Below are 72,089 nucleotides of genomic sequence, written 5' to 3'. Positions count from 1 at the left end.
CACCCTGTCACTATTCTTGTGGGAATGAGCTCATTCTTCTCATTAATAATAACAGTCATCCCACCTTTCTTTGGTACTACTTGAACTGGGCTTACCCATGAGCTGTCAGAAATTGGATAGATGATCCTAGCATTCCATAACTTCATTACTTCTTTCTGAATAACTTATTTCATTGTGGGGTTTAGCCTTCTCTAAGGTTGCACTACTAGCTTAGAATTGTCTTCCAAAAATATCTTGTGCATGCATATGGCAGGACTTATGCCTTTCAAGTCATCAATGGTCCACCCCAATGCATCTTTGTGAGTTTTGAATACAACAATGAGTTTCCCTTCTTTTTCTTCACTCAAGACAGAGTTAATGATAACTGGAAAGCTATCCTTTTCACCAAGGAATGCATATTTAAGGTGTGGAGGCAGAGGCTTCAATTTTTGTTTTGGCTTTTCTCCGTCTTCCCTTTAGAGGAAATTTCAATCACTTGTTCCTCTAAGACATCTTGAACTGCTTCTATCTCTTCTTCTTGTTCTTCTTGACAGTTGGCTTCAAACACTTCCTCCATTAGATCTTCTATCATTTCCACTCTCATGTGCTATGCTTTCTCTGGGGGATATTGCATGGCTTTGAAAACATTGATGATCATTTGCTCATCATGTACCCTGAGGATCATTTCACCTTTCTCTACATCAATAATAGCCCTTGCTGTGGCCAAAAAAGGTCTCCCCAAGATAATTAAGTTGTATCCCTCTTCTTCCATGTCTAAAATAACAAACTCAGCAGGGAAGATGAAATTCCCAACTTTTACCAACAAGTTTTCTACAACTCCATTGGGTATATTGAGTGATCTATCAGCCATTTGGAGTGACATCCTTGTGGGCTTAACTTTTTCTATTGCAAGCTTTTTCATTAATGAGAGAGGCATCAAGTTGATGCTGGCACCTAAATCACAGAGAGCTTTCTCCAAGATCATATTGCCTATGGTGCAGGATATGATGAAACTCCCAGGATCTTTGAGCTTTGGTGGTAGGCCTTTTTTGAATCACTGCACTGCATTCTTGTGTCAAGCTCATTGTTTCCTTTTCATTCCAACTTCTCTTCTTGTTAATGAGCTCTTTAAGGAATTTTGCATATAAGGGCATTTGCTCCAACGCTTCAGCAAGTGGAAGATTGATTTCTAGTTTCTTGAAAACCTCTAGAAACTTAGGAAATTATTGGTCTTTGAGCTCTCTTTGTAATCTTTGAGGGTATGGCAGAGGAGGGATGTAAGGCTTCACCTCCTCCTTCTTTTCTTGTGGATGCTCTTCCATAACTTGTTTTCCCTTCTGTTCATACCCTGGGTCGAGCTGTCCGACCCAGGATGTTCTACAGACAAAGCGACCGACCTTTTTAGGTCAGGACAACCCGACCTCTTCTCAAAGAGCTCGGCCAAGTCACAGGAAAGCCCAAAAAAAGGGCCCAAATAGAGGAACACGTTCTAAATCCAAGGGCAGCCTAAGCTCGTAGAAATAAAGGCGGTTCCCTTGAAGATAAGAGGACCTCACTCGATGATAAGATAAGATAAGATAAGGTCACTCTACACCAATATAAATACACTGGAGCACTCAGGTATAACTCATACTCTGATTCTACTCAATACCTGTTTAATATCCTTGCTAACTTAAGCATCGGAGTCCCTTGCAGGTACCCCCCACCCTCCGGGGACGAAGGATCAGCATCATCACCTTGTAGAACACAACACCCCCGACCAGCACTGAAGATCTCGTTCGAGATCGACCTACAGTTTCAGGTAACCTTCGAAACATTGGCGCCGTTGCCGGGGAACCTGGAATTCATCCCAGCACCATGGCGGATGACCATGACAACAACCACGACTCAGATCTAGAAGATAGAACATCACACAAAAATGCAGACACTACACCAAAAGATATTTCCCAAATCAACAAAAAGAACTCCCCAAACGAGGGAGCCTTGGATGCGTTTCAAGATCAGTTAAAACAACTTGAGGAAGAAGCTCTACGTCAACAAGAAGCTGAGAAGGACCTGCAATGAGAAATAAGACGATGTCGGGAATTGGAGAACAAACTCCTAAAATATGAAGCCAATGTCAAGACTAAAGCCAGCCGATCCACTCTCGAAGATAGCACCCGCAAGGAGCAAGATCCATTCACCAAGGAGATCATGAAGACAAGAATCCCAAAAGACTTTAAACTTCTAGACATGACCTTGTACGAAGGCACTACGGATCCTAGCCATCATCTCAGCAACTTCAGGAACAGAATGTATCTCACCGACGCCTCGGATGCAGTTCGTTGCAAAGCCTTTCCAACTACTTTAACAAAAATAGCAATTAGATGGTTCGACAAACCTCCCTCCTAGATCCATCTCGAGTTTCAACGACATGGCCAAGAAATTCCTGGCGAGATTCTCCATCCAAAAGGACAAATCTAAACATGCGCCGAGCTTACTGGGAATCAGACAAGGAGAAAGGGAAACCCTGCATAACTACATGGAGAGATTCAACAAGACATGCCTGGATATACAAAACCTGCCAACAGAGGCCGCTATCATGGACCTCATTAATGGCCTGCGAGAAGGGCCTTTTAGTCAATCTATATCAAAGAAGTACTCCACGTCTCTGAACGAGGTGCAAGAACGAGTGGAAAAGTACATCAACATGGAAGAAAACTCCCGATTAGGAGAGACCTCAAAGGCCAGGTTCACCTTTCGGGATAAAGACAAAGATTCCAGAAAAAAGGAAGATCGCCATGGAGAGAAAATCAAAAAATACCACAACTACACCCCTCTTCAGGTGTCTCTTGTGGATGTCTATAGAGAGGTTTGCAACACAGAAAAAATACCACCAGCTCGACCACTGAAAGGCAAAAAAGGAGGAGGAAATCGGGCTGAAATATTGTGAATACCATCGGATCCGTGGGCACTCCACCAATGAGTGTTTTGACTTAAAAAATGTCATAGAAAAGCTCGTACGCAAAGGAAAGCTAGATCGATACCTGGCCACCCATGATGAAGAACAAAGGAAAAGAAGAAGAGCAGAAGATGTCGGACCAACCGCGCGATCATCCCGGATGCCAGAAAGACATGTCCACATGATACACGGCAGATTCACGGGGGGAGGAATCTCCAAATCATCCTGCAAAAGACATCTCAAAGACGTATACCATATCGCAGAAAAGGAGGAAGCACCCAACATCCCGGCGATCACCTTTACCAAAGAAGACGCATCCGGTGTCGCGTCAGGGCATGACGATCCCATGGTCATCACTATTATACTGGCAAACGCAAATCTTCATCGCACGTTGATAGACCAGGGGAGCTCTGCCGATATCTTATTCAAAACCGCTTTCGACAAACTTGGCTTGGAAGAAAAAGAACTCAGAGCATATCCAGACAGCCTGTTCGGGTTAGGAGATACCCCGGTTCAACCAATGGGATACATCTCGCTCCACACAACCTTTGAAAAGGGAAATCAGTCAAGAACACTCAAAATAGATTACATCGTCGTCGACGTAAGCTCAGCCTACAATGCCCTAATAGGTCGGGCAACGTTAAATCAACTCGGCGTAATAGTCTCGACCTCACATCTATGTATGAAGTTCCCAACTGCAGAAAGAATAGCCACAGTAATGGCAGATCAGAAGATGGCACGCCACTGTTACAACGAAAATCTAAACCATAGAGGCAGAGGAGAAGAATTCCACACAATCGAGCTTGGTAGAGTTCGAAGGCAGGAGGAGCTCCGCCCATAACCTAAAGGAGAAATAGAGAAAATACAGATCGGGAACACCCCGGACCAAACAACCAACATCGGCACACTCCTAAAAGGGGACATAAAAGAATCACTCATACAGTTCCTACGCGACAACGCCGACCTCTTTACGTGGAAGGCCGCAGACATGCCAGGCATAGATCCCAAACTAATGTGCCACAAGCTAGCAATCTACCCAGGATCTCGGCCGGTACAACAAAGGCATAGAAAGCTAGGACCAGAACGCTCTCAAGCGGTGGAAGAACAGGTACGAGCCCTATTAGAGGCAGGCTTCATAAGAGAAGTCAACTACCCGCTATGGCTTACTAATGTCGTTTTGGTAAAAAAGTCAAATGGGAAGTGGAGAATGTGCACCGACTATACCGATCTTAACAAAGCTTGCCCGAAAGATCCTTATCCGCTCCCAAACATCGACGCACTGGTAGATGCCTCCTCCGGATACAAATACCTCTCCTTTATGGACGCATACTCGGGATATAACCAAATCCCAATGTACCCACCCGACCAAGAAAAAACCTCTTTCTTAACCCCAAAGGCAAATTACTACTACATCATTATGCCCTTCGGTCTCAAAAACGCGGGAGCCACTTACCAAAGATTAATGAGCAAAGTTTTTTCGGATCACATCGAAAAGATCATGGAGGTCTACGTAGACGACATGCTAGTGAAGACGCAACACGAAGAGATGTTATTATTCGACCCGACACAAGTATTCAACACCAGAAGACGACACGGCATGCGACTCAATCCCATGAAATGTACCTTCACAGTAGAAGCTGGTAAATTCTTGGGTTTTATGATCACACAGAGAGGAATCGAGGCAAACCCGGACAAGTGCAGGGCCGTACTCGACATGAAAAGCCCGATTTGTATCAAAGAGGTACAACAACTCAACGGGCGGTTGGCAGCCTTGTCCAGTTTTCTGGCTGGATCAGCAATAAGATCTCTCCCCTTCTATGCCACTCTAAGGAAAGGAAAGGAGTTTGAATGGATAGCTAAATGCGAGCAAGCCTTCCAAGCCTTCAAAAAATTTCTGGGACGGCCACCTATATTAAGTTGGCCACGGGAAGGAGAACCACTCATCTTGTACCTTGCAGTGGGAAATTGGGCAATAGCCTTAGCACTGGTCCGAGAAGACAACAGTGGGCAACAACCCATATACTTTATCAGCAAATCATTACAAGGGTCCGAGCAGAACTACCAGAAAATAGAAAAGTTCGCTTACGCTCTCATAATAACATCTCAACGACTTCGTCCATATTTCCAGTCTCACACCATTAAAGTTCGGACCAACCAGCCCATAAAAGGAATCTTATAGAAAACAGACTTGGTAGGCAGAATCTTGCAATGGGCAGTCGACTTGTCTGAATTCGACCTTCAATACGAAGTTCGGACGGCCATCAAATCTGGCCGACTTCATTGCAGAATTTACGGACACAACGGAAATCCCTACAGAATGGAATCTATACGTGGACGGCTCCTCAAATAAAACGGGAAGTGGCGCAGGCATAATAATTGAAAGTGACCAGGGGACCCAAATCGAACTCTCCCTCAAATCCGGGCTCCCTGCATCAAACAATCAAGCGGAATATGAGGCACTACTAGCTGGTTTGAAGCAGGCTAGGGAGGTTGGAGCTCAAAAACTTATCATCTTCAACGACTCACAGGTAGTCACTTCACAAATAACAGGAAGCTACCAAGCCAAAGATCCCACTATGAAAAAGTACTTGGACAAAACCAGAGAACAGCTCGGACAACTCGGAGAGTATGAGATTCGACACATACCCCGAGAACAGAATGCCCGAGCCAATGCACTCTCAAAACTAGCCAGCACCAAACCAGGAGGCAACAATAGAAGCCTCATCCAAGAAAGTCTACAGAACCCATCAATCTCAGAAGAAGAAAAGGTCCTAGCCATAACAGGTTGTGATCAGGGATGGATGACCCCCATAATTAATTACCTCACGACAGAAGCCCTTCCTACAGATGAGAAAGAGGCAAAGAGGTTAAAACGAGAAGCACAATACTACACCATCATAAATAATACTTTATACAAAAGAGGGATTTCAACACCATTGCTAAAATGCGTGCTGGTGCACGAAATTGTGATCATCAATGGCGCCATCAACATGGTATGCTCAATTGCAATCTCAACTCTTTATCACAACTTTGCACAACTAACCAGCAAGTGCACTGGGTCGTCCAAGTAATAAACCTTACACGAGTAAGGGTCGATCCCACGGAGGTTGTTGGTATGAAGCAAGCTATGGTCATCTTGTAAATCTCAGTCAGGCGAACTGAAATGGTTATGGAGGATAACATAAAACATAAAATAAGGATCACTTATGTAATTCATTTGTGAGAATTTCAGATAAGCGTATGGAGATGCTTTATCCCTTCTGTCTCTCTGCTTTCCTACTGTCTTCATCCAATCCTTCTTACTCCTTTCCATGGCAAGCTGTATGTTGGGCATCACCTTTGTCAATGGCTACAGTCCCGTCCTCTCAGTGAAAATGTTCAACGCGCTCTGCCATAGCACGGCTATTTTCAACGGTGGAGTTTCTATACACCATAGATTAAGGTGTGGAGCTCTGCTGTACCTCGAGTATTAATGCAATTACTATTGTTCTTCTATTCAATTCGGCTTATTCTTGTTCTAAGATATCACTTGTTCCTCAACTTGATGAATGTGATAATCCGTGACACTCATCATCATTCTCACTTATGAACGTGTGCCTGACAACCACCTCTGTTCTACCTTAGATTGAGTGGATATCTCTTGGATCCCTTAATCGGAATCTTCGTGGTATAAGCTAGAATTGATGGCGGCATTCAAGAGAATCCGAAAGGTCTAAACCTTGTCTGTGGTATTCTGAGTAGGATTCAAGGATAGAATGACTGTGATGAGCTTCAAACTCGCGATTGTGGGGCGTTAGTGACAGACGCAAAAGAATCACTGGATTCTATTCCGACATGATCGAGAATCGACAGCTGAATAGCCGTGCTGTGACAGAGCGTGTTGAACATTTTCACTGAGAGGATGGGAGGTATCCACTGACAACGGTGAAACCCTACATACAGTTTGCCATGGAAAGGAGTAAGAAGGATTGGATGAAGACAGTAGGAAAGCAGAGAGACGGAAGGGACAAAGCATCTCCATACACTTATCTGAAATTCTCACCAATGAATTACATAAGTATCTCTATCTTTATTTTATGCTTTATTCATAAATCATTCATAACCATTTGAGTCTGCCTGACTGAGATTTACAAGATGACCATAGCTTGCTTCATTCCAACAATCTCCGTAGGATTGACCCTTACTCGCGTAAGGTTTATTACTTGGACGACCCAGTGCACTTGCTGGTTAGTTGTGCGAAGTTGTGATAAAGAGTTGAGATTACAATTGAGCATACCATGTTGATGGCGCCATTGATGATCACAATTTCGTGCACCAAGTTTTTGGCACCGTTGCCGGGGATTGTTTGAGTTTGGACAACTGACGATTCATCTTGTTGCTTAGATTAGGTATTTTTCAGAATTTTTAAGAATGAATTCTAGTGTTTCAAGGTGATGTTCTTATCATCACCAAAGCTGATTGATCTTCATCAATTTAGCTCTTGAATGCAATGTCCTGCTGAAGCTTGGCTTGCCATGTCTAATTCCTTTAGACTAAAGCTTTAGACTAACATTGCATGATTCCTGGAATTCTTATTAAAAATTGTGAATATCTTTATTTTCTTCTCCATATAAATTTTGAAAAATCCAAAAAAATTTACAAAATAAAAAAAAAAACAAAAATATTTCTTGTTTGAGTCTAGTGTCTCATTTTAAATTTGGTATCAATTGCATGTTTCTGTTCTTCTTGCATTTATCATGTGTCTTCATTGATCTTCAAGTTGTTCTTGATGATTTACTTGCTCTGATCTTTAAATTCTCTTGTTTTGTGTGTTTTGTTGTTTCTCATATGCATTCTCAATTTGTTAGTGTTAGTAGTATACAAACTTCTAAGTTTGGTATCTTGCATGCATTATTTATTTGATTTTAGTTGCATGTTGATTTTTTCTCATCATTAAAAATCCAAAAAAATTTTTAATTTGTGTCTTTTCAAGTCAATAATACAGAAAATTGAAGATTCAGAACATACAGCAGAGGAATTACACAGAAAAAGCTGGGCATTCAAAGTGCCCAGTGAAGAAGGAAAACTGGCGTTTAAACGCCAGCCAGGGTGCCTGGCTGGGCGTTTAACGCCCAAAAGGGTAGCAATTTGGGCGTTAAACGCCAGAATGTATAACATTCTGGGCGTTTAACGCTAGGATGGCACAAGAGGGAAGATTCTGTTTTTAATTCAAATTTTTTTTCAAGTTTTCAAAATTTTCAAAATCAAATCTTTTTCAAATCATATCTTTTCAATCATATATTTTCAAAATCAATTTCTTTCCATTTTCAAAAAAATACTTGCTAACAATTAATGATTTGATTCAACATTTCAAGTATGTTGCCTTTTCTGTTGAGAAAGGTTTAATGTTTGAATCATATCTTTTCTTGTTAGCCAAGTCATTGATTTTAAAAATCAAATCTTTTTAAATTGTTTTTCCAAATCATATCTTCTCAATCATATCTTTTTAAAACTATATCTTTTCAATCATATCTTCTTAATCACATCTTTTTCAAAAATAAGTTTTCAATCATATCTTTTTGATCTCTAATTTCAAAATCTTTTTCAAAAATCACTTTATCTCTTTCCCAATCATATTTTTCGAAAATTTCTTCCCCTCTTCTCTTACATCCTTCTATTTACGGACTAACATGTACAATTCGAACTCTATCTTTCTAAGTTCGAATTCTTCTACCTCTTCCTTCTATTTTTCCTTTCCTCTGACACCTCAAGGAATCTCTATACTGTGACATAGAGGATTCCATATTTTCTTGTTCTCTTCTCTTTTATATGAGCAGGAGCAAAGACAAAAGCATTCTTGTTGAGGCTGACCCTGAACCTGAAAGGACCTTGAAGCGAAAGCTAAGAGAAGCTAAGGCACAACTCTCTATAGAGGACCTAGCAGAATTCTTCAAAGAAGAAGACATGGCAGCCAAGAACAACAACAATGCCAACAATGCAAGGAAGGTGCTGGGTGACTTTACTGCACCTACTCCCGACTTCTATGGGAAAAGCATCTCTATCCTTGCCATTGGAGCAAACAACTTTGAGCTTAAGCCTCAATTAGTTTCTCTAATGCAACAGAATTGCAAGTTCCATGGACTTCCACTAAAAGATCCTCATCAGTTTTTAGTTGAGTTCTTGCAAATCTGTGACACTGTCAAGACCAACGGGGTTAACCCTGAGGTCTACAGACTTATGCTATTCCCTTTTGCTGTAAGAGACAGAGCTAGGATATGGTTGGACTCACAACCTAAAGAAAGCCTGAACTCTTGGGAAAAGCTAGTCAATGCCTTCTTGGCAAAGTTCTTTCCACCTCAAAAATTGAGTAAGCTTAGAGTGGAAGTCCAAACCTTCAGACAGAAGGAAGGTGAATCCCTCTATGAAGCTTGGGTAAGATACAAACAATTGATCAGAAAGCGTCCGTCTGACATGCTTTCTGAATGGAGCATCATAGGTATCTTCTATGATGGTCTGTCTGAACTGTCCAACATGTCATTGGACAGCTCTGCTGGAGGATCTCTTCATCTAAAGAAGACGCCTGCAGAAGCTCAAGAACTCATTGAAATGGTTGCAAATAACCAATTCATGTACACTTCTGAAAGGAATCCTGTGAACAATGGGACGAATCAGAAAAAAGGAGTTCTTGAGATTGATACTCTGAATGCCATATTGGCTCAGAACAAAATATTGACTCAGCAAGTCAATATGATTTCTCAAAGTGTGTCTGGAATGCAAGCTGCACCAGGCAGTACTAAGGACGCTTCATCTGAAGAAAAAGCTTATGATCTTGAGAACCCATCAATGGAAGAGGTGAATTACATGGAAGAACCCTATGGAAACACCTATAATCCTTCATGGAGAAATCATCCAAATCTCTCATGGAAGGATCAACAGAGACCTCAACAAGGTTTCAACAACAATAATGGTGGAAGAAACAGGTTTAGTAATGGCAAGCCTTTTCCATCATCTTCTCAGCATCAGACAGAGAATTCTAAGTAGAACCACTCTGACTTAACAACCATGGTCTCTGATCTAATCAAAACCACTCAAAGTTTCATGACTGAAACAAGGTCCTCCATTAAAAACTTGGAGGCACAAGTGGGTCAGCTGAGTAAGAAAGTTACTGAACTCCCTCCTAGTACTCTTCCAAGCAATACAGAAGAGAATCCAAAAGGAGAGTGTAAGGCTATCAACATGGCCGAATTTGGAGAGGAGAAAGAGGCAGTGAGCGCTACTAAGGAAGACCTCAATGGACGTCCACTGGCCTCCAATGAGTTCCCTAATGAGGAACCTTGGGAATCTGAGGATCACACTGAGACCATAGAGATTCCATTGGATTTACTTCTGTCATTCATGAGCTCTGATGAGTATTCTTCCTCTGAAGAGAATGAAGATGTCACTGAAGAGCAAGTTGGTAAATACCTTGGAGCAATCATGAAGCTAAATGACAAGTTATTTGGTAATGAGACTTGCGAGGATGAACCCCATTTGCTCACTAAAGAGCTGGATGACTTGTCTAGGCAGAAATTACCTCAAAAGAGACAAGACCCTGGAAAGTTCTCAATACATTGTACAGTAGGCACCATGACCTTCAAGAAGGCTCTGTGTGACCTAGGGTCAAGCATAAACCTTATGCCTCTCTCTGTAATGGAGAGGCTAGGGATCTTTGAGGTACAAGCTGCAAGAATCTCACTAGAGATGGCAGACAATTCAAGAAAACAAGCTTATGGACTTGTAGAGGATGTTCTGGTAAAAGTTGAAGACCATTACATCCCTGCTGATTTCATAGTCCTAGAGACTGAGAAGTGCATGGATGAATCCATCATCCTTGGCAAACCCTTCCTAGCCACAGCAAAGGCTGTGATTGATGTTGACAGAGGAGAAATGATTATTCAAGTGAATGAAGAACCCCTTGTGTTTAAGGCTCAATGATATCCCTCTGTAACCATGGAGAGGAAGCATGAATAGCTTCTCTCAAAACAGAGTCAAACAGAGCCCCCACAGTCAAACTCTAAGTTTGGTGTTGGGAGGCCACAACCAAATTCTAAGTTTGGTGTTGAACCCCCACATTCAAACTCTAAGTTTGGTGTTGGGAGGTTCTAACATTGCTCTGAGTATCTGTGAGGCTCCATGAGAGCCCACTGTCAAGCTACTGACATTAAAGAAGTGCTTGTTGGGAGGCAACCCAATGTTATATTTATCTATTTTCCTTTTGTTATTTTATGTTTTCTGTAGGTTGATGATCATGTGAAGTCACAAAATCAATTGAAAAAACAAAAATAGAATGAAAAACAGAAAGAAAAATAGCATACCCTGGAGGAAAACTTGCTGGCATTTAAACGCCAGTAAGGGCAGCAAATGGGCGTTTAATGCCCAGTCTGGCACCATTCTAGGCGTTTAACGCCAAAAAGGGGCACCAGACTGGCGTTAAACGCCAGAAAGGGGCAAGAAGTTGGCGTTAAACGCCAGAAATGGGCACCAGCCCGGTGTTTAACGCCAGAATTGGCATAAAGAGCATTTTTGCTCGCCACTTGGTGCAGGGATGAATTTTTCTTGACACCTCAGGATCTGTGGACCCCACAGGATCCCCACCTATCCCACTATTCTCTTCACCACTCACATCCATCCTTCATAAAGCCCCACATACCTCACCATTCAAATTCAAACTACTTTCCCTCCCAAACCCACCCCCACATGACCGACCCCTACCCCTCTCTCCACTCCTATATAAAACCATCTTCACTCCTTCATTTTCACACAACCTAAACACTACTTCTCCCCCTTGGCCAAACCACAAAGCCTCCTCCATCTCCTCTATTTCTTTTTCTTCTACTCTCTTCTTTCTTCTTTTGCTCGAGGACGAGCAAACCTTCTAAGTTTGGTGTGGTAAAAGCATTGCTTTTTGTTTTTCCATAACCATTTATGGCATCTAAGGCCGGAGAAATCTCTAGAAAGAGGAAAGGGAAGGCAAAAGCTTCCACCTCCGAGTCATGGGAGATGGAGAGATTCATCTCAAGGGTGCATCAAGACCACTTCTATGAAGTTGTGGCCATGAAAAAGGTGATCCCCGAGGTCACTTTCAAACTCAAAAAGAGTGAATATCCGGAGATCCGACATGAGATCTGAAGAAGAGGTTGGGACGTTCTTACCAACCCCATTCAACAAATCGAAATCTTAATGGTTCAAGAGTTCTATGCAAAAGGTCCTATTGTAGAGAACTAGTAGCTTAGGGTTTACAAAGATGAGTAAATGACATAAAAATCCACTTCCGGGCCCACTTTGTGTGTACCTGGGCTGAGTATTGAAGCTTTCATGTGTAGAGACTTTTCTTGGAGTTAAACGCCAGCTTTTGTGCCAGTTTGGGCGTTTAACTGCCATTCTTGTGCCAGTTCCAGCGTTAAACGCCAAAATTCTTGAACTGATTTGGAACGCCAGTTTGGGCCATCAAATCTCGAGCAAAGTTTGGACTATTATACATTGCTGGAAAGCCCAGGATGTATACTTTCCAACGCAGTTAAGAGCGCGCTAATTGGGCTTCTGTAGCTCCAAAAAATCTACTTCGAGTGCAGGGAGGTCAGAATCCAACAGCATCTGCAGTCCTTTTTCAGCCTCTAAATCAGATTTTTGCTCAGGTCCCTCAATTTCAGCCAGAAAATACCTGAAATCAGAGAAAAACACACAAACTCATAGTAAGGTCCAGAAAAGTGAATTTTAAATAAAAACTAATAAAAGTATAATAAAAACTAACTAAAACATACTAAAAACATACTAAAAACAATGCCAAAAAGCGTATAAATTATCCACTCATCACAACACCAAACTTAAATTGTTGCTTGTCCCCAAGCAACTGAAAATCAAATAAGATAAAAAGAAGAGAATATGAATTCCAAAAACATCTATAAAGATCAGTATGAATTCCACCGGATACATACATGCCACAGACACATAACTGGGTGAACCTTTTCAGATTGTGACTCAGCTTTGCTAAAGTCCCCAATTAGAGGTGTCCAAGGTTCTTAAGCACACTTTTTTTGCCTTGAATCATGACTTTATTTTTACCCTTGCCTTTTGGTTTAAAGGGCTATTGGCTTTTTCTGCTTGCTTTCACTCTTTTTTTTCGCACATAATCTCTCTCTCTCTCTCTCTCTTTTGAATTCACTGCTTTTTCTTGTTTCAAGAATCATTTTTATGATTTTTCAGATCCTCAGTAACATGTCTCCTTTTTCATCATTCTTTCAAGAGCCAATATTCATGAACAATGATGAGCGGATAATTTGTATGCTTTTTGGCATTATTTTTAGTATGTTTTTGGTCTGATCTAGTTAGATTTTAGTATATTTTTATTAGTTTTTAGTTAAAATTCACTTTTCTGGACTTTACTATGAGTTTGTGTGTTTTTCTGTGATTTCAGGTATTTTCTGGCTGAAATTGAGGGACCTGAGCAAAAATCTGATTCAGAGACCAAAAAGGACTGCAGATGCTGTTGGATTCTGACCTCCCTGCACTCGAAGTGGATTTTCTGGAGCTACAGAAGCCCAATTGGCGCGCTCTCAACGGCGTTGGAAAGTAGACATCCTGGGCTTTCCAGCAATATATGATAGTCCATACTTTGCCCAAGATTTGATGGCCCAAACCGGCGTTCAAAGTCACCTTCAAGATTTCCAGCGTTAAACGCCGGAACTGGCACCCAAATGGGAGTTAAACGCCCAAACTGGCATAAAAGCTGGCGTTTAACTCCAAGAAGAGTCTCTGCACGAAAATGCTTCATTGCTCAGCCCAAGCACACACCAAGTGGGCCCGGAAGTGGATTTTTATGTCATTTACTCAATTCTGTAAACCTTAGGCTACTAGTTTTCTATAAGTAGGATCTTTTACTATTGTATTGAGACATCAAGGGGTAGCTATCTTCATTTTGATGCTATCTTAGATCATTGGGAGGCTGGCCATTCGGCCATGCCTAGACCTTGTTCTTATGTATTTTCAACGGTGGAGTTTCTACACACCATAGATTAAGGTGTGGAGCTCTGTTGTACCTCGAGTATTAATGCAATTACTATATTTCTTCTATTCAATTCCGCTTGTTCTTGTTCTAAGATATCACTTGTTCTTCAACTTGATGAATGTGATGATCCGTGACACTCATCATCATTCTCACCCATGAACAAGGTGACTGACAACCACTTTTGTTCTACAAGCACTCAAGGCTCTAGTGAATATCTCTTGGATTCCTGATTGCACGATGCATGGTTGATCGCCTGACAACCGAGTGCTTGCCTGACAAACGAGCCAACCATTCTGTGAGATCAGAGTCTTCGTGGTATAGGCAAGAACTGATGGCAGCATTCAAGAGAATCCGGAAGGTCTAACCTTGTCTGTGGTATTCTGAGTAGGATTCAATGATTGAATGACTGTGACGAGCTTCAAACTCTTGAAGGCAGGGCGTTAGTGACAGACGCAAAAGAATCACTGGATTCTATTCCGGCCTGATTGAGAACCGACAGATGAATTCCGCTATGCTGTGACAGAGCATATGCAATCGCTTTCACTGAGAGGATGGGAGGTAGCCATTGACAACGGTGAAACCCTACACAAGCTTGCCATGGAAAGGAATAGGAAGGATTGGATGAAGACAGTAGGAAAGCAGAGAGACGGAAGGGAAGGCATCTTCATGCGCTTATCTGAAGTTCCTACCAATGAATTACATAAGTATCTCTATCTTTACCTTTGTGTTATTTTCGTTCATCACCATATCTATTTGAGTTTGCCTGACTAAGATTTACAAGATGACCATAGCTTGCTTCAATACTAACAATCTCCGTGGGATCGACCCTTACTCGCGTAAGGTTTATTACTTGGACGACCCAGTGCACTTGCTGGTTAGTTGTGCAAAGTTGTGTAATGCCATGGCATTGAACACCAAGTTTTTGGGGTTCATGACCGGGGATTATGAGAGTTGTGAAAAAGTATTGTTCACAATTTCGCGCACCAAGTTTTTGGCGCCGTTGCTGGGGATTGTTCAAGTTTTGAGCAAGCTTTTGGTAACATCAGTGCCAAGATCCGGCAACAACACCAAGTTTTTGGCGTTATTGCCAGGGATTGTTCTAGTTTGGACAACTGACGGTTCATCTTGTTGCTTAGATTAGGTATTTTTTTTTTCAAAATTCTTGAAGATGAATTCTAGAGTTTCATGATGATTTGTTGAAGTCTGGCTGGCTGAGAAGCCATGTCTAATCTCATTGGACCGAGGTTTCAACTTATCATCACAAGAGCTTGTTGATTTTTATCAATCTTGCTTTTGGAGCAGTGATCTGCTAAGGCTTGGCTGGCCTTTGGCCATGTCTAGTGTCTTGGACCGAAGCTTTCTTTGAAAGCTTGGCTGGCTGTGAAGCCATGTCTAATTCCTGGACCAGAGTCTTAGACTAGCACTGCACTGATTCTTGGAATTCTCATTAAGAATTTTGATACCTTTTTCCACTTAATTTTCGAGAAACACAAAAAAAATCAAAAAAATCATAAAATCCAAAAATTTCTTGTTTAAGTCTAGTGTCTCATCTTAAGTTTGGTGTCAATTGCATGCATTCATTCATGTGTCTTAAGGATTTTCAAGTAATTCTTGATAATTTTCGTGCTCTGATCTTTGAATTCTCTTGACTTGAGTGTTTTATGTGTCTCATATGCATCCTCATTAGTGTCAATAGTATACGAACTGCTAAGTTTGGTGTCTTGCATGCATTGTTTTGTTTGATTCTTGTTGCATTTTGATTTTTTTTCTTATTATTAAAAATCCAAAAATATTTTTAATTTGTGTCTTTTCAAGTCAATAATACAGAGAATTGAAGGTTCAGAACATACAGCAGAGGAATTGCACAGAAAAAGCTGGGCGTTCAAAACGCCCAGTGAAGAAGGACAGACTGGCGTTTAAACGCCAGCCAGGGTACCTGGTTGGGCGTTTAACGCCCAAAAGGGTAGCATTTTGGGCGTTAAACGCCAGAATGTGCACCATTCTGGGCGTTTAACGCCAGGATGGCACAAGGGGGAAGATTTTGTTTTCAAATCAAATTTTTTCTAAGTTTTCAAAATCTTTTCAAAATCAAATCTTTTTCAAATCAATTTTTCAATCAAATCTTTTTCAAAATCAATTTCTTTCTTTTTTTTTAATACTTGCTACCAATTAATGATTTGATTCAACATTTCAAGTATGTTACCTTTTCTGTTGAGAAAGGTTTAATGTTTGAATCATATCTTTTCTTGTTAGTCAAGTTTTTAATTTTCAAAATCAAATCTTTTTAAAATGTTTTTCAAATCATATCTTCTCAATCACATTTTTTTTAAAAATCAATCATATCTTCTTAATCACATCTTTTTCAAAACAGTTTTCAATCAAATCTCTTTGATTTCTAATTTCAAAATCTTTTTCAAAAATCACTTGATTTCTTTTCCACTTTCATTTTCGAAAATTAAGTAATGTTTTTCAAAAATGTTTTCAAAATTTTTCACTTAATTTTCAAAAATCACTTCCCTCCTTCTCACATCCTTCTATTTATGGACTAACACTATCCCTTAATGCAAAATTCGAACTCCATTTTCTCTGATAAGTTCGAATTTTCTACTTCTGTCTTCTACTCTTCTTTTCCTCTGACACCTAAAGGAATCTCTATACTGTGACATAGAGGATTCCACATTTTCTTGTTCTCTTCTCTTTCATATGAGCAGGAGCAAAGACAAAGGCATTCTTGTTGAGGCTGATCCTGAACCTGAAAGGACCTTGAAGAGAAAGCTAAGAGAAGCCAAAGCACAACTCTCTTTAGAGGACCTGACCGAATTCTTCAAAGAAGAAGAACAAATGGCAGCCGAAAACAACAATGCCAACAATGCAAGGAAGGTGCTGGGTGACTTTACTGCACCTACTCCCGACTTTTATGGGAGAAGCATCTCTATCCCTGCCATTGGAGCAAACAACGTTGAGCTTAAGCCTCAACTAGTTTCTCTAATGCAACAGAATTGCAAGTTCCATGGACTTCCATTGGAAGATCCTCATCAGTTTTTAGCTGAATTCTTGCAAATCTGTGACACAGTCAAGACTAATGGGGTTGACCCTGAGGTCTACAGACTTATGCTATTCCATTTTGCTGTAAGGGACAGAGCTAGAACATGGTTGGATTCTCAACCTAAAGAAAGCCTGGACTCTTGGGAAAAGCTAGTCAATGCCTTCTTGGCAAAGTTCTTTCCACCTCAAAAATTGAGTAAGCTTAGAGTGGAAGTCCAAACCTTCAGACAGAAGGAAGGAGAATCCCTCTATGAAGCTTGGGAAAGATACAAACAATTGATCAGAAAGTGTCCCACTGATATGCTTTCTGAATGGAGCATCATAGGTATTTTCTATGATGGTATCTCTGAACTGTCCAAGATGTCTTTGGATAGCTCTTCTGGAGGATCTCTTCATCTTACGAAGACGCCTACTGAAGCTCAAGAACTGATTGAAATGGTTGCAAATAACCAATTCATGTACACTTCTGAAAGAAATCCTGTGAACAATGGGACTAGTCAGAAGAAAGGAGTTCTTGAGATTGACACTCTGAATGCCATTTTGGCTCAGAATAAAATATTGACTCAACAAGTCAATTTGATTTCTCAAAGTCTGTCTGGAATGCAAAATGCACCAAGCAGTACTAAGGAAGCTTCATCTGAGGAAGAAGCTTATGATCCTGAGAACCCTTCAATGGAAGAGGTGAATTACATGAGAGAACCCTATGGAAACACCTATAATCCTTCATGGAGAAATCATCCAAATCTCTCATGGAAGGATCAACAGAGACCTCAGCAAGGTTTCAATAACAATAATGGTGGAAGAAACAGGTTTAGCAATAGCAAGCCTTTTCCATCATCTTCTCAGCAACAGACAGAGAGTTCTAAGCAGAATACCTCTGACTTAGCAACCATGGTCTCTGATCTAATCAAAACCACACAAAGTTTCATGACTGAAACAAGGTCCTCCATTAGAAATTTGGAAGGACAAGTGGGTCAGCTGAGCAAGAAGATTACTAAACTCCCTCCTAGTACTCTCCCAAGCAATACAGAAGAAAATCCAAAAGGAGAGTGCAAGGCCATCAACATGGCCGAATTCTGGGAGGAAGAAGAGGCAGTGAACGCCACTGAGGAAGGCCTCACTAGACGTCCACTGGCCTCCAATGAGTTCCCCCAAGAGGAACCATGGGAATCTGAGGCTCAAAATGAGACCATAGAGATTCCATTGGACTTACTTCTGCCATTCATGAGCTCTGATGAGTATTCTTCCTCTGAAGAGGATGAGTATCTCACTGAAGAGCAAGTTGCTAAATACCTTGGAGCAATCATGAAGCTGAATGACAAGTTATTTGGAAATGAGACTTGGGAGGATGAACCCCCTTTGCTCACCAAAGAACTGGATGACTTGTCTAGGCAGAAACTGCCTCAGAAGAGGCAGGATCCTGGGAAGTTTTCAATACCTTGTACCATAGGCACCATAACCTTCAAGAAGGCCTTGTGTGACTTAGGGTCAAGTGTAAACCTCATGCCCCTCTCTGTAATGGAGAAGTTAGGGATCTCTGAGGTGCAAGCTGCAAAAATCTCACTAGAGATGGCAGACAACTCAAGAAAACAAGCCCATGGACTTGTAGAGGATGTTCTGGTTAAAGTTGAAGACCATTACATCCCTACTGATTTCATAGTCCTAGAGACTGGGAAGTGCATGGATGAATCCATCATCCTTGGCAGACCCTTCCTAGCCACAGCAAAGGCTGTGATTAATGTTGATAGAGGAGAGTTGATCATTCAAGTGAATGAAGAATCCTTGGTGTTTAAGGCTCAAGGATATCCCTCTATCATCATGGAGAGGAAGCATGAAGAGCTTCTCTCGAAACAGAGCCAAACAGAGCCCCCACAGTCAAACTCTAAGTTTGGTGTTGGGAGGCCACAACCAAACTCTAAGTTTGGTGTTGAACCCCCACATTCAAACTCTAAGTTTGGTGTTGGGAGGTTCCAACACGGTTCTAAGTATCTGTGAGGCTCCATGAGAGTCCTCTGTCAAGCTAATGACATTAAAGAAGCGCTTGTTGGGAGGCAACCCAATGTTTTATAATTAACTATTTCCCTTTGTTATTTTATGTCTTTTGTAGGTTGATGATCATAAGAAGTCACAAAATCAATGAAAAAAGCAAAAACAGAATGAAAAATAGGAAGAAAAACAGCACACCCTGGAGGACGCACCCACTAGCGTTTAAACGCCAGTGAGGTTAGCTGTTGGGCGTTTAACGCCCAGTCTGGCACCATTCTGGGCGTTTAACGCCAGAAAGGGGCACCAGACTGGCGTTAAACGCCAGAAAGGGGCAAGAAGCTGGCGTTAAACGCCAGAAATGGGCACCAGCCCGGCGTTTAACGCCAGAAATGGCACAAAACGTGATTTTGTTTGCCATTTGGTGCAGGGATGACTTTTCCTTGACACCTCAGGATCTGTGGACCCCACAGGATCCCTACCTACCCTACCACTCTCTCTCTCTTCTTCACCCATTCACCAATCACCTCAACGCCTCTTCCCCAAAAACCTTCACCTATCAAATCCCATCTTTCTCTTCACCACTCACATCCATCCTTCATAAAACCCCACCTACCTCACCATTCAAATTCAAACCACTTTCCCACCCAAACCCACCCTCAAATGGCCGAACCCTACCCCTCCCCTCTCCTATATAAACCCTCCTTCACTCCTTCATTTTCACACACCTTAAACACCATCTCTCTCCCCTTTGGCCGAACACAAAGCCATTCCCTTTCTCCCCATCTCTTCTTCTTTTACTCTCTTCTTTCTTCATTTGCTCGAGGACGAGCAAACATTTTAAGTTTGGTGTGGTAAAAAGCATTGCTTTTTGTTTTTCCATAACCATTTATGGCATCCAAGGCCGGAGAAACCTCTAGAAAGAGGAAAGGGAAGGCAAAAGCTTCCACCTCCGAGTCATGGGAGATGGAAAGATTCATCTCAAGAGTGCATCAAGACCACTTCTATGAAGTTGTGGCCTTGAAGAAGGTGATCCCCGAGGTCCCTTTTTCACTCAAAAAGGGTGAATATCTGGAGATCCGACATGAGATCCGAAGAAGAGGTTGGGAAGTTCTTACCAACCCCATTCAACAAGTCGGAATCTTGATGGTTCAAGAGTTCTATGCCAATGCATGGATCACCAAGAACCATGATCAAAGTGTGAACCCGAATCTAAAGAATTATCTTACTATGGTTCGGGGGAAATACTTGGATTTTAGTCCGGAAAGTGTGAGGTTGGCGTTCAACTTGCCCATGATGCAAGGAGATGAACATCCTTACACTAGAAGGGTCAACTTTGATCAAAGGTTGGACCAAGTCCTCACAGTGATATGTGAAGAGGGCGCCCAATGGAAGAGAGATTCAAGAGGGAAGCCGGTTCAATCAAGAAGGCATGACCTCAAGCCCGTGGCTAGAGGATGGTTAGAGTTTATACAACGCTCAATCATTCCCACTAGCAACCGGTCCGAAGTTACCATAGACCGGGCTATCATGATCCATAGCATCATGATTGGAGAAGAAATAGAGGTTCATGAGGTTATAGCCCAAGAACTCTATAAGGTGGCGGACAAGTCCTCTACCTTGGCAAGGTTAGCCTTTCCTCATCTCATTTGTCACCTCTGTTATTCAGTTGGAGTTGACATAGAGGGAGACACCCCCATTGATGAGGACAAGCCCATCACTAAGAAAAGGATGGAGCACACAAGAGATCCCACTCATCATGAGATCCCTGAGATTCCTCAAGGGATGCACTTTCCTCCACAAAACTATTGGGAGCAACTAAACACCTCCCTAGGAGAGTTGAGTTCCAACATGGGACAACTAAGGGTGGAGCATCAAGAACACTCCATCATCCTTCATGAGATTAGAGAAGATCAAAGAATCATGAGGGAGGAGCAACAAAGACAAGGAAGAGACATTGAGGAGCTCAAGCACTCCATAGGATCTTCAAGAGGAAGAAAGAGCCGCCATCACTAAGGTGGACCCGTTCTTTGATTTCCTTGTTCTTTATTCTTCTGTTTTTCGAATTTTATGCCTATGTCTATCTATGTTTGTGTCTTGTGATCATTAGTGTCTTAGTGTCTATGCCTTAAAGTTATGAATGTCCTATGAATCCATCACCTTTCTTAAATAAAAACGTGCTTAATTGAAAAAGAAAGAATTGCATGAATTTTAAATTTTATAACAGTTTAATTATTTTGATGTGGTGGCAATATTTTTTGTTCTCTGAATGTATGCTTAAACAGTGCATATGTATCTTGAATTTGTGGTTTATGAATGTTGGCTCTTGAAAGAATGATGAAAAAGGAGACATGTTACTGAGGATCTGAAAAATCATTAAAATGATTCTTGAAGCAAGAAAAAGCATTGCTATTCAAAAAAAAAAAAATCGAAAAAAAAGAGAAAGGAAAGAAAAATAAAGTGTGATCCAAGGCAATAAGAGTGTGCTTAAGAACCCTGGACACCTCTAATTGGGGACTTTAGCAAAGCTGAGTCACAATCTGAGAAGGTTCACCCAATTATGTGTCTGTGGCATGTATGTATCCGGTGGTAATACTGGAAGACAGAGTGCTTTGGGCCACAGCCAAGACTCAATAAGTAGCTATGTTCAAGAATCATCATACTTTACTAGGAGAATCAATAACACTATCTGGATTCTAAGTTCCTAAAGAAGCCAACTATTCTGAATTTCAAAGGATAGAGTGAGATGCCAAAACTATTCAGAGGCAAAAAGCTAAAAGCCCCGCTCATCTAATTAATACTGATCTTCATAGATGTTTTTGGAATTCATTGCATATTCTCTTCTTTTTATCTTATTTGATTTTCAGTTGCTTGAGGACAAGCAACAATTTAAGTTTGGTGTTGTGATGAGCGGATAATTTGTATGCTTTTTGGCATTATTTTTAGTATGTTTTTGGTATGATCTAGTTAGATTTTAGTATATTTTTATTAGTTTTTAGTTAAAATTCACTTTTCTGGACTTTACTATGAGTTTGTGTGTTTTTCTGTGATTTCAGGTATTTTCTGGCTGAAATTGAGGGACCTGAGCAAAAATCTAATTCAGAGACCAAAAAGGACTGCAGATGCTGTTAGATTCTGACCTCCCTGCACTCGAAGTGGATTTTCTGGAGCTACAGAAGCCCAATTGGCGCGCTCTCAACGGCGTTGGAAAGTAGACATCCTGGGCTTTCCAGCAATATATGATAGTCCATACTTTGCCCAAGATTTGATGGCCCAAACCGGCGTTCAAAGTCACCTTCAAGATTTCCAGCGTTAAACGCCGGAACTGGCACCCAAATGGGAGTTAAACGCCCAAACTGGCATAAAAGCTGGCGTTTAACTCCAAGAAGAGTCTCTGCACGAAAATGCTTCATTGCTCAGCCCAAGCACACACCAAGTGGGCCCGGAAGTGGATTTTTATGTCATTTACTCAATTCTGTAAACCTTAGGCTACTAGTTTTCTATAAGTAGGATCTTTTACTATTGTATTGAGACATCAAGGGGTAGCTATCTTCATTTTGATGCTATCTTAGATCATTGGGAGGCTGGCCATTCGGCCATGCCTAGACCTTGTTCTTATGTATTTTCAACGGTGGAGTTTCTACACACCATAGATTAAGGTGTGGAGCTCTGCTGTACCTCGAGTATTAATGCAATTACTATTGTTCTTCTATTCAATTCCGCTTGTTCTTGTTCTAAGATATCACTTGTTCTTCAACTTGATGAATGTGATGATCCGTGACACTCATCATCATTCTCACCCATGAACAAGGTGACTGACAACCACTTTTGTTCTACAAGCACTCAAGGCTCTAGTGAATATCTCTTGGATTCCTGATTGCACGATGCATGGTTGATCGCCTGACAACCGAGTGCTCGCCTGACAAACGAGCCAACCATTCCGTGAGATCAGAGTCTTCGTGGTATAGGCAAGAACTGATGGCAGCATTCAAGAGAATCCGGAAGGTCTAACCTTGTCTGTGGTATTCTGAGTAGGATTCAATGATTGAATGACTGTGACGAGCTTCAAACTCCTGAAGGCGGGGCGTTAGTGACAGACGCAAAAGAATCACTGGATTCTATTCTGGCCTGATTGAGAACCGACAGATGAATTCCGCTATGCTGTGACAGAGCATATGCAATCGCTTTCACTGAGAGGATGGGAGGTAGCCATTGACAACGGTGAAACCCTACACAAGCTTGCCATGGAAAGGAATAGGAAGGATTGGATGAAGACAGTAGGAAAGCAGAGAGACGGAAGGGAAGGCATCTTCATGCGCTTATCTGAAGTTCCTACCAATGAATTACATAAGTATCTCTATCTTTACCTTTGTGTTATTTTCGTTCATCACCATATCTATTTGAGTTTGCCTGACTAAGATTTACAAGATGACCATAGCTTGCTTCAATACTAACAATCTCCGTGGGATCGACCCTTACTCGCGTAAGGTTTATTACTTGGACGACCCAGTGCACTTGCTGGTTAGTTGTGCGAAGTTGTGTAATGCCATGGCATTGAACACCAAGTTTTTGGGGTTCATGACCGGGGATTATGAGAGTTGTGAAAAAGTATTGTTCACAATTTTGCGCACCAAACAACAAATTCAAAAGACATATGCACTGTTCAAGCATACATTCAGAAGTCAAAGTATTGCCACCACATCAAAATAATTAATCTGTTATAAAATTCAAAATTCATGCAATTCTTCTCTTTTTCAATTAAGAACATTTTTCATTTAAGAAAGGTGATGGATTCATAGGACATTCATAACTTTAAGGCATAGCCACTAAGACACTAATGATCATAAGACACAAACATAAATAAAACATAAAGCATAATTTTCGAAAAACAGAAAAATAAAGAACAAGGAGATTAAAGAATGGGTCCACCTTAGTGATGGCGGCTTGTTCTTCCTCTTGAAGATCTTATGGAGTGCTTGAGCTCCTCAATGTCTCTTCCTTGCCTTTGTTGCTCCTCTCTCATGAATCTTTGATCCTCTCTAATTTCATGGAGGAGGATGGAATGTTCTTGATGCTCCACCCTTAGTTGTCCCATGTTGGAACTCAATTCTCCTAGGGAGGTGTTGATTTGCTCCCAATAGTTTTGTGGAGGAAAGTGCATCCCTTGAGGCATCTCAGGGATTTCATGATGAGTGGGATCTCTTGTTTGCTCCATCCTTTTCTTAGTGATGGGCTTGTCCTCATCAATGAGGATGTCTCCCTCTATGTTAATTCCAACTAAATTACAAAGGTGACAAATGAGATGAGGGAAGGCTAACCTTGCCAAGGTAGAGGACTTGTCCGCCACCTTATAAAGTTCTTGGGATAGAACCTCATGAACTTCTACTTCCTCTCCAATCATGATGCTATGAATCATGATAGCCCAGTCTATAGTAACTTCGGACCGGTTGCTAGTGGGAATGATTGAGCGTTGGATAAACTCCAACCATCCCCTAGCCACGGGCTTGAGGTCATTCCTTCTCAGTTGAACCGGCTTCCCTCTTGAATCTCTCTTCCATTGAGCGCCCTATTCACAAATGTCTATGAGGACTTAGTCCAACCTTTGATCAAAGTTGGCCCTTCTAGTGTAGGGGTGTTCATCTCTTTGCATCATGGGCAAGTTGAATGCCAACCTTACATTTTCTGGACTAAAATCTAAGCATTTCTCCCGAACCATTGTAAGCCAATTCTTTGGGTCCGGGTTCACACTTTGATCATGGTTCTTGGTGATCTATGCATTGGCATAGAACTCTTGAACCATTAAGATTCTGACTTGTTGAATGGGGTTGGTAAGAACTTCCTAACCTCTTCTTCGGATCTCATGTCGGATCTCCGGATATTCACTCTTTTTGAGTTTGAAAGGGACCTCGGGGATCACCTTCTTCATGGCCACAACTTCATAGAAGTGGTCTTGATGCACCCTCAAGATGAATCTTTCCATCTCCCATGACTCGGAGGTGGGAGCTTTTGCCTTACCTTTCCTCTTTCTAGAGGTTTCTCTGGCCTTAGATGCCATAAATGGTTATGGAAAAACAAAAAGCAATACTTTTACCACACCAAACTTAGAAGGTTTGCTCATCCTCGAGCAAAAGAAGAAAGAAGAGAGTAGAAGAAGAAGAAATAGAGGAGATGGAGGTGGCTTTATTTTTCGGCCAAGGGGGAGAAGTAGTGTATAGGTTGTGTGAAAATGAAGGAGTGAAGATGGGTTTATATAGGGGTGGAGAGAGGGGTAGGGTTCGGCCAATATGGGTGGGTTTGGGAGGGAAAGTGGTTTGAATTTGAATGGTGAGGTAGGTGGGGTTTTATGAAGGATGGATGTGAGTGGTGAAGAGAATGGTGGGATTTGATAGGTGAGGGGTTTTTGGGGAAGAGGTATTGAGGTGATTGGTGAATGAGTGAAGAAGAGAGAGAGAGTGGTGGGGGTAGGTGGGGATCCTGTGGGGTCCACAGATCCTGAGGTGTCAAGGATAACTCATCCCTGCACCAAGTGGCGTGCAAAAATGCTCCTTCTGCCAATCCTGGCGTTAAACGCCGGGCTGTTGCCCTTTTCTGGTGTTTAACGCCAGCTTCTTGCCCATTCCTGGCCTTAAACGCCAGTCTGGTGCCCCTTTATGGCGTTAAACGCCCAGAATGGTACCAAACTGGGCATTAAACGCCCATTTTGCTGTCTTCACTGGTGTTTAAACGCCAGCAAGTTTTCCTCCAGGGTGTGCTATTTTTCTTTCTGTTTTTCATTCTATTTTTGCTTTTTCAATTGATTTTGTGACTTCACATGATCATCAACCTACAGAAAATATAAAATTACAAAAGGAATATAGATAAATATAACATTGGGTTGCCTCCCAACAAGCGCTTCTTTAATGTCAGTAGCTTGACAGTGGGCTCTCATGGAGCCTCACAGATACTCAGAGCAATGTTGGAACCTCCAAACACCAAACTTAGAGTTTGACTGTGGGGGTTCAACACCAAACTTAGAATTTGGTTGTGGCCTCCCAACACCAAACTTAGAGTTTGACTGTGGGGGCTCTGTTTGACTCTGTTTTGAGAGAAGCTCTTCATGTTTCCTCTCCATGGTTATAGAGGGATATCCTTGAGCCTTAAACACAAGGGATTCTTCATTCACTTGAATGATCAATTCTCCTCTGTCAACATCAATCACAACCTTTGCTGTGGCTAGGAAGGGTCTGCCAAGGATGATGGATTCATCCATGCACTTCCCATTCTCTAGGACTATGAAATCAGCAGGGATGTAATGGTCTTCCATTTGTACCAAAACATCCTCTACAAGTCCATAAGCTTGTTTTCTTGAATTGTCTGCCATCTCTAGTGAGATTCTTGCAGCTTGTACCTCAAAGATCCCTAGCTTCTCCATTACAGAGAGAGGCATGAGGTTTATGCTTGACTCTAGGTCACACAGAGCCTTCTTGAAGGTCATGGTGCCTACTGTACAAGGTATTGAGAATTTCCCAGTGTCCTGTCTCTTTTGAGGTAATCTCTGCCTAGTCAAGTCATCTAGTTCTTTGGTGAGCAAAGGGGGTTCATCCTCCCAAGTCTCATTACCAAATAACTTGTCATTTAGCTTCATGATTGCTCCAAGGTACTTAGCAACTTGCTCTTCAGTGACATCTTCATCCTCTTCAGAGGAAGAATACTCATCAGAGCTCATGAATGGCAGAAGTAAATCCAATGGAATCTCTATGGTCTCAGTGTGAGCCTCAGATTCCCAAGGTTCCTCATTAGGGAACTTGTTGGAGGCCAGTGGACGTCCATTGAGGTCTTCCTCAGTGGCGAACACTGCCTCTTCCTCCTCTCCAAATTCGGCCATGTTGATGGCCTTACACTCTCCTTTTGGATTCTCTTCTGTATTGCTTGGGAGAGTGCTAGGAGGGAGTTCAGTAACTTTCTTACTCAGCTGACTCACTTGTGCCTCCAGGTTTCTAATGGAGGACCTTGTTTCAGTCATGAAACTTTGAGTGGTTTTGATTAGATCAGAGACCATGGTTGCTAAGTCAGAGTGGCTCTGCATAGAATTCTCTGTCTGTTGTTGAGAAGATGATGGAAAAGTCTTGCCATTGCCAAACCTGTTTGTTCCACTATTATTGTTGTTGAAACCTTGTTGAGGTCTCTGTTTATCCTTTCATGAGAGATTTGGATGATTTCTCCATGAAGGATTATAGGTGTTTTCATAGGGTTCTCCCATGTAATTCACCTCTTCCATTGAAGGGTTCTCAGGATCATAAGCTTCTTCTTCAGATGAATCGTCCTTAGTACTGCCTGGTGCAGCTTGCGTTCCAGACAGACTTTGAGAAATCATATTGACTTGCTGAGTCAATATTTTGTTCTGAGCTAATATAGCATTCAGAGTATCAATCTCAAGAACTCCTTTCTTCTGATTCGTCCCATTGTTCACAGGATTCCTTTCAGAAGTGTACATGAATTGGTTATTTGCAAGAATTTCAATGAGTTCTTGAGCTTCTGCAGGCGTCTTCTTCAGATGAAGAGATCCTCCAGCAGAGCTGTCCAATGAAATCTTGGACAGTTCAGACAGACCATCATAGAAGATACCTATGATGCTCCATTAAGAAAGCATGTCAGAAGGACACTTTCTGATCAATTGTTTGTATCTTTCCCAAGCTTCATAGAGGGATTCACCTTCCTTCTGTCTGAAGGTTTGGACTTCCACTCTAAGCTTACTCAATTTTTGAGGTGGAAAGAACTTTGCCAAGAAGGCATTGACTAGCTTTTCCCAAGAGTTCAGGCTTTCTTTAGGTTGTGAGTCCAACCATATCCTAGCTCTATCTCTTACAGCAAAAGGGAATAGCATAAGCCTGTAGACCTCAGGGTCAACCCCATTGGTCTTGACAGTGTCACAGATTTGCAAGAATTCAGCTAAAAACTGATGAGGATCTTCCAATGGAAGTCCATGGAACTTGCAATTCTGTTGCATTAGAGAAACTAATTGAGGCTTAAGCTCAAAGTTGTTTGCTCCAATGGCAGGGATAGAGATGATTCTCCCATAGAAGTCGGGAGTAGGTGCAGTAAAGTCACCCAGCAGCTTCCTTGCATTGTTTGCATTGTTGTTGTTTTCGGCTGCCATGTCTTCTTCTTTGAAGATTTCTGTTAGGTCCTTTACAGAGAATTGTGCTTTAGCTTCTCTTAGCTTTCGCTTCAAGGTCCTTTCAGGTTTAGGGTCAGCTTCAACAAGAATGCCTTTGTCTTTGCTCCTGCTCATATGAAAGAGAAGAAAACAAGAAAATATGGAGTCCTCTATGTCACAGTATAGAGATTCTTTGAGGTGTCAGAGGAAAAGAAGAATAGAAGGAGGAGGTAGAAGAATTCGAACTTATCAAGAGGGATAGAGTTCGAATTGTGCATTGAGGAGAAGTGTTAGTCCATAAATAGAAGGATGTGAGAAGAGGAAAAGAAATTTTCGAAAATTAAAGTGAATTAATTAAAAGAAATTTTGAAAAATGGTAATTGATTTTTGAAAACTAAGATTGGGAAAGAAATTAAGTGAAATTTGAAAAAGATTTTGAAATTAGAAATCAAAAAGATATGATTGAAAACTATTTTTAAAAAAAATGTGATATGATTGAAAAGTTATGGTTTTAAAAAGATTTGATTGAAAAGATATGATTGAAAAACAATTTAAAAAGATTTTATTTTTAAAATTAATGACTTGGCTAACAAGAAATTTAAAACATATGATTCAGACATTAAACCTTTCTCAACAGAAAAAGAAACACACTTGAAATGTTGAATCAAATCATTAATTGTTAGCAAGTATTTTTGAAAATGGAAAGAAATTGATTTTGAAAATATATGATTGAAAAGATATGATTTGAAAAAGATTTGATTTTGAAAAATTATGAAAACTTGAAAAAAAAATTGAATTAAAAACAGAATCTTCCCTCTTGTGCCATCATGGCGTTAAACGCCCAGAATGGTATCCATTCTGGCATTTAACGCCCAAAATGCTACCCTTTTGGGCGTTAAACACCCAGCCAGGTGCCCTGGCTGGCATTTAAACGCCAGTTTTCCTTCTTCACTGGGCGTTTTGAACGCCCAGCTTTTTTTGTGTAATTCCTCTGCTGTATGTTCTGAATCTTCAATTCTCTGTATTATTGACTTGAAAAGACACGAATTAAAATTTTTTTGAATTTTTAATGATGGGGAATAATCAAAATGCAACTAAAATCAAATAAACAATGCATGCAAGACACCAAACTTAGAAGTTTGTATACTACTGACACTAACAAATTGAGAATGCATATGAGAAACAACAAAACACACAAAACAAGAGAATTTAAAGATCAGAGCAAGAAAATCATCAAGAACATCTTGAAGATCAATGAAGACACATGAATGAATTCGAATAATGCAAGAAGAACAGAAACATGCAATTAACACCAAACTTAAAATGAGACACTAGACTCAAACAAGAAATGTTTTTGGTTTTTATGATTTTGTAAAATTTTTTGGTTTTTTTCGAAAATTATGTGGAAAAAGAAAATAAAGAGGATCAAAACTTTTAATAAGAATTCCAGGAATCATGCAATGTTAGTCTAAAGCTGTAGTCTAAAAAGATTAGACATGGCTAGCCAAGCTTCAGCAGGACATTACATTCAAGAGCTAAATTGATGAGAATCAATCAGCTTTGGTGATGATAAGAACATCACCTTGAAACTCTAGAATTCATTCTTAAAAATTATGAAGAAAAATACCTAATCTAAGCAACAAGATGAACCGTCAGTTGTCCAAACACAAATAATCCCTGGCAACGGCGCCAAAAACTTGGTGCACAAAATTGTGATCATCAATTGCGCCATCAACATGGTACGCTCAATTGCAATCTCAACTCTTTATCACAACTTCGCACAACTAACTAGCAAGTGCACTGGGTCGTCCAAGTAATAAACCTTACGCGAGTAAGGGTCCATCCCACAGAGATTGTTGGTATGAAGCAAGCTATGGTCATCTTGTAAATCTCAGTCAGGCGAACTCAAATGGTTATGGAGGATAACATAAAACATAAAATAAGGATAGAGATACTTATGTAATTCATTGGTGGGAATTTCAGATAAGCGTATGGAGATGCTTTGTCCCTTCCGTCTCTCTGTTTTCCTACTATCTTCATCCAATCCTTCTTACTCCTTTCCATGGCAAGCTGTATGTTGGGCATCACCGTTGTCAATGGCTACAGTCCCGTCCTCTCGGTGAAAATGTTCAACGCGCTCTGTCACAGCACGGCTATTCATCTATCGGTTCTCGATCATGTCGGAATATAATCTAGTGATTCTTTTGCGTCTGTCACTAACGCCCCACAATCGCGAGTTTGAAGCTCGTCACAGTAATTCAATCATTGAATCCTACTTAGAATACTACAGACAAGGTTTAGACCTTCCGGATTCTCTTAAATGCCGCCATCAATTCTAGCTTATACCACGAAGATTCCGATTAAGGGATCCAAGAGATATACATTCAAGACTTGTTTGCATGTAGAACGGAAGTGGTTGTCAGGCACGTGTTCATAAGTGAGAATGATGATGAGAGTCACATAATCATCACATTCATCATGTTCTTGGGTGCGAATGAATATCTTAGAACAAGAATGAGCTGAATTGAATAGAAGAACAATAGTAATTGCCTTAATACTCGAGGTACAGCAGAGCTCCACACCTTAATCTATGGTGTGTAGAAACTCTACCGTTGAAAATACATAAGAACAAGGTCTAGGCATGGCCAAATGGCCAGCCTCCCAAAGAGGGTTCAATCATAAAAACATGATCAAAAGATGTCTAATACAATAGCAAAAGGTCCTATTTGTAGAGAACTAGTAGCTTAGGGTTTACAAAGATGAGTAAATGACATAAAAATCCACTTCCGGGCCCACTTGGTGTGTGCTTGGACTGAGTGTTGAAGCTTTCATGTGTAGAGACTTTTCTTGGAGTTAAACGCCAGCTTTTGTGCCAGTTTGGGCGTTTAACTCCCATTCTTGTGCCAGTTCCGGCGTTAAACGCCAGAATTCTTGAGCTGATTTGGAATGCCAGTTTGGGCCATCAAATCTCGATCAAAGTATGAGCTATTATACATTTCTGGAAAGCCCAGGATGTCTACTTTCCAACGCAGTTGAGAGCGCGCCAATTGGGCTTCTGTAGCTCCAGAAAATCCACGTCGAGTGCAGGGAGGTCAGAATCCAACAGCATCTGCAGTCCTTTTTCAGCCTCTGAATCAGATTTTTGCTCAGGTCCCTCAATTTCATCCAGAAAATACCTGAAATCACAGAAAAACACACAAACTCATAGTAAAGTCTAGAAAAGTGAATTTTAAATAAAACTAATAAAAATATAATAAAAACTAACTAAAACATACTAAAAACATACTAAAAACAATGCTAAAAAGCGTATAAATTATCCGCTCATCACGTGCCGACCTCCAACACTAAGGATATCCTAGAAGAAGTACACAGTGGCATTTGTGGCAATCACCTTGGAGCACAAGCACTCGCCAAAAAAGTACTTCGGGCAGGATTCTATTGGCCAACTCTACAAAAAGAAGCCACAGAATTTATAAGGACATGCCAACTTCCACACCGCTCCGCCAGAGAAATTCATCAGCGTAACCTCACCTTTTCCATTCGCAAAATGGGGACTTGATCTCCTCGGACCTTTTCCTCATGGATCAGGACAAGTCAAATTCCTCATAGTAGGAATAGACTACTTCACAAAATGGATCGAGGCAGAACCCCTAGCCAATGCCACAGCTCAAAGAAGTCGGAAATTACTATATAAAAACATCGTCACAAGGTTCAGAGTTCCATACTCTATCACTACAGACAATGGTACCCAGTTCACAGACGCAGGCTTTAGAAAACTAGCGGCCGACCTGAATATAAAACAACAATTCACCTCTGTTGAGCACCCCCAAGCTAATGGGCAAGTTGAAGCTGCTAACAAAGTTATATTAACAGGGCTAAAACAGAGAATACAAGATGCAAAGGGAGCCTGGGATGAAGAGCTCCCGCAAGTCCTATGGGCATATCGAACGACTCCACATTCCACGACAAAAGAGTCACCTTTCCGATTAGCCTACGGAATGGAGGCAATGATCCCAGTGGAGATCGAAGAAGGATCATCCAGAGTAATCCATTTTAGCGAAAAAGCCAATTCCCAACTTCAAAGGGAAGAGCTCGACTTACTTCCAAAAATCCGAGAAAAAGCTCGGATAAGGGAAGAGGCGTTGAAACGACGAATGGCCTCCAGATACAACCGAAAAGTAATACAGCGGGCCTTTGCTGAAAACGACCTCATCCTAATCCGAAACGATATAAGAACAACTCGACATGGAGAAAGAAAGCTGGTAGCAAACTGGAAAGGACCCTTCCGAGTCATAGAAGTACTGGGAAAGGGTTACTACAGGCTTTCCGAACTCGACGGGCGAGAGCTTCCTAGATCATGGCACGCCTGCAACCTAAGAAGGTACTATAGCTAGGGATGATAAAAGATCTTGGACAAGGCACACTCTTTTTCCTGAAAAAGGTTTTTAACGAGGTGCCCCGCCAAGACCTACAAATCACCCGACTTAGAAAATTAACTCCTCGTGTATATTTGCATTTTCTTTTAATAAAATTTATTCAGATTCTCTACAAATGTTCAAGTCGTATTATTCTGAAAACATTCATCGCCCGATTGTAAAGCTACAGATCGACAGAAAGTGAAAACCAAATTCACTGCGCGATCACGATAAAAACGAGGGCTAAAAACCCAAATTCTACAAAATCGGCAAAGATGAAAACAGAATAATGCAAGAAGTTATAGAAAGTGATCCATAGAAAGGACCTGACGAGGTCCTAATAAAATGGATTGCTATAAAATAACTTAAAGACTGGCCGGCACAAAAAGTCGGACCAGCCACAACAACCCAAGTTATAAGTAAAGCCCTGGAAAGAGGTTTGGCCAACCCTATAAAAGAGGATTACTATAACTTCGAAGAGCCCGACATGAGGGAGTTGGACTCCTACAAAAAAGTTACAAAAGATAATCCTTGAAAGAGACCTGAACAAGGTCCAAGAAAGAGGATTATCAAGTAACTCAACAAAGCCCGACGTGACAAAGTCGGTCCGGAAAGATAAAAGTTACAAAAGATAAATCCCTGAAAGAGACGTGAACAAGGTCCAAGAAAGAGAATTATCAAGTAACTCGACAGGGCCCGACGTGACAAAGTCGGCCCGGGAAGATAAAGTTACAAAAGATAAATCCCTGAAAGAGACCTGAACAAGGTCCAAGAAAGAGGATTATCAAGTAACTCGACAAAGCCCGACACGACAAAGTCGGTCCAAGATACAAAGATACAAAGTTAATCCCTGAAAGATCCCTGAACAAAGCCCAAGAAAGAGGATTACTGAGTAAATTGACAGGAACCGACACGATAAAGCTACCCTTGGAAGAGACCTTAAGTAAGGTCCAAAAAAGAAGGGCTACAAACAAAAACCAAGTTGAAAAATTGGCAATCTCAGTATCACGATAAACAACAGTTTAAGATTGATGAGAGCAGCGTCAGGCTAAAGAATCAAGTTGATCATGTCAGACAAAAACCTATGAAGGTTCCAAGACAAATGCAAAGCAGACCGGATATAAAAACTACTAAGTTATGATAATAGCAAGCTTCAGAGGCCACCCAAATTAGCCCAGGAAGCTCGAAAGTTACTTTGTTTTTCAAAACAAAGTTGCTAAACAAGCAACAGAAGTATCAACAGTCAAACAAAACACCATTTACAAAATAAAAGAGTTCAAAACCCACAGGCCGGGCTATACACAAATACATCAGAAATAATCAAAGGGAGTCCAAAGGTTTCCCAGTAGCATAAACCCGGGGTGAAGGAGGACGAGTCTGAAGAGTCAATGCATCTACTGTCCCATCATCCCGGTTCAGGATCTGGACATCAGGATCAGACTCAGGCTGAACGACTTCGACTGCCTGAGAAGAAGAGGGCGGCACAACAGAGACTTTGGTAGAAGGAATAGGAGGAGGCTCAACATCATCGACATCAGGGTCCTCGGGAATGATTTTGCCATCCTTCACAACATTATCCAAGCTAAACAAGGCAAGATCAGCCTCTGGGGCAATAACCCGAACCTGTTCCTTTAGGTTCTCATAGGCAGTAGTTACGCTGCCCACAAGATGACCCTGGAGCTCGGAATAATCAACCCGGACCGACTCTAGCTCCCCCCAAAGATGCATCACTTCTCGGTAGGATGTGACATAGCTTTCTTTGTGCTTCAAAGCCACATCCTCAGCCAATCGCACAGAGGCCGCCAGGGCAAGAGAGCTAGCCTTCTGATGCTACGATTTTAGGAAATTGTACGATCGGCAAAAATTCCTTCCGGCAAGTGCACCGGTTATCGTCAAGTAAAAACTCACAATAGAGTGAGGTCGAATCCCACAAGGATTGGTTGAGTGAGCAATTCGGATTAGAAGTGTGTTCTAGTTGAGCGGAATCAAGATTTAGATGAGAATTGCGGAATGTAAAATTTGCGGGAAACGTAAATGGCAAGAAATTGAAATTGCGGAATCTTAAATTGCATGAATTAAAGAGCGAGAAGCTAAATTGCTGAAATTAAAAAGGGATCGGGGTGATTGCATGAATTTAATTGCAGAAAGTAAAGAGAAAGTGGTAGATCAGAAATGGGGAATTCATTGGGTTTCAGGAGATATTGAGATCTCCGAATCAAAACATTTTTATCCCTTCCTCAACCAATGCGTTCATTGAATTTTGCTTGGCAATCTTATATGATTGGATCCCAATCCCTTGGCTCACCAATTCTCTCTAAAAACAAACAAATTCCCAATCCCTTGGTTTAAATGTTCATAAGAAGAGATGACGCTCGATCACTGATTATACCACACAGTTTCATGAACCACAATTTGGTAGGATTACATGTCACAATATCCATCCAAACCCCAATCCAATTCACTGTGAGAAAGCTTCTCTAGCATGAATCCTCCATTCCTTTCCCAAGGTTCCGAAGGATTCCAATTATGGATAGTTTCTTTCCCAAGACAACTAACCAATGGAATTAGATCGAGAAGCTTTCTAACAAAAATTCAAGAGAAAAGTTTGAAGAAGAAGATAAAAACTATTATTGATTCATTGAATTACAATAGAGCTCCCTAACCCAATGAAAGGGGGTTTAGTGAGTCATAGCTCTGAATTCAATTACAAAAAGTATGAAAACTAGAAAAATGAAAAAAAGTTTTCTAGTCCTCGTCTCTAACCAACTTAAATTCTATCCTATTTATACACTTTCTAAATTGAGCTTTTGTTGTGTTTCTTGGGCTTTGAGGCCTTTCCCTGATTTCCTTTTGCTTTGGGTTTATGATCCATAATCCTGATGAGGCTGCTGATCCAATTCTGTAACATTCATTGAGCCAACTTAGTGATAATCAAGTAATGACACATGACTCAACAAATTGAAATTCCAGACTCATCAATTCTTCAGGCCCAATCCCATAAACCATGATATTCAATTGGGTTTCATACCAGAGTACGTTTAAGTTAATGTTTGTGCTCAAATGCTAACTTAAACTGCAATATCTTTGGCCCAGAAACCTTTTCAATTAGTGGCGTTTAAGTTGCAGTTTAAGCTTAAACTGCAACTTAAACGTTGGACACTCCTGGAGGTGGTATAATTCAATCATGTTTAAGCTTCAGTTTAAGGTTAAACTGAAGCTTAAACGTGGAAATGGAAGAAAGCAACCCTGGAGGGTAAAGTAGTCGAACACGTTTAAGCTTCAGTTTAAGGTTAAACTGAAGCTTAAACGTGGAAATGGAAGAAGGCAACCCTGGAGTGTGGAATTGTCGAACACGTTTAAGCTCCAGTTTAAGCTTAAACTGAAGCTTAAACGTGGAAATGAAGAAAGCACCCTGGAGGATGGAATTGTCGAACACGTTTAAGCTCCAGTTTAAGCTTAAACTGGAGCTTAAACGTGGAAATGAAGAAAGCAACCCTGGAGTGTGGATTTTGGTCGAACACGTTTAAGCTCCAGTTTAAGGTTAAACTGGAGCTTAAACGTGGAAATGGCTCCCTGGTGCATTTCTCATTTCTGGCGTTTAACTTCCAATTTAAGGTTAAACTGGAGGTTAAACGCCACTTTCAGCTTTTCCTCAGCTTTCATGATTTTGGCGTTTAAGCTCCAGTTTAAGCTTAAACTGGAGCTTAAACGCCACTGATAGTTCCCAGCATTATATGGCTTGGCAGTTTAAGTTCCAGTTTAAGCTTAAACTGGAACTTAAACTCCACATGTGATATTCAAGCTTCCTTTATTGATTTTGTTGCTTCCTTGCCTAGCCTCTTCTTCCCTGAAATCATCCAAACAACTGCATCAAAGTCTTGCAAAATTTCATGAGAAATCTTCCATTCATAGCATTCAAGTAATATAACTAAAAACTCATGGAATTTGCATCAAAATCATACTGTTTGGATAGTTCATTGCTTTGTTATTCATTTAAACATTCTTGGTTACTTTAAGCTCAAGAAAATGCATAAAACAACTAAAACTAACAGAAAAATGCTAGTGAAACTAGCCTAAGATGCCTTGGAATCACAATACCAAACTTAATACTTGCTTGTCCCTAAGCATGTCCTGAGTTATTTGAGAAGAAAGTATGAAACAGAAAGCAATTACATTGGCTATATTAGTAAGCACTTGAAGTTCATCAGAAGGGTTTTATGCAGAAAGTTGCAGCATCACTTTTTCATTCTTATCAGGTAAGATTATCACTTTTTCATTGCATCCATCAAACACTGCTATGGCCTCTTGTTATTCTTATGTCCTTGGCACTTTTCCCTTCTTTGTTTTTCTTTTTCTTAGAGCTCCTTTGCTCCTTGTTTGCTCAGTGTCATGTGTTGCACAAGCCTTTGGCATTTTCTTTTTCTTATCAGTGCACTACACATATCCACTACAGGCATTTTAGTTCACATTTCTTCTTGAGACATTGGTGCCCAGCACCTCTTTGTGTGACTAAATGTTTTGTATTTAGGTTGCTCTTGATAATGGACTTTTGGTTGATAATCCCGGGTTAGTTAACCCAAGTTACCAAGTGTTGAAACACTCCTCAGAACCTATTCATCCAAGCATATCCTTAATACATAAACACCACAGGCATTTGTCTCAGAAGTTCAAACCATTGGTGCCTAGCTTATTTTCTCAATTTTTTTGCTTTTTGGTTGCCCTTTTTCAGTGGCTTTTTCTTCTTCTTTTTCTTTCTTTTTCATGGCCAAAGACATTTATTCATCAAGATCCATAGACAGTATTCAAACTTCTACACAAAAATGATAATTTTACACTCAATTTCCAGTGAGCTGACTAAACAATCAAGCATGCATACCACCACTTAATTCTACTTGATTTGTCACTAAATGAGCCAAGTTACTTTTGTTCAAACTTTTCTTTTATTTTTGGAAACAGAACAAGCATGGAAAGCATTTGTTTAAGAAGGTGAAGTTATATCCAAACATCTAGGCATTCACTTTATTTAAAGCAGTAAACCAACACTCATACTAAAAACTTCACATTCCAGAAAGATTCAACAATTACAGTTTAAACCAGAACAAGCATGCTTTTGTTTGCCTTTTAAAGAATGGTCAAGGAACAACACCACCTTGTGAAATTTCTTGTTTTCTCTTTGTTGCCAGGAAACAATTTGATTTCTCCTTCTTCTCCTAGTTGTTGCTTCATGTTCTTTCTAAGATCCTTGTTTCCTTTCCTGCAAAGAGTGATGAAGTTGCTTGCTTCTCAAGCACTTGAGTGGTTAGCTCAACTATGTATGGGCAAGTGTCTGAGTCTTAAGTTGGTGTGTGAACACCAAACTTAGTCTCCTACTTACTCCTCTGCTCTTTGAATCCTTGAATTCTCCTTGGAATGAAGTTGCTGCTAAGGATTTTAAGCATTTCTGTGATTGCTTAGAATGGTTGTTCCTTTCATATAATTCAAAGGTTGTTGTGTTCAGTTGATCTGTATGGTGGAACACCAAACTTAGAGTCACACATTCCCCTTTGAATTATTGATCCACGAATTCATTGTTTGGTGTGAAACACCAAACTTAATTCTTTGCAATGCACAGAAACTACTTCACCTTTTTATTGAAACAAATAAAAGAAACAGCAAAGGAGTATTACCTCAGGTTGGGTTGCCTCCCAACAAGCGCTTCTTTAACGTCACTAGCTTAACGGTTGTCCCTTGTTAGGGTGGATTGTAGTGCTTGATGTCCTCTCCTCTCACTATGAAAACGTCCCCATTTGATTCCTTCATGATTTTCAAATGTTCCATAGAAAGAACTTTCCTGATTGTGAACACTTGAGGGAGCTGGGAAGGAATGGTTTTGAGACCAGGTGGGATTGGCAGATAATGACTTGATATCACTTTATCTCCCGGAGAGAAACCTTCAGTGGGAATTTTCTTGTTTCTCCACCCTCTTGGCAATTTCTTTACAATTCTTCCCTCTCTCTTGAGGATTTCTTCATTGACCCTTATGCCAGAAGGATCCTTCTGAGCTGTTTCTATTGATTCTTGTGGCTTTAACTCTTGCAATTCTTGTTTGCCTTCCAAGGACTGTTTCAGAGTTTCAGCTGCTGGATTGCTTTCCTCCAAACACAGATGGCTACTATCATCCTTAGGCTTTTCAGGTTCTGGTTCAGGCTCAGATGCAGGTTTGAAAACATGGAAAATGAGCTGTTCATCATGTATTCTCAAAATTAGCTCTCCTTGTTCTACATCTATGAGCGCTCTAGCAGTGGCTAGAAATGGCCTTCCCAGAATGATAAGGTGTAGGTAGCTTTCCTCCATGTCCAAAATGACAAAGTCTGTGGGGAAGAAATAATTTCCCACTTTCACCAGCACATTCTCAACTACCCCTTCAGCTTACTTCTGAGTTTTGTCAGCCAGTTGTATGATTACATCAGTGGATCTCACCTCATTCAGTTGTAGCCTCTTCATAAGAGTCAGAGGCATCACATTTATGCTAGCTCCTAGATCACAGAATCCTCTGTCAATTTTTGTTTCCCCTATGATGCAGGGGATATGAAAACTTCCTGGGTCTGTTTTCTTAGAGACTATGTCCTTCTTGATGAGGGCACTGCATTCTTTGTTCATTATTACAGTTTGTCCTCCCTTCAAAACTCTTTTCTTGCTCAACAATTCCTTCAAATACTTGATATGTGTAGGCATCTGCTGGAGAATCTCAAGAACGGGAATATTGATATGGAGAGACTTAAATGTCTCTAAAAACCTTGAATATGTTTTCCCTTTTTCACCTCCTCCTAACCTCTGAGGAAATGGTGCTTTTGGTTGGTATGTTTCCAGCATGCCTTTATTTTGCAGTTCCTTGGCTTGCTCAGTTTCACTTTCCTGCTTAGCTTCTTCCACACCTTCCTTCAAGATTTCTGGCTCCTGTTCTGAGGGTCTGATTTCTTCTTCTTCTGAGACTTCCTTCAATATGGTGATGGCCTTGCATTCTTCCCATCTCACTCCCTTTTGTTCCCCTTTAGGATTCTTTTCTGTGTCACTAGGGAACACTGCAGTTGACTTGGGGGCCTGTTGAGATAGCTCTCCTACTCGAGACTCCATCCTCTTGAGTTTTTCACCATGGTTCCTTAAGGTAGATCTCACATCATCCCTAAAGCTTTTCAACTCACTTATGTCCTGACCCATGTTTGCCAGCATTCCTTCTATCTTGTTTAATTGATCTTGAAATTGTTGGTTCGGATTAGGTTGGGCAGGTTGATTATTTTGGCCATGATATGGTGGTTGGGAGTAAGTGTTTTGTGTGGCTTTGTATGATCTTTGGTTGGAGTTTTGGTATGTGGAATTGTTATGTTGGTTGGGGTTGTAAGGTTTGTGGTTTTGTGGTTGGGTTTGCTGGTTTCCCCACCCAAAGTTTGGGTGGTTTTTCCAGCCTGGGTTGTAAGTGTTGGAATGTGGATCATATGGTTGCCTTTGTTGATTTCCCACATAGTTGGCCTCTTCCCAATCACCTCCTTAAGTGCTTACTTCCTCTTGATCTTGTGTGTGTATTGCAGCCACTTGATTTGTTTCTAATTTCCTGGTGAGCTCTGCTAGTTGCTTGGCAAACACCTTGTTTTGGGCTAGAATTGTATCAACATGGTTCAGCTCCATGACTCCCTTAGTGTTGTGTCTCTCTGAAGCATAGTAGTACTCATTCTCAGCCACTGTCTCAATCACTTCAATGGCTTCTTCCACAGTCTTTTTCCTGTTCAATGATCCTCCTGATGAATGGTCTACAGCCTTCCTTGATTCATAAGAAAGTCCATCATAGAAAATATGCAATCGCACCCAGTCATGGAACATGTCTGGTGGGCATTTCCTTGTCAACTCCTTGAACCTTTCCCATGCCTCGTAGAGAGTTTCACCATCTTGTTGTCTAAAAGTCTGAACCTCAGATCGAAGCCTATTGACCTTTTGTGGGGGGTAGAAACGTGCCAGAAACTTGCTTTCCACCTCATCCCAGGTTGTTAGGCTCCCCCTTGGGAATGATTCCAGCCACTTAGCTGCCTTGTCCCTAAGTGAAAATGGGAACAAGAGCAGTTTATAGGCATCTTCCTGGACGCCATTGGACTTCACAGTGTCGCAAATTCTCAGAAATTTTGTGAGATGTTGGTTTGGATCTTCATTAGCACTCCCACCAAATGAACAATGATCCTCCACAAGTGATATTAGCTGTGGTTTGAGTTCAAAATTGTTGGCCTGAATGGGTGGTTTCTGAATGCTGCTACCACAATTCCCAGAGGTTGGGTTTATGTATGAACCAAGAACCCTCCTCTCGAGAATGGCATTGTTTCCATCAGCTCTCTCATGGTTGTGAACTTCTCTATCCATGTTGAGATCTAGAACTTCCTCAAAATTGTCCTCAGATTCTCCTTCAGATTCTTCTTCTCCCAGTACTCTCTTCCCTCTTGCTTCCCTTCTAAGTTTATGAAGGGTCCTCTCTGGTTCTGTATATGGATGAGTTGATGTCTCTCCTCTCCTACCTGTCATACAAGAACACAGCAGAGGCAACAAACAAGTGCAATACTCTTGGTTAATGGAAGAGTATGGTTAGAGCAGTTGAGGAATTAATTCAAATAGTTAGTGAGTCAGTGAGTTAGTTGCTTGAATTTAAAGGCATAAAGAAAGAAAGCAAGTAACAGAGTGCAGAAATTAAAATTCAACAAGTAACTTGAACTGAATTAACAAAACAAGAAAAATGCTCAATCTAGTTGACTTCCAATTTGAGAATTGTCAATCGAAAACCAATCCCCGGCAACGGCGCCATAAACTTGATGCTACGATTTTAGGAAATTGCACGATCGGCAAAAATTCCTTCCGGCAAGTGCACCGGTTATCGTCAAGTAAAAACTCACAATAGAGTGAGGTCGAATCCCACAAGGATTGGTTGAGTGAGCAATTCGGATTAGAAGTGTGTTCTAGTTGAGCGGAATCAAGATTTAGATGAGAATTGCGGAATGTAAAATTTGCGGGAAACGTAAATGGCAAGAAATTGAAATTGCGGAATCTTAAATTGCATGAATTAAAGAGCGAGAAGCTAAATTGCTGAAATTAAAAAGGGATCGGGGTGATTGCATGAATTTAATTGCAGAATGTAAAGAGAAAGTGGTAGATCAGAAATGGGGAATTCATTGGGTTTCAGGAGATATTGAGATCTCCGAATCAAAACATTTTTATCCCTTCCTCAACCAATGCGTTCATTGAATTTTGCTTGGCAATCTTATATGATTGGATCCCAATCCCTTAGCTCACCAATTCTCTCTAAAAACAAACAAATTCCCAATCCCTTGGTTTAAATGTTCATAAGAAGAGATGACGCTCGATCACTGATTATACCACACAGTTTCATGAACCACAATTTGGTAGGATTACATGTCACAATATCCATCCAAACCCCAATCCAATTCACTTTGAGAAAGCTTCTCTAGCATGAATCCTCCATTCCTTTCCCAAGGTTCCGAAGGATTCCAATTATGGATAGTTTCTTTCCCAAGACAACTAACCAATGGAATTAGATCGAGAAGCTTTCTAACAAAAATTCAAGAGAAAAGTTTGAAGAAGAAGATAAAAACTATTATTGATTCATTGAATTACAATAGAGCTCCCTAACCCAATGAAAGGGGGTTTAGTGAGTCATAGCTCTGAATTCAATTACAAAAAGTATGAAAACTAGAAAAATGAAAAAAAATTTTCTAGTCCTCGTCTCTAACCAACTTAAATTCTATCCTATTTATACACTTTCTAAATTGAGCTTTTGTTGTGTTTCTTGGGCTTTGAGGCCTTTCCCTGATTTCCTTTTGCTTTGGGTTTATGATCCATAATCCTGATGAGGCTGCTGATCCAATTCTGTAACATTCATTGAGCCAACTTAGTGATAATCAAGTAATGACACATGACTCAACAAATTGAAATTCCAGACTCATCAATTCTTCAGGCCCAATCCCATAAACCATGATATTCAATTGGGTTTCATACCAGAGTACGTTTAAGTTAATGTTTGTGCTCAAATGCTAACTTAAACTGCAATATCTTTGGCCCAGAAACCTTTTCAATTAGTGGCGTTTAAGTTGCAGTTTAAGCTTAAACTGCAACTTAAACGTTGGACACTCCTGGAGGTGGTATAATTCAATCACGTTTAAGCTTCAGTTTAAGGTTAAACTGAAGCTTAAACGTGGAAATGGAAGAAAGCAACCCTGGAGGGTAAAGTAGTCGAACACGTTTAAGCTTCGGTTTAAGGTTAAACTGAAGCTTAAACGTGGAAATGGAAGAAGGCAACCCTAGAGTGTGGAATTGTCGAACACGTTTAAGCTCCAGTTTAAGCTTAAACTGAAGCTTAAACGTGGAAATGAAGAAAGCACCCTGGAGGATGGAATTGTCGAACACATTTAAGCTCCAGTTTAAGCTTAAACTGGAGCTTAAACGTGGAAGTGAAGAAAGCAACCCTGGATTGTGGATTTTGGTCGAACACGTTTAAGCTCCAGTTTAAGGTTAAACTGGAGCTTAAACGTGGAAATGGCTCCCTGGTGCATTTCTCATTTCTGGCGTTTAACTTCCAGTTTAAGGTTAAACTGGAGGTTAAATGCCACTTTCAGCTTTTCCTCAGCTTTCATGATTTTGGTGTTTAAGCTCCAGTTTAAGCTTAAACTGGAGCTTAAACGCCACTGATAGTTCCCAGCATTATATGGCTTGGCAGTTTAAGTTCCAGTTTAAGCTTAAACTGGAACTTAAACTCCACATGTGATATTCAAGCTTCCTTTATTGATTTTGTTGCTTCCTTGCCTAGCCTCTTCTTCCCTGAAATCATCCAAACAACTGCATCAAAGTCTTGCAAAATTTCATGAGAAATCTTCCATTCATAGCATTCAAGTAATATAACTAAAAACTCATGGAATTTGCATCAAAATCATACTGTTTGGATAGTTCATTGCTTTGTTATTCATTTAACCATTCTTGGTTACTTTAAGCTCAAGAAAATGCATAAAACAACTAAAACTAACAGAAAAATGCTAGTGAAACTAGCCTAAGATGCCTTGGCATCACCTTCTCCCCTTCCAGCTCCTTCTTCAGTTTAGTCACCTCCGCTTTAAACTCCTCCTTGAGACACTTCATCCGATCAAATTCTCGCTTAGCTTCCTCCATAAAAGCTTTGGTAGCATGCAGAGGTAGATTTTGGGCAGTACGATACAAAGCAGCTCCCATATGAGCAATCTTAACACTACTCCGAGTTATAAAATCCAAGTGATGAAGGAGAGATACATCATCCATTGAAAGAGCATCATAAGGTGCGATCTGCTGGTCCACAAAACCAATAGGATCAAAATCTGGGGCATCTAGATTGAAAAGTTCAACAGTTTGAGGTCTTTTTGGAGGAGGAGCGGCCGAAGAAGAAACCACAGCAGCAGTAGAAGATTGATGGGGATCCACTAAACAAACCTGAGGTGTAGGGATCATTCTCCTCGGGCCAGGAGAGCTCGGCACGGATGGCTTCAAAGGAGCTTGGGAAGCTCCTTCCCCATCAGCCCGGGCCGAGATGTTTTGAGCCGCAGTAGCTTTCCTCGCCTTCTTGAAGGCCTTCATTGCACCATTATTCTTGGCCATCTCTGCAAAATGAAAAACAACAATTTATCACATCAGGAAGAAAAGCAGGAGAAAAACAAAGATAACAAGATATATCAAGGCAGTACCCAAAGCAGTTCGAATAAGGGACGGATCTCCCAAAGACTTTTTAGTATCCAAGTGGGGAGGTTCTCCCAAATATCCTCCAAAACACTCACAAAGTACTGCTCGACCTCGCTCAACATCTCCTAAGTATATCGGGATACCACTACGTTCTTCTGCCACTCTAAGGGAAAGCAGGGCTCATTATTTTCATCCAGAAAGAAAGGTCGGGCTCCTTCAACAGCCCGGACCTTAAAGAAGTAGTTCTTAAAATCCCGGAAAGATTCGTCATACATGGAAAAGACCTTGTGCCCCTAGGCAGACCTAAAAGAAATCTAAGAAGCTTTCTTCTTGGTAGTCCCAGGTTTGGTCAACACAAAAAGATACAGAAAAAGAGTTTGAGAAGGCGTAACACCAAATTCTTGACAAACAAGCTGAAAAATCTTGATGAAGCTCCATAAATTCGGATGGAGCTGCGAAGGGGCTATATTACAAGACAATAACAGGTCAGTTTCAAAAGAAGTAAAAGGAAAGGTGATGTTCATTTGGCTAAAAAAGAAGTCATAAGCATAGAAGAAGGGACGCTCCCCCTGGATCAAGACTGGGAAGCAAACTCTATCGCCAAAATCAGGTGCTACCAACTCATAATTGCCCTCTTGATCTGCACTGCTACAGACACGATGATGCTTTCTAAGTGTCGCACAAAATTCTGAATCGACTAAAGAAACACACAGCAAGACAAGAGAGTCCAGCCAATCGGACATCCCTTCGGGAACCTCAGAAGACGCCTCGACAATATTTTTTCGGGAAGACATGGCCAACTAATCCTACAAAGCAAGAAAAAAGATTGGGTTACTAAAAAGGTAAAGACATCCCAGACGAAATCAAAACAACTCAGACAACACATTCCAGCGCGGTACAGACAAAAAGGAAAATCCCAGGACACATCCCAGAGTCCAGGGGCATCCTTTGGAGGCAATCAGGGAATAAAGATTCAGGAAAATCCACATGACTAATGTCTCAGCAAAAACCCTTTCCAAGAAAAGACTAATGTCTCAGCAAAAACCCTTTCCAAGAAAAAACTAACGTCTCAGCAGAAACCCTTTCCAAGAAAAAACAAACGCGAAGAAGATCAAAAAAGCCATTGGTGCGCGAAATTGTGATCATCAATGGCGCCATCAACATGGTACGCTCATTGCAATCTCAACTCTGTATCACAACTTCGCACAACTAACCAGCAAGTGTACTGGGTCGTCCAAGTAATAAACCTTACGCGAGTAAGGGTCGATCCCACAGAGATTGTTGGTATGAAGCAAGCTATGGTCACCTTGTAAATCTTAGTCAGGCAGACTCAAATGGGTATAGATGATGAATAAAACATAAAGATAAAGATAGAGATACTTATGCAATTCATTGGTGAGAACTTCAGATAAGCGAATGGAGATGCTTTGTCCCTTCCGTCTCTCTGCTTTGCTACTGTCTTCATCCAATCCTTCTTACTCCTTTCCATGGCAAGCTTATGCAAGGGTTTCACCGTTGTCAGTGGCTACCTCCCATCCTCTCAGTGGAAATGTTCAACGCACCCTGTCACGGCACGGCTATCCAGCTGTCGGTTCTCGATCATGTCGGAATAGAATCCAGTGATTCTTTTGCGTCTGTCACTAACGCCCCACAATCGCGAGTTTGAAGCACGTCACAGTCATTCAATCATTGAATCCTTCTCAGAATACCACAGACAAGGTTAGACCTTCCGGATTCTCTTGAATGACGCCATCAGTTCTAGCCTATACCACGAAGACGCTGATCTCACGGAATGGCTGGCTCGGTTGTCAGGCGAGCGCTCGGTTGTCAGGCGATCAACCATGCATCATGTATCAGGAATCCAAGAGATATTCACCCAATCTAAGGTAGAACGGAGGTGGTTGTCAGTCACACGTTCATAGGTGAGAATGATGATGAGTGTCACGGATCATCACATTCATCAAGTTGAAGAACAAGTGATATCTTGGAACAAGAACAAGCGGAATTGAATAGAAGAACAATAGTAATTGTATTAATACTCGAGGTACAGTAGAGCTCCACACCTTAATCTATGGTGTGTAGAAACTCCACCGTTGAAAATACATAAGAACAAGGTCTAGGCATGGCCGTGAGGCCAGCCTCCCAATAATCTAAGAACTAGATGTCCAAAGATGATCTAGAGATCTAAAGTGATCAAAAGATACCAAGATCAAAAGATGAAAATACAATAGTAAAAGGTCCTATATATAGAGAACTAGTAGCCTAGGGTTTACAGAGATGAGTAAATGACATAAAAATCCACTTCCGGGCCCACTTGGTGTGTGCTTGGGCTGAGCATTGAAGCATTTTCGTGTAGGGACTCTTCTTGGAGTTAAACGCCAGCTTTGGTGCCAGTTTGGGCGTTTAACTCCCATCCTTGTGCCAGTTCCGGCGTTTAACGCTGGGAATTCTGAGGGTGACTTTGAATGCCGGTTTGGGCCATCAAATCTTGGGCAAAGTATGGACTATCATATATTGCTGGAAAGCCCACGATGTCTACTTTCCAACGCCATTGAGAGCGCGCCAATTGGGCTTCGGTAGCTCCAGAAAATCCACTTCGAGTGCAGGGAGGTCAGAATCCAACAGCATCTGTAGTCCTTCTCAGTCTCTGAATCAGATTTTTGCTCAGGTCCCTCAATTTCAGCCAGAAAATACCTGAAATCACAGAAAAACACACAAACTCATAGTAAAGTCCAGAAAAGTGAATTTTAACTAAAAACTAATGAAAATATACTAAAAACTAACTAGATCATACTAAAAACATACTAAAAACAATGCCAAAAAGCGTATAAATTATCCTTTCAGAAGTGTACATGAATTGGTTATTTGCAACCATTTCAATTAGTTCTTGAGCTTCTGTAGATGTCTTCTTCAAATGAAGAGATCCTCCAGCAGAGCTATCCAAAGACATCTTAGACAGTTCAGACAGACCATCATAGAAAATACCTATAATGCTCCATTCAAAAAGCATGTCAGAGGGACACTTTCTGATTAATTGTTTGTATCTTTCCCAAGCTTCATAGAGGAATTCTCCTTCCTTCTGTCTGAAGGTTTGGACTTCCACTCTAAGCTTACTCAATTTTTGAGGTGGAAAGAACTTTGCCAAGAAGGCGTTGACTAGCTTTTCCCCAAGAGTTCAGGCTTTCTTTAGGTTGTGAGTCCAACCATGTTCTAGCTCTGTCTCTTACAGCAAAAAGGAATAGCATAAGTCTGTAGACCTTAGGGTCAACCCCATTAGTCTTGACAGTGTCACAGATTTGCAAGAATTCAGCTAAAAACTGATGAGGATCTTCCAATGGAAGTCCATGGAACTTGCAATTCTGTTGCATTAGAGAAACTAATTGAGGCTTAAGCTCAAAGTTGTTTGCTCCAATGGCAGGGATAGAGATGCTTCTCCCATAGAAGTCGGGAGTAGGTGCAGTAAAGTCACCCAGCACCTTCCTTGCATTGTTGGCATTGTTGTTGTTTTCGGCTGCCATGGGGTCTTCTTCTTTGAAGATTTCTGTTAGGTCCTCTACAGAGAATTGTGCCTTAGCTTCTCTTAGCTTTCGCTTCAAGGTCCTTTCAGGTTCAGGGTCAGCCTCAACAAGAATGCTTTTGTCTTTGCTCCTGCTCATATGAAAGAGAAGAGAACAAGAAAATATGGAATCCTCTATGTCAGAGTATAGAGATTCCTTGAGATGTCAGAGGAAAAGAAAAATATAAGGCAGAAGTAGAAGAATTCGAACTTATCAAGAGAGATGGAGTTCGAATTGTTCATTGAGGAATAGTGTTAGTCCATAAATAGAAGGAAGTTTTCGAAAATTAAGTAAGATTTTAAAAATATTTTGAAAAAAAGTCTTTAATTTTCGAAAACTAAGTAAAAAAAAATGATTTTTGAAAAAGATTTTGAATTTAGAAATTAAAAAGATTTGATTGAAAACTATTTTGAAAAAGATGTGGTTGAGAAGATATGATTGGTTTTAAAAAGATGTGATTGAGAAGATATGATTTGAAAAATATTTTTTTAAAAAGATTTGATTTTAAAAATTAATAACTTGGCTAACAAGAAAAGATATGATTCAAACATTAAACCTTTCTCAACAGAAAAGGCAACATACTTGAAATGTTGAATCAAATCATTAATTGATAGCAAGTATCTTTGAAAATGGAAAGAAATTGATTTTGAAAAAGATTTGATTTTGAAAAGATTTTGAAAACTAAAAAAAATTTGATTTGAAAACAAAATCTTCCCTCTTGTGCCATCCTTGCGTTAAACGCCCAGAATGGTGCACATTCTGGCGTTTAACGCCCAAATCACTACCCTTTTGGGCGTTAAACGCCCAGCCAGGCACCCTGGCTGGCGTTTAAATGCCAGTTTGCCTTCCTCACTGGGCGTTTTGAACGCCCAGCTTTTTCTGTGTAGTTCCTCTGCTGTATGTTCTGAATCTTCAATTCTCTGTATTATTGACTTGAAAAGACACAAATTAAAAATATTTTTGGATTTTTAATAATAAGGAATAATCAAAATGCAACTAAAATCAAATAACAATGCATGCAAGACACCAAACTTAGTAGTTTGTATACTACTGACACTAACAAAATGAGAATGCATATGAACACAACAAAACACTCAAGTCAAGAGAATTTAAAGATCAGGGCAATGAAATCATCAAGAACAACTTGAAGATTAATGAAGACACATGCATGAGTGTAAGAAGAACAAAAACATGCAATTAACACCAAACTTAACATGAAACACTAGACTCAAACAAGAAATATTTTTGGATTTTATGATTTTGTAAGTTTTTTTGGTTTTTTTTTTCGAAAATTAAGTGGAGAATAAAGGTATCAAAATTCTTAATGAGAATTCCAGGAATCATTGCAATGCTAGTCTAAGACTCCGATCCAGGAATTAGACATGGCTTCATAGCCAGCCAAGCTTTCAAAGAAAGCTCCGGTCCAAAACACTAGACATGGCTTCATGGCCAGCCAAGCCTTAGCAGATCACTGCTCCAACAGCAAGATTGATGGAAATCAACAAGCTCTTGTGATGATAAGTTGAAACCTCGGTCCAATAAAATTAGACATGGCTTCACAGCCAGCCAGACTTCAACAGATCATCTTGAAACACTAGAATTCATTCTTAAGAACTCTGAAAAAAAATACCTAATCTAAGCAACAAGATGAACCGTCAGTTGTCCAAACTCAACAATCTCCGGCAACGGCGCCAAAAACTTGGTGCACGAAATTGTGATCATCAATGGCGCCATCAACATGGTACGCTCATTGCAATCTCAACTCTGTATCACAACTTCGCACAACTAACCAGCAAGTGTACTGGGTCGTCCAAGTAATAAACCTTACGCGAGTAAGGGTCGATCCCACAGAGATTGTTGGTATGAAGCAAGCTATGGTCACCTTGTAAATCTTAGTCAGGCAGACTCAAATGGGTATAGATGATGAATAAAACATAAAGATAAAGATAGAGATACTTATGCAATTCATTGGTGAGAACTTCAGATAAGCGAATGGAGATGCTTTGCCCCTTCCGTCTCTCTGCTTTCCTACTGTCTTCATCCAATCCTTCTTACTCCTTTCCATGGCAAGCTTATGCAAGGGTTTCACCGTTGTCAGTGGCTACCTCCCATCCTCTCAGTGGAAATGTTCAACGCACCCTGTCACGGCACGGCTATCCAGCTGTCGGTTCTCGATCATGTCGGAATAGAATCCAGTGATTCTTTTGCGTCTGTCACTAACGCCCCACAATCGCGAGTTTGAAGCACGTCACAGTCATTCAATCATTGAATCCTACTCAGAATACCACAGACAAGGTTAGACCTTCCGGATTCTCTTGAATGCCGCCATCAGTTCTAGCCTATACCACGAAGACGCTGATCTCACGGAATGGCTGGCTCGGTTGTCAGGCGAGCGCTCGGTTGTCAGGCGATCAACCATGCATCGTGTATCAGGAATCCAAGAGATATTCACCCAATCTAAGGTAGAACGGAGGTGGTTATCAGTCACACGTTCATAGGTGAGAATGATGATGAGTGTCACGGATCATCACATTCATCAAGTTGAAGAACAAGTGATATCTTGGAACAAGAACAAGCGGAATTGAATAGAAGAACAATAGTAATTGCATTAATACTCGAGGTACAGCAGAGCTCCACACCTTAATCTATGGTGTGTAGAAACTCCACCGTTGAAAATACATAAGAACAAGGTCTAGGCATGGCCGTGAGGCCAGCCTCCCAATGATCTAAGAACTAGATGTCCAAAGATGATCTAGAGATCTAAAGTGATCAAAAGATACCAAGATCAAAAGATGAAAATACAATAGTAAAAGGTCCTATATATAGAGAACTAGTAGCCTAGGGTTTACAGAGATGAGTAAATGACATAAAAATCCACTTCCGGGCCCACTTGGTGTGTGCTTGGGCTGAGCATTGAAGCATTTTCGTGTAGAGACTCTTCTTGGAGTTAAACGCCAGCTTTGGTGCCAGTTTGGGCGTTTAATTCCCATCCTTGTGCCAGTTCCGGTGTTTAACGCTGGGAATTCTGAGGGTGACTTTGAATGCCGGTTTGGGCCATCAAATCTTGGGCAAAGTATAAACTATCATATATTTCTGGAAAGCCCAGGATGTCTACTTTCCAACGCCGTTGAGAGCGCGCCAATTGGGCTTCTGTAGCTCCAGAAAATCCACTTCGAGTGTAGGGAGGTCAGAATCCAACAGCATCTGCAGTCCTTCTCAGTCTCTGAATCAGATTTTTGCTCAGGTCCCTCAATTTCAGCCAGAAAATACCTGAAATCACAGAAAAACACACAAACTCATAGTAAAGTCCAGAAAAGTGAATTTTAACTAAAAACTAATGAAAATATACTAAAAACTAACTAGATCATACTAAAAACATACTAAAAACAATGCCAAAAAGCGTATAAATTATCCGCTCATCAGCCATCAAAAGGAGCAAACTCCCTCAAAACAAACAAAGTTCAGCAAAACAGGAAGGGGCATACGAAGCCCTAAAAAGCAAAATCAGGAGAAAACACCCAGAAGCATACATAAAGGCAACAAGAAGACCAGAAGGCATGCATCACAGTGATAAACCGAGCGTGATAATATACAAAGATCCAAGCTTTCCAACATGCACTCAGTCAGAACTTCAAAAAAACAGATACGGAGCAGCAAAATAGACGACGGAAGAAAAAGAAAAACCAACCTGAAAAAGGAGAAGAATGCGGAAGAGGGTTGAAGACGAAGAGGCCAGAAGCTGCCGTTGGAAGCACTCACGATCGCCGAAACCACGTTGAGACACCAAGAAACGTAAGCTTTCAGGGGAAAACAAAAGTAAGAATGAAAAGGGGAAGTTACAGAAAGGAGAAAAAACTATCCCCGCGTGTGAAGTTCAAAATAAAGAAGCAAGAGAAACGAGGCATTGAAAACCAATTAATGGGGGCATTAAAACCCTCGCGCATTCCCAAGGCCAGGGCACTAAACGCAAAAGCGTGCGCTTTCAGAGGAAACGGAACAGAGACATTCCGCATTCAAAAAGGGAGAACTCTACAAAAAGAAATCGACAAAATGCTCGAGTTCGGCTTCACCAAAGAAGGATCGAAGTCCTAAAACTAAAGACTCGACCTCAAAAAGGAAGACCGAGCTCGAGCAGGGGCACTATTCAAACCCTGGGTCGAGCTGTCCGACCCGGGATGTTCTACAGACAAAGCGACCGACCTCTTCAGGTCAGGACAACCCGACCTCTTCTCAAAGAGCTCGGCCAAGTCATAGGAAAGCCCAAATAAATGGCACAAATAGAGGAACATGTCCCAAATCCAAGGGCAGCCCAAGCCCATAGAGATAAAGGCGGTTCCCTTGAAGATAAGAGGACCTCACTCGAAGATAAGATAAGATAAGATAAGATAACTATCTTATCTCTAGAAAGGTCACTCTACACCATTATAAATACACTGGAGCACCCAGGTATACCTCATACTCTGATTCTACTTAATACCTGCTTAATACCCTTGCTAACTTAAGCATCGGAGTCCCTTGCAGGTACCCCCACCCTCCGGGGACGAAGGATCAGCATCATCACCTAGTCGGACACAACACCCCCGACCAGCACTGAAGATCTCGTCCGAGATCGACCTACAGTTTCAGGTAACCCTCGGAATACCTTCCTTGAAGCTTGTTGCTCTTTCTCCTTCTTCTTGGAACTCTCCTTGTCATGCTTGTCCTCCTCTACTTACTTCTGGCCAGCACCTTTGTCATTCTCCAAAGTTTTTCCAGTCCTTAGTTGAATTGCTTTACACTCTTCTTTGGGGTTGGGAATGGTATCACTTGGTAGTGCATTGGTTGGTCTTTCAGCCACTGTTTGCTTGGACAACTGACCAATATGTCTCTCCAAATTTCTCAGTGAAGCTTCATGATTCTTGTTGGCTTGTTCTTGGTGTTTGATCATTTTCTCCATCATCATCTCCAAATTGGAGATTTTTTGAGATTCATGCGGTGGTTGTGATTGATTATGGGATGTTGAGGGTGGATGAAAGTTATTTTGGTTAGTTGATGGGTTATTTGGTGGATAGTAATTGGATGCAGGATGGTTATTTTGTGGTTTTCTGTATGGATTTTGGTTAGTATTTTGATAGTTTTGATGGTTTGTGTTTCTGGAATTGTTTTGGTTGGAGTTTTTCTGCTAAGATTGCTAGTTTTGGTTCTCTCCCCATCTCAAATTGGGGTGGTTCCTCCAAGATGAGTTGTAGGTATCTCTATGGAAATCATTTGATCCAGCTCCTTGATTATGCATGTATTGCACTTGTTCTGGCTATTGCTCCTCATGGCTCTCTTCTTGTTGTCCCCACACCACTGGTGGTTGATTTATGGTGCTCACTGCTGCAAGTTGTATCCCATCCATTTTCTTTGACATCATTTCAATTTGTTGTTGGAGTTGCTGATGCATAATCTTATTTTGAGCCAAGATTGTATCAACTCCTTCAAGCTCAAACACGCCTCTCTTTGGGGCAGCTTGCCTTTCAGAGGAGTAGAAGTACTCATTGTTGGCCACCATGTCTATAAGATCATGTGCCTCTTGAGCAGTTTTCATCATTTGTAAGGATCCTCCTAAGAGTAGTCCAAAGCCTTTCTTGAACTCATGTTCAAGCCTTCATAGAAGTTTTGTAACTCAACTCATTCACTAAACATTCCTTCTAGGCATCTTCTAATCAAAGCTTTATACCTCTCCCAAGCTTCGTATAATGACTCTCCTTCTTTTTGCCTGAAGGTTTGCACATCAGTTTTCAATTTGATGACTCTTTGAGGGGGTAGAATTTGGCTAAGAATTTACTAACTAAATCATCCCAATTAGTGATACTCTCTTTTTGGAATGTCTCTAACCAGTGTGTAGCTTTGTCTCTCAGTGAAAATGGGAATAACAAGAGTTTATAGATGTCAAGATGGACTCCATTGGTTTTAATAGTGCCACAAATTCTCAAGAACACAGAGAGATGTTGGTTTGGGTCCTCAGCAGCACTTCCTCTATATTGACAATTATTTTGAACTAGAGTAATCAATTGAGGCTTGAGTTCAAAGTTATTAGCATGAATTGGGGGTTAAGATGCTGCTACCACAATGCCTTGGGTTGGGGATAGTATAGGAGGCTAAAACTCTTCTCTGAGGTTGGCCATTATTGTTGGCCACATCCTCAGGTAGATTAGGGATGTTACCCTCCATTTCTTGATCTTCCTCTTCCGATTCTTCTCCAACAACTCCTTCCCACTTGCTTTTCTTCTCAATCTAAAAAATGTTCTCTCTGGTTCAGAATCAAAAGATGTGGATTCACCTCTTCTCCCACCTGGCATACAAACAGAAACAAACTAAAAACAGAAAAGCAGGACACTCTTTTGCTAGAGTGGGGTTATGGTTAATAGAAACAAAAACTCAAATAGTTAGTATGCTCAGCAAAAACAAAAGAAAATGCTTAATCTAGATTACCACCTTACTTAATCATTGTTAATCTAAATCAATCCCTGGCAAAAGCGCCAAAAACTTGGTGAGGGAAAAAAGCTTCTACACAAACTAACCAGCAAGTGTACTGCGTTGCATCAAGTAATAATAACTCACAAGAGTGAGGTTGATCCCACAGGGATTGATGGATCAAGCAACTTTAGTTAGGTGATGAATTCAGTTAAGCTAATGTTGATGAATTGGATTGATGGAAAGTAAATTGCAAGAATTCTAATATGCAGAATGTAAATTGATAGGAAAGTAAATGGCAGAAGGTTAAGTTGACTGAAACTTAAAGAACAAGAAATTAAAAGGGCTGAATCTTAAATGACAAGAAAAGTAAATGACTGAATCTTAAAGTACAGAAATTAAAAGTGCAAAAATAGTAAATAGCAAGAAAAGTTAAATTGCATGAATAATAAAAGGATTTGGGTGTTGGGAATCAAAACAGAACTAGACAATATAAATTGCAGCAAGTGCAGAGAAATCACAGTGAAAAAAATTCAAAGGAAATGATTCATCAGGGATTGGAGATACTATAATCCTTCATGAATCAATTGGGTCTCAACTCCTTCCTAATTCATATGCATAGATCTATGGCGGATTGAAATTGATTGGATCCCAATTCCTTGGTATTCCGAGGGTTACCTAAAACTGTAGGTCGATCTCGGACGAGATCTGTGGTGGTGGTCGGAGTTGATGTGTCCAACTTGTTGGACTTGATGGTGTAGCTGATCCTTCATCACCGAAGGATGGTGGTACCTGCAAGAGACTCCAATGCCTAAGTTATACCTAGGTGCTCCAGTGTATTTATAATGTTGTAGAGTGACCTTTTCTGGAGATAACATAGTTATCTTATCTTATATTTGGGTAGAGTTATCTTATCTTTAAGGGAACCGCCTTTGTGTTTCTAGGCTTGGGCTGCCTTTGGACTTGGGTCCTGTTCCTCTGTTTAGGCCCTTTTTGGGCTCTCCTGGTGATTTGGCCGACCTTCTTTGAGTCGAGGTCAGGTAACCTTGACCTGAAGAGGTCGGTCGACTTGCCTTCAGCTTTCCCGAGTCATACAGCTCGACGCAGGGCATGAACAGTGCCCCTGCTTGAGCGCGGTCTTCTTAAGGTCGAGTCCTTTAGACTTTGATCCTTTCCGGGGAAGTCGAGCTCGAGCATTTTTTGTTGGTCTTCGCTGGTGAAACCTCCCACTAGTGATTTTAAATGCGGAACGTTTTCTCACTCCTTTAATTGCATTGTGCATTGCATTTTCCTAGGGAACATACGAAGGTTTTAAATACCCTATTAACGCTTTTTCTGTTTCCTCTTATTTCCCTCTTTTGCATCTTCATTTGAATTTCACGGCCTCCTTTTTTCTCCGCACTTACTGTAACTTCTCCCTTTCTCTTTGCTCTTTTGTTTCGGGCTCGTCTCTGCGATTTCTTCGTTCTCTTTGCCCCTAAGTTTTCACGTCTTCGTGCTCTTCTTGTTTTTGGAAGTGACTGTTGGTGCTCGCCTTTTGCTTTGACTTTTCATCGTCTTCTTCACAGGTTGGCCTCTTTCTTTGTCTTTTATTCTTTCCATGCTATATATTTTTTATGCTTGGATTTAAGAAATTTTGATCTTGCTTGTCTTCGTGTTGGAGAGTTTTGAATCTTTCTTTGCCTGCTATGTCTGGTCATTTCTGTGATGTGCACTGTTTTAGGGCTTCTTCAATTTTGTATGGACCTTTTCTCGTTTCCTGATAGCTGATGCCTCTAGGGCTTTGAATGTTGTTTTTGTTTCTAATTGTGTCCTCTGCTTTAAACTGTTTGATTCTGAAAAAGGTTGCATCTTTGATGATTTCCATATGGCATGTTTGATGTATGATAGTTCCCTTTGCTGATAGATTGTAAAAAGATGGCATTTTTTATGACTTTTTGATTCGTGACCTTCTTTTCGGAGTGTTGCTAGTTGAAAGAGGGTTATTTTCTTGTTGAGAGATGTCGAGACATAGACTTGTAGATTTTTCCTAAATTCTTACTCTGTTGCTGCCTCCAAAGGATGCCCCTAAACCTTGGTGAGTCCTGGGGTCTCCTTTCGCTGTTGTATGCTTTAGTCTGAGTTGTATCCATGTGTGCCTGAACTGCTCTCTTGGTTTGGCCGAGCTGTTGATTAGTAACCTTTTTTTTCCTTTTTCTTACTGTAGGACTAGTTGACCCATGTCTTCTCGCAAAAATATTGTCGAGGCGTCCTCCAAGGTCCCCGAGGGCATGTCTAACTGGCTGGACTCCCTCGTCTTGATGTGCGTCTCGGTGGTTAACTCTGAATACTGCGTGCAGCTTAGGAAACATCACAGGATTTGTAGTAATAGAGATCAGGAGAAGAACTACGAGTTGGTAGCATCTGACCCTGATGAGAAGGTTTGTTTTCCTTCTCTGACCTAGGGGGAACGCCCCCTTCTTTTTTCCTTATGACTACTTTTTTAGCCAAATGAACATTACCCTTCCTTTTACCTCTTTCGAGACCGATTTGCTGTGGTCATGTAATATAGCTCCATCCCAGCTTCATTCGAACTCCTGGGGCTTCATTAAGATCTTTCAGTTGTTATGCCAAGAATTGGATGTCAAGCCTTTTCAAAATCTCTTTATTTACCTCTTTGTTTTAACCAAACCTGGGATTTCTGCCAAAAAGAAAGCTTCCTAGGTTTCTTTCCAATCTGCCCAAGGAAAGAAAGTGTTTTCTATGTATGATGAGTCCTTTAGGGACTTTAAGAACTATTATTTCAAGGTCTGAGCTGTTGAGGGAGCTCGGCCTTTTTTCTTAAAGCCGAATAATGAACCTACCTTCCCATTATGTTGGCAAAAGAATGTTGTAGTATCTAGATATTCGTGGGAGATGCTAGATGAGGTCGAGCAGGCCTTTGTGAATGTGTTGGAGGAGAATTGGAGGCAACCTCCCCATCTCAACACAAAGAAGCTCTTAGGGGATCCCTCACTTCTCCGAGCTGAGCTGGGTAGTGGTCGACTTCCTTTTTCTTCTGCTTTGCTTTTGTTTATTTGATTTTGTTTCTTTTCTTCCAGCTTTGTAACTTAGTTTTTGCTGTTTTTTTCAGAGATGGTAAAGAATAATAATTCCATGAAGGCCTTTAAAAAGGCAAGGAAAGCTACGGTCGCTCAGAGCATCTCGGCCAAGGCTGCGGGGGAAGGATCTTCTCAGGTCCCTCCTAAGAAGCTGATCTCGGAGACGTCTGGGCCGAGGAAGGTTATCCCTACTCCTCCGGTCTATTTAGTTAATCCTCCCCGAACTTCTGCTGCTACCTCTTCTTCTACTGCCAGTCCGCTTCCAAAAAGACAGAGGACTGTTGAACCTTTTGATCTTGATGCCCTTGATTTTGATGCTGTGGGGTTTGTTGACAACCAAATTGCCCCTTATGGCCGACTTCCTATGAATGACGTGTCCATTCTTCACCACCTAGATTTCATCACCCAGAGTAGTGTGAAGATGGCACACATGGGTGCCGCCTTGTTTCAAACTGCTCAGGATATCCCAGTTCATGCGACGAAGGCTTTTATGGAGGAGGCCAAATCAGAATTCGGCAGGATCAAGGGTTTGAAGGAGGAACTTGAGGTAAAGGTGGCAAAGCTAGAGAAGGATTTGGAAAATGAGAAGGCTCGGGCTACTACTACGGTGGCTTCTGTAAATCTGGCTGAGTAGATGGCACAGAAGCATACGGAGGGCTATATCCAGACTTATGGTAAGATGATGGAGCTCAGGGAGAGGTTGGAATCTGCTCAAGATGATTACGCCGAGCTCCAAGGCCATCTCGTAGATAGTGTGACTTCTACCTATGAGAATTTGAAGGCTCAGGTTCGAGTTCTTGCTCTCGAGCTTGACCTGTCTCTCTTCAGTTTGGACAATATTGTGGAAAATGGAAAGATCGTTCCTGCCCCGGATGAAGATGATGACGATGTAGACTCTCCTCTTGCGCTATCTGCCAAAGCTTATGTTGCCCCGACTTCTCCAACTCATGCGCCTAAGGTCGGCCGTCCCGAGTCGGATCCTGATGTTCAGATTCTGACTCGGCCAGATGGAACAGTCGATGCCGTCCCTTTTGCAACTCGTCCTCCTTCACCTCGAGATGCCGCCACTGGGGAATCTTTGCATCCTTTGTAGTTTTTGATTTACTTTTGTATGCCCGGTTTGTGGGTCTTTGAACTTCTATTTTCTGTAGTTTGTAGTTGTTTGACTATGACGTTTTAGTTGCTTTTAGCAACTTTATTTAGAAAAACAAATGCTTTTGAACTCTTGAGGCCGACTCTCGGGTGTCCTTTTGAGTTTTTATTATAGCTTTGTTTCTTCTTGATATGTTTGTTTGCAATCTTTTGGAATTTTCAGGAATCGTAAGAGTGTTGGAGCTTTGCTGTCCGACCTCTTTTTTTATTGCCTTTGTGTTTGTTTATTTCCTGCTTTGGTTGAAGTGACCTTTTGAGGCTAGCCTTGTTTGACTATTCTTTTTAGTATTCTCATAGAACACTTGTAGATTGATTTTGGTGAGGTCGTGGCTTTCTTTGGGTCGAGCTGTGTCCCTTCTAACGCACACCTTCTATTGGTCGACTTCTCTTGTTGAACTTTCTTGAGTTATTTCTAGTAATTGTTCATACCCTGGGTCAAGCTGTCCGATCCAGGATGTTTAGCAACAAGCCGACCGACCTCTTCAGGTCAGATTATCCGACCTTTTCTCAAAGAGCTCGGCCAAATCGCCAAGGGAGCCCAAAGTAGGCCCAAAATGAAGGAACACAGCCCAATCTAAAGGCAGCCAAAGCCCAGAAAGATAAAGGCGGTTCCCCTAAAGATAAGATGACTTCACTCAAAGATAAGATAAGATAAGATAAGATAAGATAAGATAAGATAACTATCTTATATCCAGAGAGGTCACTCCTCACCATTATAAATACACTGGAGCACCCAGGAATAACTCATACTCTGATTCTACTCAATACCTTCTTAATACCTTTGCTAACTTAAGTATCGGAGTCCCTTGCAGGTACCCCCCACCCTCCGGGGACGAAGGATCAGCAGCACTTCAGTCCCACAAGTCGGACACACCAGCTCCGGCCGCTATACACCTGCCGGACACGTCAGCTCCGACCAACACAGAAGATCTCTACCGAGATCGACCTACAGTTTCAGGTAACCTTCGGAACATTGGCGCCGTTGCCGGGGAACTTGGAAGTCATCCCACCACCATGGCGGACAACCATGACAACGACCACGATTCAGATCTAGAGGATAGAACGCCGCACAAAAATGCGGACACTACACCAAAGGATACTCCTCAACTTAACAACGAAAAGGATTCTCCAAATGCGGGAGCCATGGAGGCGCTTCAAGACCGTCTAAAACAACTGGAAGAAGAAGCCCTACATCAACGAGAGGCTGAGAAAGACCTACAAAGGGAGATAAAGCGACGCCGGGAATTGGAGGACAAACTCCTAAAACTCGAAGCCGATCTCAAGGCCAAAGCTAATCGATCCTTGATAAACCCCATTTTTAGGGTTTATCTTGTATTGAATTTAGAGTATTTTGATAACCTTTTGCCACATTTAGCCTATGAATTGGCATGGTTTTGTAATCTCTCCCGTATTTGTGTTTAAGTGTAAAAACATGCTTTTTAAGCCTTATTTTGATAATTTTAAATTCATCTTTGATTCCATAAGATGCCTTGATGTGTTTGCTAGTAATCTCAGGTTGAAATAGGCTAGGCATGGATCAAAGGAAGCAAGGAAGGAAGCATGCAAGTGGAGAGAAGCACAAAAAAAGCCAAAGAATTGATCTCAGCCAAGCACGCGTACGTGCACAAGGCGCTCGCGCGCACATCGCAGAATTAGCCAGGGACGCGCACGCGTCGTAGTCCGCATGTGATTTTGTTATTGCAACACGTGCCTGGCGATTTTGGAAGGTTTCAGCAACCAACTTTGGCGCCAAAATGCATATAAGAACCAAGGATTGAAGGGGATTAACACACATTCACATCCATAGACTCATTTTTACAAGTTTTTTTTAGATAGTTTTAGTTAGTTACATTTGTAGAGAGAGAAACTCCAACTTCTCTCTAGGATTCATCTTCATTGTCTCAATTCTCAACCATTCCTTGGTGAGATCTATTGCAACTCTCAATTTACTTTGTTCATGTTGTAGATCCTCTTCTCCAATCTCAATTAGTGTTTGTAATTGTTCAATTCTCATAGATCTTAGGTTTAACTTTGTTGCTTTGGATTCTATTAATTCATTGAAGATCTCATTTTCATTGTTGTTCATTGTTGATTGTTGTTAATCTCTTGTGTTGAATTACTTTGATTCTAAATCCTTTCTCAATTTTATTATGTCTTTCATTCTTGCTCTCCAAGTGTTTGACAAAATGCCAACTTTAGATATGGAGTAGCATCCCCTCACTTGGCCTAGTGGTTGAGTCATTGGAGACACTTGAATAATGGATGTCAATTGTTGATTAAGAATTGAGAATTGCTAATTGACTTGGAGTGCACTAAAGCTAGACTTCCCTAGGGTAAGACTAGGACTTGTGACTCAAGTTGGTTACTTTTACTTGACTTTCCTCTATAATTAGGGGTTAACTAAGTAAAGCAACACTCCTTTGTTATCACAATTGAAGGAAGCTATAGTGATGGAACTTCCAATGTTCAACCTTGGCCAAGACTTTTAATATTGATTGATTGTTGTTTTCTTTTATTAGCACTTTTATGCCACACTCTTCAAGCCACAAAAGACCACTTAACCAATAACATGCATCCTTGTAGCATTCCTAGGGAAGAACGACTCGGGACTAATACTCTCGGTTATAGATTGTAGAATTACTTTGATAATGGATTTTGCGTCGGTTTAGACTATACTATGATTGATTACTTGATAATTTCTATACCGGCAAAAATCCATTTATCAATCCTCTCATGTGGATAGCTTCGGCAAGGACCAAGATCCATTCACCAAAGAGATCATGAAAGCTAAAGGTCCCAAAGGACTTCAAAGCTCCAGACATGACCCCGTACAACGGCACATCAGATCCAAGCCATCATCTTAGCAATTTCAGAAGTAGGATATATTTCACGGAGGCCTCAGATGCAATCCGTTATTCTCCATCTAGAAGGACAAAGCCAAACATGCATCGAGCCTATTAAGGATCAAGCAAGGAGATCGAGAGAAGCCTTCGCAACTACATGGAAAGATTCAACAAAACATGTCTGGGCATACAAAGTCTGCCAACAGAAGCAGCTATCAGGGGCCTCATCAATGGTCTATGAGAAGGACCTTTTAGCCACTCAATATCCAAGAAGCACCCAAACATCTCTAAACGAGGTACAAGAACGAGCAGAAAAGTACATCAACATGGAGAAAAACTCTCGACTAGGAGAGATCTCAAAAACCGAACATTCTTACTCCTCTCGGGATAAGGATAAAGAGTCCAAGAAAAAAGAAGATCAACATGGAGAGAAGCCTAGAAAATACCACAATTACACCCCCTTCGGGTGTCCGTTGTGTATGTCTACTGATAAATATGCAACACTGAGAAGATCCCATCAACTCGCCCAATCAAAAACAAAAGAGGTCGGACGCGTTGAAGGTCCACCTCACACCAAAGAGGTCAGACGCTTTGAAAGTCCACCTCACACCAAAGAGGTCGGACGAGTTGAAGGTCCACCTCACACCAAAGAGGTCGGACGCGTTGAAGGTCCACTTCACACCAAAGAGGTCGGACAATTTGAAGGTCCACCTCACACCAAAGAGGTCGGTCGAGTTGAAGGTCCACCTCACACCAAAGAGGTCGGACAAAGTTGAAGGTCCATCTCACACCAAAGTGATCGAACAAGTTGAAGGTCAACCTCACACCAAAGAGGTCAGACAAGTTGAACGTCTCAAACCAAAGAGGTCGAACGAGTTGAACGTCCACCTTACACCCCTGAGAGACATGTTCATGGAGGATTCGCAGGAGGAAGGATCTCTAAATCATCTCGCAAAGGACACCTCAAAGAGGTATATTAAGGAAGGGAGAGAGGTTTGAATAGGACTACGGGGTGCAAACAAGCCTTCTGAGATTTTGAAAATTCTTGGGGCAACCACCCATTCTTACCCAACCAAGGGAAAGTGAAAAGCTCATATTATACCTCGTAGTAGGAAGTCTGGCAATAGCCTCATCACTAGTTAAAGAAGATAAAAGTGGGCAACAACCCGTCTACTTCATCATCAAGGCTCTACAAGGGGCCGAACTAAACTATCAAGAGATAGAGCAGTTCGCCTACGCCCTCATACTCACCTCTCGATGACTCTACCCATACTTTCAAGCTCACACTATCAGAGTTCGGACCAACCAGCCTATAGAAGGCATCCTACAGAAAACAGACTTAGCAGGAAGAATTCTACAGTGGGCAGTCAAGTTATCCGAAATCGATCTTTGACATAAAGCTCAGACAGCCATCAAATCACAGTATCTGGCCAACTTTATTACAGAGTACACTGACATTCCGAAAAATCCTACAAAATGGAAACTCTACATGGACGACTCTTCAAATAAAACCGGGAGTGGTGCAGGCGTAATTATATAAAGCTATCAGGGAAGCCAAATCAAGCTAAATGACCAAGCTGAATACGAGGCACTACTCGCTGGTTTAAGGCTAGATAAGAAGGTAGGAGTTTACCATGTCCAGTGATTCACAAGTAGTCACCTCACAAATAGAAGGGAGCAACTAAAGCTGAGGATCCCACCATGAAAAAATACCTTGGGTAATTCGGGGGACCCTGGACAAAACTAGAGAATAGCTCAGACAATTCGGGGAATATGAAGTCCGACACATACCTCGGGAGCAGAATGCCCGAGCTGATGCACTTTCAAAATTAGCCAGTACCAACAGCTCGGACAATTCGGGGAATATGAAGTTCGACACATACCTCAGGAGCAGAATGCCCGAGCTGATGCACTTTCAAAATCAGCCAACACCAAACCAGGGGGCAATAATAGAAGCCTCATCCAGGCTACATTACAAGACCACAACAAGGAAGGAAAACAAACCCTCTCCTCAGAGTCTGGCGACACCAGCTCATAATTCTTCTCCTCATCCCTATCCCTACAAATTCTACGGAACCTCTTAAGTTGCACACAGTACTCAGGGTCAGCCACAGTAACACGCATTAAAACTATGGAATCCAGTCAATCAGACATGCCATCCGGGATCTTAGTAGACATCTCAGCAATATTTTTTCAAGAAGACATAGGTCAACCATGGGGTTATTACCAAACAACTCAGACAAATAAGGAAACAACTCGGACAATAACAGCAAAACATCAGATGTCAGATACAGCAGTAAAAGAGAAACTCCAGGACTCACAGAAAAGTCCAGGGGCACCCTTTGGAGGCAACAACAGGGCAAGAACACAGAGAAGAGAAGCCGACAATCTATACCCAAACAGTCCGAACACCTCTCAGACAAAAGGACAAAACAAAAGCTAGAACTTTTATACAAAAGGAGTCAGGCAACGATGAAAAGGAACAGCAACAAAACCCTAAAAACCCACATTTTTCTCAAAGGCTAATGACAAAAGAAAAGTCATAACAAACGATCAAAGACGCAAGCTTTTTGCAGAATGAACCAAAGTTCTTCAGAGCAAAAAACCCAACTACAAAGTCAAAGCTTTACATCAAAAACATAGCCCCACCAAAAGAGCTCCAACAAGTCCTATGGGCATATCTGACAACTCCACACTCCACCACAAAGGAATCACCTTTCTGATTAGCTTACAAAATGGAGGCAATGATCCCAGTGGAGGTCGAAGAAGGATCGCCCAGACTGATCCACAACAGTGAAGAGGCCAACTCCCAACTTCAAAAGGAAGAACTCGACCTACTTCCAGAAATCTGAGAAAGAGCTCGGACCAAGGAAGAGGTGTTAAAACGTCAAATGGCCTCAAGATACAATCGGAAGGTAACCTAGCAACGACGATCTCATCCTAATCTGAAATGACATCAGAATAGGTCGGTCAAAAGAAGAGAAGCTAGCAGCCAACTGGAAAGGATCATACCAAGTTGTTCAAAAGAACTGGGAAAAGGTTACTACAAAGTGTCCAACCTCGAGGGGCGAGAGCTACCAAGGTCATGGCATGCCTGCAAAAGGCACCAGGCCGAGATCTAAAAGATTGCCCAACCTAGAAGGGTAAGCACTAACATGTACACACTCTTATTCATATCTTTATTTTATTGTTTAAAAGTTTGCAGATTCCCTAAAAAGTTTCCTACCAAGACGTCCGATTACGACAGGTCGGTAAGGTGAAAACCAAATTCACCGCCCGACCACGATGAAAACCGAATTCATTGTTTGATTTCGACAAAGGTCGGCAAGGTGAAAACCAAATTCACTGCCCGATCACGACAAAGTCGGCAAGATGAAAGCCAAATTCATCGTCCGATTACAAAGCGACAGGTCGGCAAGGTGAAAACCAACTTCACCGCCCGACCACGATGAAAACCGAATTCATCGTTTGATTTCGACAAAGGTCGGCAAGGTGAAAACCAAATTCACCGCCCGATCACGACAAAGTCGGCAAGATGAAAGCCAAATTCATCGTCCGATTACAAAGCGACAGGTCGGCAAGGTGAAAACCAACTTCACCGCCCGACCACGATGAAAATCGAATTCATCGTTTGATTTCGACAAAGGTCGACAAAGTGAAAACCAAATTCACTGCTCAATCAAGACGCATTAATCTGAAGCATTCATCGTCCGATTATAAAGCAACAGATCGACAGAAAGTGAAGAACAGATTCATTGTACAATCTCGATAGGAATGATCGTCCGACAAAGGTGAAAACGCGATTCACCTAAAGGACAATCAAACCGGGATAGAAACCACCATCTACAAATCGGCAAAGATGAACACAGAATAATGCAAGAAGTTATCGAAAGTGATCCCAAAAAGAACCTGACGAGGTCTTATGGATTGCTATATAATAACTTAAAAAGACTGGCCGACACTAAAAAGTCAGACCAAGTCAACCCAAGTTATCAGCAAATCCCTGGAAAGAGGTCTGGCCAACCCTATTAAAGAGGAATTGCTATAACTTAGAAGAGATCGACCTAACGAAGTCGGTTTCCTACAAGACAAGTTATAAAAGTAATCCCTGAAAGAGACCTAAACAAGATCCAAGAAAGAGGATTACAGAAATAACTAAGGAGAGCCCGACATGACAAAGTTGGCCCAAACGACAAAAGAGTTATAAAAGTAATCCCTGAAAGAGACCTGAACAAGGTCCAAGAAAGAGGATTAGAGAAATAACTCAGGAGAGTCCTGACACGACGAAAGTCAGCCCATAACACAAAAGTTATAAAAGTAATCCCTGAAAGAGACCTGAACAAGGTCCAAGAAAGAAGATTACAGAAATAACTTGGAAAGCTACAGATTGTACCGACAAGAAGAAGTCAGACCAACGAAAGTTACAGCTTGGACCGACAAGAAGAAGTTGGACCAACGAAAGCTACAGATTGGACCGACAAGAAGAAGTCGGACCAACGAAAGCTACAGCTTGGACCGACAAGAAGAAGTTGGACCAACGAAAGCTACAGATTGGACCGACAAGAAGAAATCGGACCAACGAAAGCTAAGATTGGACCGACAAGAAGAAGTCGGACCAACAAAAGCTACAGATTGGACCGACAAGAAGAGGTCGGACCAACAAAAGCTACAGCTTGGACCAACAAGAATAAGTCGGACTAACGGAAGCTACAACTTGGACCGACAAGAAGAAGTCGGACCAACGAAAAACGTGCGCTAAAACGGACATAGCTCCGCCCAAAAAGCCACGGCTCCACGACAAGGCTATCAAAATTGTTCAGAATGACTAAAAAGTGTTCTGCGAAAACACTAAAAGGTCGTCAGACAAATTAGCCCCAAGGACCACCTCGACCAAGCAGAAAGTGGACAAAATCAGAAGTGATCAAAAGAGGGCAGACAACAAAGTACCGACACTCTACAAAGATCCACAAAACGGACAAAGACATCTCGTAAACGGCCAGAGGAAGGCCAGGAATGTTTTTCTAAAAGGTACGAAGTCTTGAAAAAAGACACTACTTAAAAAGCGAAAAGCACAGCCTCAAAGACGGAGCTAAAAAGTCATCCAAACAAACTTTAAAAAGGTTCCCCATCGGAACACTACCTAAAAAGTTGTTGGATTATGACTAAAAAGCCCGAACAGCAAAGACAAACAAGTCGGAAGAAGGCTGAAAAGTCCCCTCAACAAAGTAAAAGGGGAAATACCAGACTCACACAAGGAGAAACTACTCAAAGATCGTCCAAAGTCAGGATGCTTGAGCATGACTTCCCCAAAGAGATCGAAACTCTGAAAGCACGGTCTCACGGAAAAGTCTGAACTCAAGCAGGGGCAAAGTCATACAGGTCGACGTCAGCTAAAGAAGAGGCGCAAGTACGACTTCAAAAAAGAACAAGCCAAAAGGTTGGGAAACAACTTAAGGCTCAAATGCGCTTAGCCAAAAAGGATACAACTCCACTAAAAGAAGGCACAATCTCAAACAGGGCTACGAACATCATCCAAGACTAAAAAGAGGTTCTATATAAAGAACACTAAAAAGTCATTGGACAAATCACTAAAAAGTTCGGATATCAAGCTGCAAGGACAACTTCGCCGAAACAGAGGGTTGTCAACACAAACTTAAAGCAAGGCGTGATCCAGAAGGCAAGGGTAGAAAACCCACGCTACCACTCAAAAGAGGTTGGACTGTGAAGTACCAAACCTCAAGAAAATCTGCAAGATTACAAAGCAATGAAGAAACAAGCAAGACATATGCTTGAGCACTACTTCCAAAGAGATCGAAGCTATGAAAAGCACGATCTCATGGAAAGATCGAACTCAAGCAGGGGCACTGTTCATACCTTGGGTCAAGCTGTCTAACCCAGGATGTTTAGCAACAAGCCGACCGACCTCTTCAGGTCAGACTATCCGACCTCTTCTCAAAGAGCTCGGCCAATGCCCGACCTCTTCTCAAAGAGCTCGGCCAAATCGCCAAAGGAGCCCAAAGCAGACCCAAAATAAAGGAACACAACCCAATCTAAAGGCAGCCAAAGCCCAGAAAGATAAAGGCGGTTCCCCTAAAGATAAGATGACTTCACTTAAAGATAAGATAAGATAAGATAAGATAATTATTTTATCTCCAGAGAGGTCACTCTTCACCATTATAAATACACTGGAGCACCCATGTATAACTCATACTCTGATTCTACTCAATACCTGCTTAATACCCTTGCTAACTTAAGCATCGGAGTCCCTTGCAGGTACCCCCCACCCTCCGGGGACGAAGGATCAGCAGCACTTTCAATCCCACAAGTCGGACACACCAGCTCCGACCGCTATACACCTGCCGGACACGTCGGCTCCGACCAACACAGAAGATCTCTACCGAGATCGACCTACAGTTTCAGGTAACCCTCGGAACAGTAATCCATTTTTAATTGGACCTTGCCAGGTCTCTTTTTATGGATTTACTTTTTATAACTCTGTCGCTTTAATTTGTTTCGTCCGATCTCTTCATGTCGGTCCTTCTCGAATTATCTTCTGGTAATCCATTTTTAGTTGGACCTCGCCGGGTCTCTTTTTATGGATTACTTTCTATAATTTTGTAGCTTTAATCAGTTTTGGGCCGACTTCTTCATGTCGGTCCCTTCTAAGTTATTTCTAGTAATCCATTTACGATAAGGGCTGGCCAGGCCTCTTTCTATGGATTACTTTTTATAACTTTGTTGCTTCGATCAGTCGAGTCCGACTTCTTCATGTCGGTCCGTCCTAAGTTATTTTTAGCAATCTATTTTCTTTCAGACCTCGTCAGGCCTCTTTCTATGGATCATTTTTTTTATAACTTTTTGTCGCTTTGGTTGATTGGTCTGACTTCTTCATGTCGGTCCGTCTCAAGTTATTTCTAGTAATCCATTTTTTAGTCAGGGCAAGCCATGCCTCAGCTTATGGATTATTTTTTATAACTTTGTCGATTTTGTCGTGATGGGACAGTGAATTTGATTTTCACCTTGCCAAAAAACCTGTAGCTTTGTCTTGATCGAGCAGTGAATTTGGTTTTCACTTTTTGCCGATCTTTGTCAAAATTAGACGATGAATTCGGTTTTCATCGTGGTCGGATGGTGTTCTGAGGGTTACCTAAAACTATAGGTCAATCTCGGTCGAAATCTTCTGTGTTGGTCGGAGCCGACATGTCCGGTAGGTGTATAGCGGCCGAAGCTGGTGTGTCCGACTCGTGGGACTGAAAGTGCTGCTGATCCTTCGTCCCCGGAGGATGGGGGGTACCTGCAAGGGACTCCAATGCTTAAGTTAGCAAGGGTATTAAGCAGGTATTGGGTAGAATCAGAGTATTAGTTATACCTGGGTGCTCCTGTGTATTTATAATGGTGTGAAGTGACCTTTTTGGATATGATAAGTTAGTTATCTTATCTTATCTTATCTTTTGAATGAGGTCATCTTATCTTCAAGGGAACCGCCCTTCTCTTGTAGGCTTGGGCTGCCTTAGGATCTGGGGTGTGTTCCTCTATTTGGGCCCTTTGTTTGGGCTTTCTCGTGACTTGGCCGAGCTCTTTGAGAAGAGGTCAGATTGATATGACCTGAAAAGGTCGGTCGCTTTGTCTGTAGAACATCCCGGGTCGGGTAGCTCGACCTAAGGTATGAACAGTGCCCCTGCTTGAGCTCGGTCTTTTTGTTGAGGTCGAGTTTTTGACTTCGGTCCTTCTATGACGAAGCCGAACTCAAGCATTTTGTCGATTTCTTCCTTTTGTAGAATCTTTTGAATGTAGAACGTTTTTCCTCTAAAAGCGCGCGCTTTTATATCAGCGCTTTGCTTTTGGGAACGTGAAAGGGTTTAATACCTTCATTAATTGGTATTAATTGCCCCGTTTTCTCCTGGTTTTTATTTTGAATTTTCTTCAACAAATGGTTTCTCTTCTTTGCTCTTCTTCGCAACTTCTCCCTTTACTCTCTCATTTTCTGTTTCTTTCGTAATTTCTTCCCGCAACGTCTGTTCTGTCACTGCTCTTTGTGGAAGAGGGGTGATTTCCAGATTTTCTCCTTCTATCTTCGTTGTTTTCTGCTTCGAGGGGTGGCTTTGTTGCTTCTGCTCTTCGGCTTTCTTTCGAAGGTTTCTTCTATTTCTCCAGGTTCGATTTTTCTTCCTCTGTTTCTTTATATGTCTGCAAAAAGTTTGAATTTTTCTCAGAGAAAGTTTGGATCTTTCTGTTTTTACCGTGCCTGATTGTTGCGTGTTCTGGAACTTCTTCGTTTTTGGTGCGAGTCTTTTTGCTTTCCTCGTTGCTTGATTCTGAAAAAGTTTGCGTCTTTGATGATTTTCTGCTTGGCATTTTTGATGTTTGACAATGCTTTTTGCTGATAGACTGTAGAAAGGTGGTGACTTTGTGTTTTTACTTCCTTTGTTTCCTTTGAGACTTTATTTTCTTTCTGATGAGTGCCGGGACGCAAGCTGTAGAAATTTCTTGAATCCTTGCTTTGTTACTGCCTCCAAAGGATGCCCCAGAACTTTGGTTTGAATCTTGGGGCTTTCCTTTTTGTTCGTCCGTCGAGTTATTTTTCCCCTCGTCCGAGATGCTTTTTTAGTAATCCACTCTTCTTTTCTTATTGTAGGATTTAGTTGGCCTCATGTCTTCTTGCAATAACGTTGTAGAGATGCCTTCCCGGGTTCCTGAGGGCATGGCTGATTGGGTGGACTCAATGGTTCTTATGTGTGTCTCTTTGGTTGATTCCGAGTTTTGCGCGCAGCTTAGGCAGTTTCATAGGGTCTGTAGTAATCCTGGTGATGAGAAGAACTATGAACTTGTCCTCCCTTCTCTGAAGAGAGAGTCTGCTTCTCTACTCGGGTTGTTGACGATCGCCCTTTCTTCTATGTTTATGACTTTTTCTTTGGTCAGCTGGGTATCACCCTTCCTTTTACTAAATTTGAGGCCGACCTGTTATGGTCCTGCAATGTCGCCCCCTCTCAACTTCACCCTAATTCCTAGGGTTTCATAAAGATTTTTCAATTGTTGTGCAATGGTTTTGGTATCCCTGCTTCCCAATCTCTCTTTTTCTATCTATATGTCTTGACTAAGCTCGGAGTGGTTAAAAAGAAGGCAGCTTGGGTCTCCTTTCGCTCTACCCAGGGAAAGAAGGTCTTTTCCATGTTTGACAAGTCATTCCGTGATTTTAAAAACTACTTTTTCAAGGTCCGAGCTGTTGAAGGAGCTCGGCCCTTCTTTTTGGATGAAAATGATGAGCCTGTTTTTCCCTTGGAATGGAAAAAGGATGTGAGGGTGTCCCGATATACGTGAGAAATGTTGGATGAGGCTGAGCGAGCCTTTCTGACTGTCTTGGAAGAACACTGGGGTCAACCTCCCCATCTCAACACAAAGAAATTTCTAGCCAATCCCTCTCTTCTTCAAACTGAGCTGGGTATTTTGTGTTCCCTTTTTTATCTGTTTATATTGCTTGTGACTGTCTTTTCCGACTTGTGGCTTAATTTCTGTTTTATTTGCAGAGGCAATGAAGAATAATGAATCCATGAAAGCTTTTAAAAGAGCGCAGAGGGCAACTACTGCTATAAACATCTCGGCCAAGGTGGCTGGGGAAGGATCCTCCCAAGTGCGCGTGAAGCCGTCTATGCCGAGTTCCCCTGGGGTGAAGAAGGTGATCCCTACTCCCCGAGTTCATCTGGTGGATCCTACTTCTATTGCTCCTTCTGTTGCTTCCTCCCAATAAAAAACAAAAAATAGCTGAGCCTTTCGACGTCGCTGCTCCCGATTTTAATGCCATTGAATTTGTGGATCAGCAAATCAGTCCCTATGGTGCCCTCTCCCTGGACGATGTGTCCATCCTCCATCATTTGGAATTTATGGCCCGAAATAACATAAAGATGGCGTATATGGCGGCTGCTATATACCAGACTGCTCAGAATCTTCCTTTCCACGCCACCAAAGCATTTATGGAGGAGGCAAAGCAGGGGTTTGACCGGATGAGGGAGTTGAAGGAGGAACTTGAAGTAAAGGTGACCAAGTTGGAGAAGGATCTAGAGAATGAGAAGGCGAGTTCCCTTTCACTGGAAGCTTCTTTGAGGTTGGCCGAGGACACAGCCATGATGCATAAGGAAAGTTACGTTACTTCTTATCGGGAGGTGATGCGCCTGAGGGGGGAGTTGAACAATGCCCGAGAAGATTATTCTAAGCTCCAAGGTCATCTCGTTGGCAGCGTGACTGCTGCTTATGAGAACTTGAAGGAGCAAGTTCGGGTCATTGCTCCCGAGGCCAATCTCACCCCTTTCAGCCTGGACAACGTTGTCAGGGATGGCAAGATTGTCCCTGATGACTATGTTGATGATGATGCTGATCCTCCCCCTGTGTCCTCTGTCAAAGTGTCGACCTCTTCTGCTCCTCCGGTTGCACCTGATTCGGATTGCCAGGTTCTGAACCGGGAGGATGGAACTATAGACGCTGTGCCTATTCAGACTCGTCCTCTTTCTCTTTGTCCTGATGATGCCAAGAAGGCTCTTGATGCTTGCTGATCTCTTTCTGGATATTTGTGTAGTTGGCCCGGCTTATGGGCTCTTAAAACTTTTTTGTTTATTTGCTGACATTTTCTAGTTGATTGCTTTAGCAACTTTTACTTTGAAAAACAAAGAGTAGCTCGCTATCCTTTTAAGGTTAGGTTCTGATGGCCTCCGAGGCTTTATAACTTTTTATCTCTTCTGTTTTCTGAGAATGTTGGAACTTAGCAGCTCAACCTCT

The 72,089-nt window shown here is 41.5% G+C and overlaps 3 non-coding genes across 3 annotated transcripts; 2 read left to right on the top strand and 1 right to left on the bottom strand.

Annotated features, from left to right (window-relative positions):
- Positions 1–17,186: 17,186 nt before the first annotated feature.
- Positions 17,187–17,294, bottom strand: LOC112793493 (small nucleolar RNA R71). The gene has a single exon (XR_003198180.1). It is a non-coding gene; the product is annotated as a small nucleolar RNA R71 (small nucleolar RNA).
- A 10,300-nt stretch (positions 17,295–27,594) lies between these two features.
- Positions 27,595–27,702, top strand: LOC112792997 (small nucleolar RNA R71). Its single transcript, XR_003197711.1, has one exon. It is a non-coding gene; the product is annotated as a small nucleolar RNA R71 (small nucleolar RNA).
- A 12,672-nt stretch (positions 27,703–40,374) lies between these two features.
- LOC112793104 (small nucleolar RNA R71) lies at positions 40,375–40,478 on the top strand. Its single transcript, XR_003197814.1, has one exon. It is a non-coding gene; the product is annotated as a small nucleolar RNA R71 (small nucleolar RNA).
- The last annotated feature ends 31,611 nt before the right edge of the window (positions 40,479–72,089 follow it).

The sequence above is a fragment of the Arachis hypogaea genome, chromosome 3 (genome assembly GCF_003086295.3).
Source record: "Arachis hypogaea cultivar Tifrunner chromosome 3, arahy.Tifrunner.gnm2.J5K5, whole genome shotgun sequence".
Lineage (NCBI taxonomy): Eukaryota > Viridiplantae > Streptophyta > Magnoliopsida > Fabales > Fabaceae > Arachis > Arachis hypogaea.
The sequence above is the reverse complement of the archived record's forward strand: the minus strand, read 5'-3'. Positions and strand labels throughout refer to the sequence as shown.